General features: G+C 38.3%; 2 non-coding genes across 2 annotated transcripts; both read right to left on the bottom strand.

Annotated features, from left to right (window-relative positions):
• Positions 1–13,081: 13,081 nt before the first annotated feature.
• Positions 13,082–13,189, bottom strand: LOC112713642 (small nucleolar RNA R71). The gene has a single exon (XR_003158613.1). It is a non-coding gene; the product is annotated as a small nucleolar RNA R71 (small nucleolar RNA).
• A 26,660-nt stretch (positions 13,190–39,849) lies between these two features.
• LOC112713454 (small nucleolar RNA R71) lies at positions 39,850–39,957 on the bottom strand. Its single transcript, XR_003158427.1, has one exon. It is a non-coding gene; the product is annotated as a small nucleolar RNA R71 (small nucleolar RNA).
• Positions 39,958–72,089: the final 32,132 nt, after the last annotated feature.

The following is a 72,089-nucleotide window of genomic DNA, read 5'->3' as shown; positions in this document are numbered from 1 at the left end:
TGACGCGGACGCGTCGGCGACGCTGGCGCGTCGCGTGCGATTTCTTCTTCTTTTTTTAATGCAGTATGTAGAATGCAATGAATGTTATGCAAAATTTCAGGTTTAATCAAAACTCAAAAACAAACTAAAATTTAAACTGAAAAAGAAACAATCATACCATGGTGGGTTGTCTCCCACCCAGCACTTTTAGTTATAGTCCTTAAGTTGGATATTTGGCGAGCTCCTTGTCATGGTGGCTTGTGCTTGAACTCATCTTGAAACTTCCACCAATGCTTGGACTTCCAATAAGCTCTATCAATACCAAGTAAATGTACCAAGCGTTGATGAAGTTCTCCACAAGCTTTGAGCTCCCAAAGTTGATCCTCATATATTCTTGGATCCCAAATATTGTTTCTACACCCATCTTCAAGTTGAGCAATATTGTTCCATCCGGATGGCAAGCAGTCTGAATTCTCACTGAAGTAGCCAAACAACTTCCTAGATCCATTCAGTTGAGCTCTACACCAACCTTTGCATTTAAACTTTGAGCTTCCAACAATAATGAACCTTACAGGACAATTCTTACCACTGACAATCTTCCTCTTACTCTTAATGCCACAAAGAGCTCTAAGTTGACTATCCCTCTCCAGTAGCCCATATTCCAGTGGAATTAGAAAGCTAAGGGATATGAATTTTACCCACTTGAATGTTGTGAAGGATGATGGCAATTTAGGGGGAGGGGTTTCTAATGAACTTGCAAGCTCTACTCCTTTGTGCTCTTCTTTGAGATCTTCCATCTCTTTGCAAGCTTCTTCAATTTCAACCTCTTCCTCTTGGTAGCTTTCTTCTGATTCAATTTCTTCTTTATTGTTCACCAAGGGCATGGGAGGTTGTGCTTCTTCTTCTTTAATCTCCATGTCAAGTCCAATGGGAGAGGATTCAAATGTAGATAAGAATTCATTAATGATTGAATCCATCTCTTGATCGTCCCCTTCAAAGTCTTCAACCATGATATGCCTTAGAGGTTGTACACCTTCCTCAACATCAGTTTCAAATGTCTTTGAAGGAGGTTCTATAACTTGACTTTCCCATGGAGGTTCAGCATCTCCTAAGTCTTGAACCACTTCTTCTTCTTCAATAATTCTGGCTTCCTCCACTTGTTCCAATACCAAATCGTGCTGCTCACTATCCACCGGAGTGCCTAACTTCTCCTTCCTGCTATGTTCTTCAGTAGATTCTCCATATGAAGCCATGGGGGTTCCTTGAATGTCCGAACGTCGGAAAGGTAATCAATTTATTGCTTGATCCAGGTGTTTAAGTATGAAATCGTATTCATCCTTGATGATTTCCTGTTCAACTATTTCTTCACCTTCAAGTACAAAATCCTCCTTGTATTTTTTCACTAGTTCTTCAATCGCGCTGTCAACTTCAAGGGTCTCTACTACCTTCACTTTTAGTGCCTCCTCTAGCTCCTTATGAAGTATGGATTCGCGAAGATGATCCCCTCTCTCTTGTTTCATGTCAATTGTATCAGTGGGATCATGTTGCTCTTGGATTGATGGATGTTGGTGCTCTTCCACGGATGATGGTGATGGGACGGGTGGATCATTATGTGGTTGAGATGGAAGTACATTAGAGCTTGAGGGTTGAATATTGGGGGTAGAGGGTTGGTCCATGCAGGATATAAGTGCTTGAAGAGTAGAGGTGAGACTAGTGATAGAGGCAAGTGTGCTCTCCATGGAGGTTTGGGGTGGGTAGGAGGGTTCATTTGTTGGGAGAAAAGGTTCATAACACGGAGGTGGTTCCTCTTGATGAGGATATAGAGATGGTGTATATGTAGGTGGTGGTTCTGGGTATGGTTCATATGGTGGTTGGTGTGGTGAATAAGGATTGGGATCATATGGAGGTGAATGGTGGAAAGGGGCTTGTGAGTGTGGTGGTTCAAAGCTATGTTGAGGAGGTGGTTCATTAGCATATGATGGGGCTTGTTGGTAACTACAAGGGGGTCCACCATACCTATCATCTTGGTATGCATTATAGAATGGTCTTCGTCCATGATATCTTGGAAGGTGTTGTCGCCTAAAGGGTTGATCAGATCCTCTTGGCTTTGTCCATCTTTGATTGCTTTGACCTTGATGCATATTCCTGTTATAGCTTTCTCTTCCTGCAACATAGTTGTAACCAGACTCATAGCCAAAGGGGTGAGAGTTCATAGTAGTAGGAGAAAATTAGAAACAAAAACTAACAAAAAGAAAATATTTTGAAAAAGATATGATTTTTGAAAAAAAGATAAGATAAGATTTTGAAAAATATGTGATTTTTGAAAAAGATTTGAATTTAAAAAAAATTTTAAAATCTGAATTTTTTTGAAAAATACTTACAATAACCAATAATAAGGCACACATTTGCAATTCCCCAGCAACGGCGCCATTTTGACGTTAGGATTTTTGCTAGTAAATAATTTTGTAAAAATATAGTCGCGTTGTGAGTATAGATTCTAAACCAACAGAAAATCCCTTTGTATAAACGTTTTGGTTGTCACAAGTAACAAAACCCAATAAATTTATAAACCGAAGTATTCAAACCTCGCGTCGTCTTCTCAAGGAATTGCAGGGAAGTATGACTTATTATTGGTTATGGAAAAACAGTGTTTGGGTTTGAAAAAGGTTTTAAGCAAGAGAAATTGATTGCAAGAATTAATAAATTAATAACTAATAAAACTCTTGGCAAGGTATGAAAACTGGAAGTCTTATCCCAGTTATCCTTATCAATTGTGATGAGAATTGGATTTTTCTCCCACTAAGTTAACCTCTAACTATGAAGGTAAGTCAAGTGGATGGAATAAGTTTGGTTCCTCAGGTCCTTGTCTTTCCTTAGAAAAGGCTAGAGTTATTGGAACTCGAGTTAATTCTTGAAGAATTCTAATTTTCAGTCGACAATGAGTTTGACAACTCAAGAGTTACCAATTAATCAATTAAAGCCAATAATATAAAAAGCTAAATTGAAATCATAAATATCTGGAATACCTCAAATTATATTGAATGAAGATGTCAATTCTAACATGGACAATATTCATAAGCCAATTGGGCAACATAAATCAAACACAAATAAAAGCTTCAGAGTAAACAAAAATAGAAGAAAAACATAAATTATTGATCCTGGAATGAAGAAACAATCCTAATCCTAATAGAAATCCTAATCCTAAATCCTAAGAGAGAGGAGAGAACCTCTCTTTCTAAAAACTACATATAAAACCTAAAATTGTGAGTAATGATTGAATGATCTGATTCTGCTCCACACCCAGCCTCTAATATGTATTTTCTGGGCCGAGAACTGGGTCAAAAACAGCCCAGAAGTCACTTCCAGCACTTTCTGGTCTGTACATGTCGTGGCAAAATGACGTGGAGGCGTCATCCACGCGTTTGTGTGGATTGAAGTTCGCAGATGCGACATGGGCGGGTCATCCACGCGTTCACGCCTAACTTCGGGGAAGCTATGACAAATTATATATCGTTGTGAAGCCCTGGATGTTAGCTTTCCAACGCAACTAGAACAACATCATTTGGATCTCTTTAGCTCAAGTTATGGTCATTTTAGTGCGAGAGGGTCAGGGTGACAGCTTTGCAATTTCTTCAACTTCTTGTATTCCTTCCACTTTTGCATGCTTCCTTTCCATCCTCTTAGCCATTCATGCCCTATAATCCCTGAAATCACTTAACACACATATCACGGCATCTAATGGTAATAATAGAGGATTAATATTAACAAATATAAGGCTAAAGAAGCATGTTTTCAATCATAGCACAAAATCAGGAAGGAGAAGTAAATCCATGCATTTAGTATGAATAAGTGTATGAAAGATTGATAAAATCCACTCAATTAAGCACAAGACAAACCATAATATAGTGGTTTATCACTCCTGCCACACCAAACTTAAAAATTTTCTCGTCCTCGAGCAAAAAGTAAGAAAGAAAGAAGTAGAAAAGAGAATAGAAGAGGGAAAGAGAGGAAAGAACTCGAATGAGAGGGATGAAGGAGGGGCACGGTCATGCATATATATAGGGAAGGGGGGAGGGTTTTTTCGAAAATAATCATAAATAAAAGATAAAGATTTTTGAAAAAGATAAAAAAATATGTTGTTAAATTTAAAAGATTAGAAAAGATTTAAAGAGGATAGAAAAGGCATTAAAGGCAAGATATGAAAAGGATTTGAAAAAGATATGAACAAGATAAAAAGATTTTGAAGGATTTTGAAAACAAGTTGTAAAAGATATGCAATTTTGAAAAGGATTTGAAAAATTTTGAAAAAAATGTTTTAATGTTGAAATTAAATTGAAATTGAAGTTTTTGAATAATATTTGATATAAAAAATTGAAGAATTTTTGAAATTAAATTGAATGAAGATGAGTTGAATCAAGATAAGATTGAAAAATTGAGGTTACCTCTATGCTGTCAGGCTGGCATTTAAATGCCCAGAATACTAGCATTCTGGCGTTTAACGCTAGAATAGTCCTCCCTGTGGAGCGTTAAACTCCCAGTCAGGGCCTCCTGGCTGGCATTTAAACGCCAGGCTTGTGCTCCCTTCAGGGCATTAAATGTGCAGCCAAGGCCTCCTGGCTGGCGTTTAATGCCAGGCTTACTACCTCCACGGGTGTTTAAATGCCCAACACCCTACCTTTTCTGGCGTTTAAACGCCAGAAAGCTCCTTACTCCAGGGTATTCTGTTTGTTATTCTGCATCATTCTGTCTTTGTTTAAGCACTGTACAAGATCAGTAACACAAAAAATAACTTAAAACATAATAAAAAAACTAATAAAAAGAGAATTAATTAAAATGAAAATAACTAGAAAAATTAATAAAGTATGAGTGATTATTGGGTGCCTCCTAACAAGCTCTTCTTTAATGTCTTTAGCTGGACTTCACTATACTTAACTTAGTAGTAGTGTTGAGCCTCCTGGCTCTATATCCCCTTCAAGGTAATGCTTAACCCTCTGTCCATTGACAGTGAACTTGGTTTCTTTACCTTGAAGTTCTTTGTGTCCATATGGTGATACCTTAGTAATCACAAATGGTCCTATCCAACGAGATTTAAGTTTCTCTGGAAACAGTTTGAGTCTTGAGTTGAAGAGTAGGACTTTCTGTCCTGGTTGAAAGACTCTAGAAGCTAGCTTCCTGTCATGCCACCTTTTTGCCTTTTCCTTATAGGCTTTTGCATTTTCAAATGCTTCTAAACGGAATTCATCCAACTTATTTAGTTGGAGCAGCCATTTCTCCCCTGCTGCTTTAGCATCAAGGTTGAGGAACCTAGTAGCCCAATAGACTTTGTGTTCTAGTTCTACTGGCAAATGACAAGACTTCCCATATGCTAACTGATATGGTGAAGTTTCAATGGGGGTTTTGAAAGCTGTTCTGTATGCCCACAGAGCATCATTAAGTTTTCTAGCCCAATCCTTTCTTGAGGCACTTACTATCCTCTCTAGGATTCACTTTAGTTCTCTATTTGGGACTTTAGCTTGCCCATTAGTTTGGGAATGATACGGTGTTGCTACTTTATGGTGAACTTCGTATCGGCTTAAGACAGAATCCAGCTGTCTGTTGCAGAAATAAGTTCCTCCATCACTAATTAGTGTCCTAGGAACACCAAATCTGCTAAAGATGTTCTTCTGGAGGAACTTCATTACTAATTTTGTGTCATTAGTGGGTGTGGCTATTGCTTCAAGCCATTTAGACACATAATCTACTGTCACAAGAATGTAGATGTTTGAGTATGAAGGTGGGAAGGGTCCCATGAAATCTATGCCCCATACGGCAAACAGCTCAATCTCTAAGATTCCTTGCTGAGGCATTCTGTGACCATGAGGAAGATTGCGAATCCTCTGGCAACTGTCACAGTTACGGATGAACTCTCTAGAATCTTTAAAGAGAGTAGGCCAGTAAAAGCCACTTTGGAGTACCTTAGTGGCTGTCCTCTCACCTCCAAAGTGTCCTCCATAGTCAAAGCTATGGCAATACCATAGAATTCTCTGTGCCTCTTCTTCAGACACACAGTGTTAGATTATTCCATCCGAGCATCTCTTAAGGAGATGTGGCTCATCCCATAGGTAATATTTGGAATCATGCATGAGTTTTCGGGCTTGTTGCCTGGAAAACTCTTTGGGAATGAACCGTATAGCCTTGTAGTTTGCAATGTCTGCAAACCAAGGTACTGTCCGGATGGCATAGAGTTACTCATCTGGAAAGGATACGGATATGTCAGTGGAGGGAGAAGATGTCCCTGCTATTGGCTCAATCCGGGACAAGTGATCAGCCACCTGATTTTCTCTAATTTCTATATCAAACTCTTGCAGGAGTAATACCCATCTTATAAGTCTGGGTTTAAAATCCTACTTAGTGAGTGGATACTTTCGAGCAGCATGGTCAGTATAAATAATGACCTTAGATCCTACTAGGTAGGATCTAAACTTGTCAATGGCATAAACCATTGCAAGTAGCTCCTTTTCTGTAGTAGTGTAATTTTTCTGTGCATCATTTAATACGCGACCAGCATAATAAATGACATGCAGAAGCTTGTCTTGTCTCTGACCTAGGACTATGCTAATTGCATGATCATTTTCATCACACATTAGCTCAAATGGTAAGTCTCAGTTGGGTGCAGAGATGATAGGAGCAGTGACAAGCTTGGCTTTCAGAGTTTCAAAAGCATGCAGGCATTCTTGATCAAAGGCGAATGGAACGTCAGTGGCCAAGAGATTACACATGGGTTTGACGATTTTAGAAAATTTTTTATGAACCGGCTGTAGAATCCTGCATGTCCTAGGAAGCTTCTAATAGCCTTAACACTAGTAAGTGGAGGCAAGCGTTCTATAACTTCCACCTTAGCTTGATCCACTTCTATCCCCTCATTTGAGATCTGATACCCAAGAACAATGCCTTCAGTTACCATGAAGTGGCATTTCTCCCTGTTTAGAACTAGGTTTGTTTGTTGACATCTTTTCAGGACCAGGGTCAGATGATCAAGATAGGAGTCAAATGAGTCTCCATAGACAGAGAAGTCATCCATGAATACTTCAAGGAACTTATCTACCATGTTAGAGAAGATGGATAACATGCATATCTAAAAAGTGGTAGGTGCATTGCACATGCCAAATGGCATTCGTCTATAGGCGAATACGCCCTGAGGACATGTGAATGTCGTATTCTCTTAATCTTATGGATCTACTGCTATTTGATTGTATCTGGAATATCCATCCAGTAAACAATAAAAAGCATGACCTGCTAGTCTTTCTAGCATTTGGTCAATGAAGGGTAAAGGAAAGTGATATTTCCTGGTTGCGTCATTGAGTTTTCTGTAATCAATGCACATACGCCACCCTGTAACTGTCCTTTTTGGGATCAGCTCATTAGTTTCATTGTGAATCACTGTCATTCCTCCCTTTTTAGGAACAACCTGGACAGTGCTCACCCATGGGCTGTCAGAAATGGGATAAATAATCCCAGCCTCATAGAGCTTAGTGACTTCCTTCTGCACTACTTCCTTCATAGCTGGATTCAATCGCCTCTGTGGTTGTACCACTAGTTTGGCATTATCCTCCAGTAGGATCTTATGCATGCATCGGGTTGGGCTAATGCCTTTAAGGTCACTTATAGTCCACCCAAGGGCGTTCCTATGCATTTTAAGCACTTGAATTAGTGCTTCTTCTTCCTGTGGCTCTAATGCAGAGCTTATGATCACATGATAGGCATCTCTCTTTCCCATAAATGCATATTTCAGGGAGGGGGGGTAATGCATTAAACTCAAGATTAGAAGGCTTTTCCTTTTCCTCAGAGGTTTCCAGAGGTTCCTCTAAATCAAGTTGAGTATCATCAGGATATCATCTAGCCCTTCTTTGAGGCTTTCGGCCAGGTTGACTTCTTCCACCAAGGAATCAATAAAGTCAATGCTGCACAGCCTTCACAGCATTCAGTACGAACTTTTTCTCATTGACTCTTAGGGTTACTTCCCCCTTTTCAACATTTATGAGGGTTCGTATTGTGACTAGGAAAGGTCTTCCTAGGATGAGGGATGCACTCTTGTGCCCTTCCATGTCCAGTACCACAAAGTTAGTGGAAAAGGCAAATGGTCCAACCTTGACAATTATGTCGTCTATTACTCCTGATGGTATCTTAATAGACCCATCAGTAAGTTGAAGGCACATGCGGGTTGGTTTGACTTCTTCAGTCAAACAGAGCTCCTTTATTAAAGAAGCAGGTATTAGGTTGATGCTTGCTCCAAGGTCACATAGAGCTGTCCTTGTACAAGCATCACCTAGTGTGCATGGAATCATAAAGCTTCCAGGATCCTTAAGCTTCTCTGGTAAGCTGTTCTAAATGATTGCATTACATTCCTCAGTGAGAAGGACTATTTGTGTCTCTCTCCAATCTTTCTTATGACTTAGAATGTCTTTCATGAACTTTGCATAAGAAGGTGTCTGTTCAAGAGCTTCTGCAAAAGGGATCTTTATCTCTAATGTTCTGAGATACTCCGCAAAGCGGACAAACTATTTATCCCTTTCCTCTTGACAGAGTTTAAGAGGTAATGGCATTTTGGCCTTATAATCATCAACCTTGGTTGATGGAGGCCGAATGCTATGTGTAAGAGAAGGGGAGTTACTACCTTGTTTAGCAGGGTTGTTGTCATTAGGTGACTGACTTCTCTTGCTTGGGCGTTCAACGCCCAAGTTGCTACCCCCTTGCGCGTTTGGACGCCCAATTTCTCCCCTTTCATGACGTTCAACGCCAATAGGGTCACCTTCCTTGGCGTTTGAATGCCCATTCTCTATCCTTTTCTGGCGTTCAATGCCAATAGGGTCACCTTCTTGGCATTTGAACTCCTAGTCTCTGCCCGTTCTTGGCATTCAACGCCAAGAGGGATACCTCTCTGGGTGTTTAAACGCCCAGAGTCATTTTTGTGCAGAGACCTGGTTATCCTCTATGGGCTTTTTGTTTTTATTATACTGACGTTGGGTGCTTAGGATTTTTCCACTCCTCAGTTGGATAGCCTGGCATTCATATGTTATCTGCTTAAATAACTGTTGCCTTGTTTGACATAACTAGGCTTCTACATTTCTGTTAGAGGCCTGAGTTTCTTGCAGAGCCTCTTGCAGTTCCAGCATTTGCTGGGCAAGAGTATGCAGTTGCTGAGTCAATGGGCCATCCTGCTCTGAAGGGTTAGTTTCAGCAACTACTGCCTTAACCTCTCCTTTTATAGAGGCCTCAGGAGATGAGTACAGATGCTGATTAATGGAAATTGTCTCCATGAGCTCTTGGGCTTCTTGAATGGTCTTTCTCATGTGTATGGAACCACCAATAGAGTGGTCCACAGACATTCTATCCATGTTTGAAAGTCCATAGTAGAAGATGTCTAACTGTACCCATTCTGAAAATATTTGAGTGGGACATTGATGAGCGGATAATTTATACGCTTTTTGGCATTGTTTTTAGTATGTTTTTAGTATGATCTAGTTAGTTTTTAGTGTATTTTTATTAGTTTTAAGTTAAAATTCACTTTTCTGGGCTTTACTATGAGTTTGTGTGTTTTTCTGTGATTTCAGGTATTTTCTGGCTGAAATTGAGGGACCTGAGCAAAAATCTGATTCAAAGACTAAAAAGGACTGCAGATGCTGTTGGATTCTGACCTTCCTGCACTCGAAGTGGATTTTCTGGAGCTACAGAAGCCCAATTGGCGCGCTCTTAACGGCGTTGGAAAGTAGATATCCTGGGCTTTCCAGCAATATATGATAGTCTATACTTTGCCCAAGATTTGATGGCCCAAACCGGCGTTCAAAGTCACCCTCAGAATTCCCAGCGTTAAATGCCGGAACTGGCACCAAAGTGGGAGTTAAACGCCCAAACTGGCATAAAAGCTGGCGTTTAACTCCAAGAAGAGTCTCTACACGAAAATGCTTCAATGCTCAGCCCAAGCACACACCAAGTGGGCCCGGAAGTGGATTTTTATGTCATTTACTCATCTCTGTAAACCCTAGGCTACTAGTTCTCTATAAGTAGGACCTTTTACTATTGTATTTTCATCTTTGGACATCTAGTTCTTAGATCATTGGGAGGCTGGCCTCACGGCCATGCCTAGACCTTGTTCTTATGTATTTTCAGCGGTGGAGTTTCTACACACCATAGATTAAGGTGTGGAGCACTGCTGTACCTCGAGTATTAATGCAATTACTATTGTTCTTCTATTCAATTCCGCTTGTTCTTGTTCCAAGATATCACTTGTTCTTCAACTTGATGAATGTGATGATCCGTGACACTCATCATCATTCTCACCTACGAACGTGTGCCTGACAACCACCTCCGTTCTACCTTAGATTGGGTGAATATCTCTTGGATTCCTGATACACGTTGCATGGTTGATCGCCTGACAACCGAGCCAGCCATTCCGTGAGATCAGAGTCTTCGTGGTATAGGCTAGAACTGATGGTGGCATTCAAGAGAATCCGGAAGGTCTAACCTTGTCTGTGGTATTCTGAGTAGGATTCAATGATTGAATGACTGTGACGTGCTTCAAACTCCTGAAGGCGGGGCGTTAGTGACAGACGCAAAAGAATCACTGGATTCTATTCCGGCCTGATTGAGAACTGACAGATGGATAGCCGTGCCATGACAGGGTGCGTTGAACATTTACACTGAGAGGATGGGAGGTAGCCACTGACAACGGTGAAACCCTTGGATAAGCTTGCCATGGAAAGGAGTAAGAAGGATTGGATGAAGACAGTAGGAAAGCAGAGAGACGGGAGGGACACAACATCTTCATGCGCTTATCTGAAATTCCCACCAATGAATTACATAAGTATCTCTATCTTTATCTTTATGTTTTATTCGTATATCACCCATATCCATTTGAGTTTGCCTGACTAAGATTTACAAGGTGACCATAGCTTGCTTCATACCAACAATCTCTGTGGGATCGACCCTTACTCGCATAAGGTTTATTACTTGGACGACCCAGTACACTTGCTGGTTAGTTGTGCGAAGTTGTAGTGATCACAATTTCGTCCACCAAGTTTTTGGCACCGTTGCCGGGGATTGTTCGAGTATGGACAACTGACGGTTCATCTTGTTGCTTAGATTAGGTATTTTTCTTCAGAGTTCTTAAAAATGAATTCTAGTGTTTCAAGGTGATGTTCTTATCATCACCAAAGCTGATTGATTTTCATCAATTTAGCTCTTGAATGCAATGTCCTGCTGAAGCTTGTTCAGCCATGTCTAATTTCTTTAGACTGAAGCTTTAGACTAACATTGCATGATTCCTGGAATTCTCATTAAGAATTTTGATATTTTTATTTTTCCTCTTCACTTAATTTTCGAAAAAAAAAAATTTACAAAATCAAAAAATCCAAATATTTCTTGTTGGAGTCTAGTGTCTCATTTTAAGTTTGGTGTCAATTGCATACATTCATTCATATATCTTAAGGATCTTCAAGTAATTCTTGATGATTTCTTACTCTGATCTTTGAATTCTTTTGACTTGAGTGTTTATGTGTCTCATATGCATTCTAATTAGTGTCAGTAGTATACAAACAGCTAAGTTTGGTGTCTTGCATGCATTGTTATTTGAGTTCAGTTGCATTTTGATTATTCTTAATTATTAAAATTCCAAAAATATTTTCAATTTGTGTCTTTTCAAGTCAATAATACAGAGAATTGAAGATTCAGAACATACTGCAGAGGAATTATACAGAAAAAGCTGGGCGTTTAAAATGCCCAGTGAAGAAGACAGAGTGGCGTTTAAACGCCAGCCAGGGTGCCTGGCTGGGCGTTTAACGCCCAAAAGGGTAGAATTTTGGGCGTTAAACGCCAGAATGTGCACCATTCTGGGCGTTTAACGCCAGGATGGCACAAGAGGGAAGATTCTGTTTTTAATTCAAATTTTTTTCAGGTTTTCAAAACTTTTCAAAATCAAATCTTTTTCAAATCAAATCTTTTCAATCAAACCTTTTTCAAAATCAATTTCTTTCTATTTTTAAGGATACTTGCTATCAATTAATGATTTGATTCAACATTTCAAGTATGTTGCCTTTTCTGTTGAGAAAGGTTTAATGTTTGAATCATATCTTTTCTTGATAGCCAAGTCATTAATTTTCAAAATCAAATCTTTTTAAAGTGTTTTTCAAATCATATCTTCTCAATCACATCTTCTTAAAACCAATCATATCTTCTTAGCCACATCTTTTTCAAAATAGTTTTCAATCAAATCTTTTTGATTTCTAATCTCAAAATCTTTTTCAAAAATCACTTTACTTCTTTCTCAATCTTGGTTTTCGAAAATCAATTAAAGTTTTTCAAAATGTTTTTAAAACCTTTTTAATATTTTCGAAAATTTCTTCTCCTCTTCTCACATCCTTCTATTTATGGACTAACACTATTCCTTAATACACAATTCGAACTCCATCTTTCTTGTTCGAATTTTCTACCTCTTCCTTCCATTTTTCTTTTCCTCTGACACCTCAAGGAATCTCTATACTGTGACATAGAGGATTCCATATTTTCTTGTTTTCTTCTCTTTCATATGAGCAGGAGCAAAGACAAAAGCATTCTTGTTGAGGCTGATCTTGAACCTGAAAGGACCTTGAAGCGAAAGCTAAGAGAAGCTAAGGCATAATTCTCTGTAGAGGACCTAACCGAATTCTTCAAAGAAGAAGAACACATGGCAGCCAAAAACAACAACAATGCCAACAATGCAAGGAAGGTGCTGGGTGACTTTACTGCACCTACTCCCAATTTCTATGGGAGAAGCATCTCTATCCCTGCCATTGGAGCAAACAACTTTGAGCTTAAGCCTCAATTAGTTTCTCTAATGCAACAGAATTGCAAGTTCCATGGACTTCCATTGGAAGATCCTCATCAGTTCTTAGCTGAATTCTTGCAAATCTGTGACACTGTCAAGACTAATGGGGTTGACCTTGAGGTCTACAGACTTATGCTATTCCCTTTTGCTGTAAGAGACAGAGCTAGGACATGGTTGGACTCACAACCTAAAGAAAGCCTGAACTCTTGGGAAAAGCTAGTCAATGCCTTCTTGGCAAAGTTCTTTCCACCTCAAAAATTGAGTAAGCTTAGAGTGGAAGTCCAAACCTTCAGACAGAAGGAAGGAGAATCCCTCTATGAAGCTTGGGAAAGATACAAACAATTAATCAGAAAATGTCCCTCTGACATGCTTTCTGAATGGAGCATTATAGGTATTTTCTATGATGGTCTCTCTGAACTATCCAAGATGTCTTTGGATAGCTCTGCTGGAGGATCTCTTCATCTGAAGAAGACGCCTACAGAAGCTCAAGAGCTAATTGAAATGGTTGCAAATAACCAATTCATGTACACTTCTGAAAGGAATCCTGTGAACACTGGGACTAATCAGAAGAAAGGAGTTCTTGAGATTGACACTCTGAATGCCATATTGGCTCAGAACAAAATATTGACTCAACAAGTCAATATGATTTCTCAAAGTCTGTCTGGAATGCAAAATGCACCAAGCAGTACTAAGGAGGCTTCATCTGAAGAAGAAGCTTATGATCCTGAGAACCCTTCAATAGAAGAGGTGAATTACATGGGAGAACCCTATGGAAACACCTACAATCCTTCATGGAGAAATCATCCAAATCTCTCATGGAAGGATCAACAGAGACCTCAACAAGGTTTCAACAATAATAATGGTGGAAGAAACAGGTTTACCAATAGCAAGCCTTTTCCATCATCTTCTCAGCAACAGACAGAGAGTTCTAAGCAGAACACCTCTGACTTAGCAACCATGGTCTCTGATCTAATCAAAACCACTCAAAGTTTCATGACTGAAACAAGGTCCTCCATTAGAAACTTGGAGGCACAAGTGGGACAGCTGAGCAAGAAAATTACTGAACTCCCTCCTAGTACTCTTTCAAGCAATACAGAAGAAAATCCAAAAGGAGAGTGCAAGGCCATCAACATGGCCGAATTTGGAGAGGAAGGAGAGGCAGTGAACGCCACTGAGGAAGACCTCAATGGACGTCCACTGGCCTCCAATGAGTTCCCCAATGAGGAACCATGGGAATCTGAGGCTCAAAATGAGACCATAGAGATTCCATTGGACTTACTTCTGCCATTCATGAGCTCTGATGAGTATTCTTCCTCTGAAGAAGATGAATATGTCACTGAAGAGCAAGTTGCTAAATACCTTGGAGCAATCATGAAGCTAAATGACAAGTTATTTGGAAATGAGACTTGGGAGGTTGAACCCCCTTTGCTCACCAAAGAACTGGATGACTTGTCTAGGCAGAAATTACCTCAAAAGAGACAGGATCCTGGGAAGTTTTCAATACCTTGTACCATAGGCACCATGACCTTCAAGAAGGCCTTGTCTGACTTAGGGTCAAGTGTAAACCTCATGCCTCTCTCTGTAATGGAGAAGCTAGGGATCTTTGAGGTGCAAGCTGCAAAAATCTCACTAGAGATGGCAGACAACTCAAGAAAACAAGCTTATGGACTTGTAGAGGATGTTCTGGTAAAAGTTGAAGACCATTACATCCCTGCTGATTTCATAGTCCTAGAGACTGGGAAGTGCATGGATGAATCCATCATCCTTGGCAGACCCTTCCTAGCCACAGCAAAGGCTGTGATTGATGTTGATAGAGGAGAATTGATCATTCAAGTGAATGAAGAATCCTTTGTGTTTAAGGCTCAAGGATATCCCTCTGTCACCATGGTGAGGAAGCATGAAGAGCTTCTCTCAAAACAGAGTCAAACAGAGCCCCCACATTCAAACTCTAAGTTTGGTGTTGGGAGGCCACAACCAAACTCTAAGTTTGGTGTTGAACCCCCACATTCAAACTCTAAGTTTGGTGTTGGGAGGTTCCAACATTGCTCTGAGCATCTGTGAGGCTCCATGAGAGCCCTCTGTCAAGCTACTGACATTAAAGAAGCGCTTGTTGGGAGGCAACCCAATGTTATATTTCATCTATTTTCCTTTGTTATTTTATGTTTTTTGTAGGTTGATGATCATGAGAAGTCACAAAATCAATTGAAAAAGCAAAAACAGAATGAAAAACAGAAAGAAAAACAGCACACCCTGGAGGAAGAACCTACTGGCGTTTAAACGCCAGTAAGGCCAGCAGATGGGCGTTTAACGCCCAGTCTGGCACCATTCTGGGCGTTTAACGCCAGAAAGGGGCACTAGACTGGCGTTAAACGCTAGAAAAGGGCAAGCACTTGGCGTTAAACGCCAGAAACGGGCACCAGCCCGGCGTTTAACGCCAGAATTGGCCAGAAACGCATTTTTGCATGCCATTTGGTGCAGGGATGACTTTTCCTTGACACCTCAGGATCTGTGGACCCCACAGGATCCCCACCTACCCCACCACTCTCTCTCTTCTTCACCCATTCACCAATCACCTCAACACCTCTTCCCCAAAAACCCTTCACCTATCAAATCCCATCTTTCTCTTCACCACTCATATCCATCCTTCATAAAACCCCACCTTCACTCCTTCATTTTCACACACCCTAAACACTACTTCCCCCCCTTTGGCCGAACCACAAAGCCATTTCCATCTCCTTTATTTCTTCTTCTTCTACTCTCTTCTTTCTTCTTTTGCTCGAGGACGAGCAAACCTTTTAAGTTTGGTGTGGTAAAAGTATTGCTTTTTGTTTTTCCATAACTATTTATGGCATCCAAGGCCGGAGAAACCTCTAGAAAGAGGAAAGGGAAGGAAAAAGCCTCCTCCTCTGAGTCATGGGAGATGGAGAGATTCACCTCAAGGGATGCACTTTCCTCCACAAAACTATTGGGAGCAACTAAACACCTCCCTAGGAGAATTGAGTTCCAGCATGGGACAACTAAGGGTGGAGCATCAAGAACATTCCATCCTCCTCCATGATATTAAAGAAGATCAAAGAATCATGAGAGAGGAGCAACAAAGGCAAGGAAGAGACATTGAGGAGCTCAAGCACTCCATAAGATCTTCAAGAGGAAGAACAAGCCGCCATCACTAAGGTGGACCCGTTCTTTAATTTCCTTGTTCTTTATTTTCCTGTTTTTCGAATTTTAGTGTTTATGTTTATTTATGTGTGTGTCTTGTGATCATTAGTGTCTTAGTGTCTATGCCTTAAAGTTATGAATGTCCTATGAATCCATCACCTTTCTTAAATGAAAAATGTTTTAATTACAAAAGAACAAGAAGTACATGATTTCGAATTCATCCTTAAAACTAGCTTAATTATTTTGATGTGGTGACAATACTTTTTGTTTTCTGAATGTATGCTTGAACAGTGCATATATCTTTTGAATTTGTTGTTCATGAATGTTAAAATTGTTGGCTCTTGAAAGAATGATGAAAAAGGAGACATGTTATTGAGGATCTGAAAAATCATAAAAATGATTCTTGAAGCAAGAAAAAGCAGTGAATACAAAAAAAAAAGAAGGAGAAAAACGAAAAAAAAGAGGGAGAAAAAGAAAACGAAAAAAAAAAGAGAAAAAGAAAGAAATAAAGTTGTGATCCAAGGCAAAAAGAGTGTGCTTAAGAACCCTGGACACCTCTAATTGGGGACTCTAGCAAAGCTGAGTCACAATCTGAAAAGGTTCACCCAGTTATGTGTCTGTGGCATGTATGTATCCGGTGGTAATACTGGAAGACAGAGTGCTTTGGGCCACGGCCAAGACTCATAAAGTAGCTGTGTTCAAGAATCATCATACTTAACTAGGAGAATCAATAACACTATCTGGATTCTGAGTTCCTAAAGAAGCCAATCATTCTGAATTGCAAAGGATAAAGTGAGATGCCAAAACTGTTCGGAGGCAAAAAGCTACTAGTCCCGCTCATCTAATTGGAGCTAAGTTTCATTGATAATTTGGAGTCTATAGTATATTCTCTTCTTTTTATCTTATTTGATTTTCAGTTGCTTGAGGACAAGCAACAATTTAAGTTTGGCGTTGTGATGAGCGGATAATTTATACGCTTTTTGGCATTGTTTTTAGTATGTTTTTAGTATGATCTAGTTAGTTTTTAGTATATTTTTATTAGTTTTAAGTTAAAATTCACTTTTCTGGGCTTTACTATGAGTTTGTGTGTTTTTCTGTGATTTCAGGTATTTTCTGGCTGAAATTGAGGGACCTGAGCAAAAATCTGATTCAGAGACTAAAAAGGACTGCAGATGCTGTTGGATTCTGACCTCCCTGCACTCGAAGTGGATTTTCTGGAGATACCGAAGCCCAATTGGCAAGCTCTCAACGGCGTTGGAAAGTAGACATCCTGGGCTTTCCAGCAATATATGATAGTCCATACTTTGCCCAATATTTGATGGCCCAAACCGGCGTTCAAAGTCACCCTCAGAATTCCCAGCGTTAAACGCCGGAACTGGCACCAAAGTGGGAGTTAAACGCCCAAACTGGCATAAAAGCTGGCGTTTAACTCCAAGAAGAGTCTCTACACGAAAATGCTTCAATGCTCAGCCCAAGCACACACCAAGTGGGCCCGGAAGTGGATTTTTATGTCATTTACTCATCTCTGTAAACCCTAGGCTACTAGTTCTCTTTAAGTAGGACCTTTTACTATTGTATTTTCATCTTTGGACATCTAGTTCTTAGATCATTGGGAGGCTGGCCTCACGGCCATGCCTAGACCTTGTTCTTATGTATTTTCAACGGTGGAGTTTCTACACACCATAGATTAAGGTGTGGAGCTCTGCTGTACCTCAAGTATTAATGCAATTACTATTGTTCTTCTATTCAATTCCGCTTGTTCTTGTTCCAAGATATCACTTGTTCTTCAACTTGATGAATGTGATGATCCGTGACACTCATCATCATTCTCACCTATGAACGTGTGCCTGACAACCACCTCCGTTCTACCTTAGATTGGGTGAATATCTCTTGGATTCCTGATACACGATGCATGGTTGATCGCCTGACAACCAAGCGCTCGCCTGACAACCGAGCCAGCCATTCCGTGAGATCAGAGTCTTCGTGGTATAGGCTAGAACTGATGGCGGCATTCAAGAGAATCCGGAAGGTCTAACCTTGTCTGTGGTATTCTGAGTAGGATTCAATGATTGAATGACTGTGACGTGCTTCAAACTCCTAAAGGCGGGGCGTTAGTGACAGACGCAAAAGAATCACTGGATTCTATTCCGGCCTGATTGAGAACCGACAGATGGATAGCCGTGCCGTGACAGGGTGCATTGAACATTTCCACTGAGAGGATGGGAGGTAGCCACTGACAACGGTGAAACCCTTGCATAAGCTTGCCATGGAAAGGAGTAAGAAGGATTGGATGAAGACAGTAGGAAAGCAGAGAAACGGAAGGGACACATCATCTTCATGCGCTTATCTGAAATTCCCACCAATGAATTACATAAGTATCTCTATCTTTATCTTTTTGTTTTATTCGTATATCACCCATATCCATTTGAGTTTGCCTGACTAAGATTTACAAGGTGACCATAGCTTGCTTCATACCAACAATCTCTGTGGGATCGACCCTTACTCGCGTAAGGTTTATTACTTGGACGACCCAGTACACTTGCTGGTTAGTTGTGCGAAGTTGTAGTGATCACAATTTCGTCCACCAGACATTTTCTTAGCATCCTTCTATACCTTTCCCAGGCATCATAAAGAGATTCACAATCTCCTTGTTTGAAGCCATGGATGTCCAGTCTCAACTGGGTCATCTTTCTTGGGGGAAAGTATACGTTTAAAAACTTTTCTACTAATTATTTCCAAGTTTTTAAACTAGCTTTAGGTTGGTTATCTAACCAAAAGAGCAATAATCTGTAGACCTCTTGGTCTACTCCCTCATGGTGTACAATGTCAGCAATTTTTAAGAAATCTACTAAGAATTCTGTAGGTTCTTCCTGTGGAAGTCTAGAAAACTGGCAGTTTTGCTGCACTATGGTAATGAGTTGAGGGTTTAATTCAAAGCTACTTGCTCTGATGTGAGGTATGCTAATACTTCTTTCATAGAATTCAGCTGTGGGATTTGTATAAGATCTCAGAGTTCTCTTAAACTCTTCATTCCCGCTTGGGTTCATGATTAAGAGAGGTAGAAGATAAAGAAGGAAGAAGATAGAAGGAGTAGAAGAAGAGATAGAAGTAAAGAAGATAAGCAATAATTAAAATATTTTTATTTTTATTTTATTATTTAAACTAAAATTAAAATTAATTAATTGAAAAGAATTTAATTCGAAAAAGAAGAGAGAGGATTAGAAGAAAAGAATTCAAAAATTAGAGAAGAGGAGAGTTAGTTAGGAAGTTTTGAAAGAGAAGAGAGAGAAGATAAACAATTAATTAAAAAGAGATTTGAATTTAAGATTTGAAATTTGAAAAATAAAAATTTAAATTTTAAAATCTGAAATTGGAAATTAAATTTTGAAATTTGAAGTTTGAAATTTGAATTTTAGAATGAGATAATATAGGAATTTTGAAAAAGATATGATTTTTGCAAAAGATATGATTTTTTTAAATTTGAAAAAGATTTGATTTTTGAGAACTTGATAACTAAGATATGATAAGATAAAATTTTGAAATTAAAATCTGAATTTTTATTTATGATTTTCGAAAATTAGTTAAAAGTTTGTTAGAAAAGATATTTTGTTGATTTCTTTTAATTTAATGAAGAGAGAAAAACAGGTAAAAGACACAAAACTTAAAAATTTTAGATCTAGTGTACCCAATTTTCGAAAATTTGGAGGGAAACACAAAGAGACACCAAACTTAAAAATTTTAAGATCAAAACATATACAAGGCTCAAGAGCACTTTGAATGTTAACAAGAATACAAAGAAGAAAACTCAAAGAACAGAAGAACATAAAAGGAACACCAAACATAAAATTGAAACAAGATTTAAACAAAGAAAATTATTTTTGAAAAGCTTTTAGAAAGAAGGACTCAAAGGGACACAATTTACCAAGAACATAAGCCATCACTCTAAACATTTGAACTACAAAACAAAACTATTTTTGAGAAACCTTTTTGAAATTTTCAAAAAATAGAGAAAAAGAAAATAAAGATAAAAGACTCAAAGACTCAAGCCAAGAACAAAAATTGAAGCAAGCTATGGTTGTCTTGCAGGTCTTAGTCCGGTGGAGTCAGAAGGTTGCTGGATTATATTATGAAAAGCTTGAATGATTATATGCCATATATGGAATTTGTAGTAGAGTTGAAAGCAATAATGGGAATAGAGTTGAGAGTCGGAGTTGCTTAGCATTTTTGAATTGATTCTGGTATCACTATCTTCTTCGCTTGTGAATGATATCCTTTTATGGCAGGCTGCATGTGATCAAAGCCGTTGCCCATGGTCATTGATCTCTTCTGCTACAGAATGAACCCCAGGGCCCTTGGTCATTCAATCCAACGGAGGGTGAATCTCTAGCAAGTCATTCTCCTAGCGATCCTACTCAAAATGCCACAGACAAGGTCGAATCTTCCAAATCAGAGAATGCTGCTTCTTTGGAATCTAGCCTATACCACGGAGACCTTAATCTCTCCGAAATTTGGCTGAACTAGTGTCTCGAGAAGTCCCCAATGAAGTCGTAGATTAACTGTCTGAGAGATGTATAACATAGCTGTTGGCTCGTGCTTTCCTTCCAAGTATTCACAAGAACCTAAGTAGATGCGGGTGTTTGTTTGGAACATTCGTCTTAATGTGCTGAATAGAGCTAATTTTTTAGATCATCCTATTTAATATGATGAAGATCAGATATACATCTTAGAAGTAAATCAGACACTGATTGAAGAAGAAATATTGATACTTTTATTAATTCATAGGGCTCAGCAGGGCTCCTCCCCTCAACCTAGGGTGTTTAGAAACTCATACTGAGGTGAAAAACAATGGCAAACATGTATGATGGTAAAAAGTGATGTAAGTTGTTCAAATGACATGAATAAAAATCCCTTAAATACTAAGCTAATGACTAGTAAGGGTACTACAGTCTTTTTAGTGCTGAAATCCACTTCTGGGACCCACTTGGTAAGTGTTTCAGCTAAGCTTTAATGAGAGCCATGTGCTATGAGGTCTTTCGGATGTGGAACACCAGCTAGGGAGTCATCTCTAGGCGTTTGGACATTGTGCTCTGCTTCCTTGGGCGTTGGACGCCAGAAAAGGGCAGAAAGCTGGCGTTGGATGCCAGTTTTGGGCATTCTACTCTGAAACAACGTATCAACTGTTACACATTGCTGGAAAGCTCTGGAAGTCATATTTTTATAGCCATTGAGAACGCTCTATTTGGACTTCTGTAACTCTAGAAAATCTCTTCCGAGTGCAGGGAGGGCAGATCTGAACAGCATATGCAGTGCTTTCTCTGTCTCTGGATTAGACTTCTGCTTCAGCTCCTCAAATTCAGTAAAAAATACCTAAAATGGTACAAAAAACACACAAAATCAAAATAGAATCCAAAAATGTGAATTTAACACTAAAACCTGTAAAAACTTAATAAAAATTAGATGAAACCTACTAAAAACTACATGAAAACTATGCCAAAAAGCATATAAAATATCCGCTCATCAGAGGGTAAATCCCTGGGATGTCTTTCGGGGTCCATGTAAATAGGTCAGCGTTGTCTTACAGTACGGTTATTAATCAAACTTTCTCCTCACTTGAAAGTGCACCACCGATGTATGCAAACTTGTTAGGATTTTCATGGAATATTACCTTTTTGAATTCATCTATTGGTTGGGGTATTTCTCAAAAATCCTTATACGGGTCGAGTTCATTATGCAGGGGTAGGTTTTCTGAGTTATATACAACCTGCATGCGTTAGAGTTATTTTGTTTATCGACTTATGCCATAGGCTAGCAACGACGTGCTTCTTTATGATCGGCGTGTATCGCGGCGACTAAGTTATCCTGCGCATGAAACTTAACAGGCAAGTGTAAAGTGGACACAATTGCACCAAAAGAATTTAAAGTCGATCTACCCAAAATAATATTATACGGACTTATGCAATTTACTATGAGGTATTGAATGTCAATAGTTTTTGGTTGAGGGTACTCCCCCATAACAGTTTTTAACCAAATGTGCCTGATCACTAGTACGCTTTCTCCTGAGAACCCAACCAAGTCTCTGGAGGAGGGCTCTATGGCTTTATCAGATAAGTTTTTTTTGAAAAGTCGAGTAAAATAAAATATCAGCTCTATTATCTGGGTCTAATAAGACCTTTCTTACCAACAGGTCACCAACTTGAACAGAGATGACCACAGGGAAATTGAGGTTTAAACTTGATGACTTGAAATCCAAATGCGTGAAAGTAATTGCTTTGGTGGTTGTGTTCTCTTTGGTCGAGTGGGTTGTTCCTTCTATTGCTAGCATTGCTCTGTAACTTCACTTCTGAGCCAAACTTGTGGTTCTTCCACTGGCATAGCCCCCTGAGAAATTAAGAAGCACATGAAATTAAGTATGTAATTTTGATGCATAGTGTTTGTCAATTTTTGAATGCTCTTGGGGATGATGTTTTCAACTCTTACCTCTTCCCCAATCATGATTGAATTGATAAGTACGGCTCTTTCTACAGTGATCTCCAAATTGTTAAATGAGGGGATGATCGATCTTCGGATGAACTTAAACCATACCCTTGCTATTGGAATAAGGTCACTTCTCCTCAATTGTATTGGTTTCCCATCAATATCAAGTCTCCATGCAGCACCCTCTTGAGAAATATCCTTAAGAACATCATTGTACCTTCGGTAGGTACTCATTCTTAACTCAAATGACATTGTAGAAAATGAGGATCAGGATCTTAGAAGGTGTGGGACTCTCTGGATGTTGTCCGAACTAAATCAATAATTTGGCCTCTTACATAGCTCATGTAAGGAGGCTCTTCTCTTCCTTCCCAAGCTGCATTTTCATAGAATTCATACACCATTGCAAGTTTTACTTGTTGGGGGTGGATTGCAGAGAACAAACCACTTCTTTCTCTTTATCTCTTGCATGATTTCTCGATGTTGGTTTGGCTACATTTAAAATTTCACCTTAGGAAGTACTTTCTTAGAGCTCATCCAACCATGTTGATTCTCAAAAAACTTGGATTGGAATCTGCTTGAATCAAGGTTAGGGGTGACAATCTCTTTTCTTTTCCTCTTTCTAGATAATGAAACTAAAGCTTTGGGTGCCATAATTTGAAAAAGGATGGTACCTACAACACCAAACATAAAAGGATTGCTTGTACTCAAGAAAAAAGATTAGCCCAAGGGTAGAAGAAAAATAATGGGAGTGATGAATGAGGAGTGTGGGAAATGAGGAACTTGGCTATATGTGTAAGAGAGGAAGAGTAGTAGTGAAGGGATATGGTGCTATAGTAATGAGGTTATGGTATTTATAGTCGGTGGGTTGGTAGGTTGTATAGTGAAGATTGAATGACTAGATCTAAGGGTGTCCATGTGGTAAGGCTATAGGACAAGGTGTTTAAGAATGTGTTGGGCTATGGATTGGATGCATGGGAGGTGGACAAGGATTTTTGAGGTGGTGTGTGACCAATGCATGTGCATATGACTTGGGCATGTGAAAGTTAAGAAGAAAGGCCTATGCATGTCACGCTTAAAGGAGATGCTCATATGAAAATATATAAAAACAATGCAAACAAAGCAAGCATGTTGCACTCCTACATGGAAAACTTGATGCTTATGAACCATGAGTGATATGCATTTGAAAAGAGTGCATGTAAGTGAAAGCATAGTTCCCAAGCTATGTATATAAACTAATGCATTGCTTGATAATTGGCACGGTGTATATCTATATGAAAAAGTAATGATCATGGAATAGAAATAGTATATTGGTGGACGAAATTGTGATCCTCAAAGTTGGTCTCTTTGTATTCGTGTGAAATCAAAAATACCCCAAAGAGATCATGGTGTAATAAATTAGGATCTTAATAATCCCTGGTGTGATCATAACTCCGTTCAACTTAACCAGCAAGTGTACTGGGTCATCCAAGTAATACCTTACGTGAGTAAGGGTCGATCCCACAGAGATTGTTGGTATGAAGCAAGCTAGGGTCACCTTGCAAATCTCAGTTAGGCGGATTGAAGGATAATTAGATTATTAGTTTAAATTTGATTAATGGAATAAATAGAAAATAAAAAGGGATAGAAATGCTTATGCAAATTAATAGTGGGGATTTCAGATAAGTGTATGAAGATGCTGTGCTCCTCTTGAATCTCTACTTTCCTATTATATTCATCCAATCTTTCTTACTCCTTTCCATGGCAAGCTGTATGTAGGGCATCACCGTTGTCAATGGCTACATCCCATCCTCTCAGTGAAAATGTTCCTATGCTCTGTCACAGCACGGCTAATCATCTGTTGGTTCTCAATCAGGTTGGAATAGAATCCCTTGATTCTTTTGCGCTTGTCATCACGCCCAGCCTTCAGGAGTTTGAAGCTCGTCACAGTCATTCAATCCCAGAATCCTACTCGGAATACCATAGACAAGGTTTAGACTTTCCGAATCCTCATGAATGCCGCCATCTATCTAGCTTATACCACGAAGATTCTGTTGGGGAATCTAAGAGATATGCGCCCGGCCTAAGGTAGAACGGAAGTGGTTGTCAATCACGCGCGTTCATAGGTGAGAATGATGATGAGTGTCACAGATCATCACATTCATCAAAGTTAAGTATAACGTATATCTTGGAATAAGAATAAAAGAGAATTGAATAGAAAGTAATAGTAATTGTATTGAAACTTGAGGTACAGCAGAGCTCCACACCCTTAATCTATGGTGTGTAGAAACTCCACTGTTGAAAACACATAAGTAAAAGGTTCAGGCATGGCCGAATGGCCAGCCCTCTCCATGATCAAGAGACCGAATAGTCAAGAGATTAAACTGTCAAAAGATGTCTAATACAATAGTAACTTATCCTATTTATACTAGACTAGCTACTAGGGTTTACATGAGTAAGTAATTGATGTATAAATCCACTTCCGGGGCCCACTTGGTGTATGTTTGGGCTGAGATTGATCTATCCACGAGTTGAGGCTTCTCTTGGAGTTGAACTCCAAGTTATAATGTGTTTTGGGCGTTCAACTACGGATCATGACGTTTTTCTGGCGTTTAACTCCAGACAGCAGCATGTACTTGGCGTTCAACGCCAAGTTACGTCGTCAATTTCCAAATAAAGTATGGACTATTATATATTGCTGGAAAGCTCTAGATGTCTAATTTCCAACGCCGTTGAAAGCGTGCCAATTGGAGTTCTGTAGCTCCAGAAAATCCATTTCGAGTGCAGGAAGGTCAGATTCCAACAGCATCAGCAGTCCTCTTGTCAGCCTTTTTCAGAGTTTTGCTCAAATCCCTCAATTTCAGCCAGAAATTACCTGAAATCCCAGAAAAACACACAAACTCATAGTAAAGTCCAGAAATGTGAATTTAACATAAAAACTAATGAAAACATCCCTAAAAGTAGCTCAAATTTACTAAAAACTATCTAAAAACAATGCCAAAAAGTGTATAAATTATCCGCTCATCACAACACCAAACTTAAATTGTTACTTGTCCCCAAGCAACTGAAAATCAAATAGGATAAAAAGAAGAGAATATACTATACATTTCAAAATATCAATGAATATTAATTCTAATTAGATGAGCGGGACTTGTAGCTTTTTGCTTCTGAACAGTTTTGGCATCTCACTTTTTCCTTCGAAGTTTAGAATGATTGGCTTCTCTAGGAACTTAGAATTTCGGATAGTGTTATTAATTCTCCTAGTTAAGCATGTTGATTCTTGAACACAGCTACTTATGAGTCTTGACCGTGGCCCTAAGCATTTTGTTTTCCAGTATTACCACCGGATACATAAATGCCACAGACACATGACTGGGTGAACCTTTTCAGATTGTGACTCAGCTTTGCTAGAGTCCCCAGTTAGAGGTGTCCAGAGCTCTTAAGCACACTCTTTTTTTGCTTTGGATCACGACTTTAACCACTCAGTCTCAAGCTTTTCACTTGGACCTTCATGACACAAGCATATGGTTAGGGACAGCTTGATTTAGCCGTTTAGGCCTGGATTTTATTTCCTTGGGCCCTCCTATCCATTGATGCTCAAAGCCTTGGATCCTTTTTACCCTTGCCTTTTGGTTTTAAGGGCTATTGGCTTTTTCTGCTTGCTTTTTCTTTTGCTTTCTATTTTTTTCGCCATTTTTTTTCACTGCTTTTTCTTGCTTTAAGAATCAATTTCATGATTTTTCGGATCATCAATAACATTTCTCTTTGTTCATCATTCTTTCAAGAGCCAACAGTTTTAACATTCATAAACAACAAGATCAAAAGACATATGCACTGTTTAATTATTCATTTAGAAAACAAAAAGTATTGTCACCACATCAATATAATTAAATTAAATTCAATGATGAATTCGAAATTCATGTACTTCTTGTTCTTTTGAATTAAAACATTTTTCATTTAAGAGAGGTGAAGGATTAATGGATTTTATTCATAGCTTTAAGACATGGTTACTACATACAAATGATCATGAAGTAGAGACACAAAACATAGATAAACACAACATTAAAAACTGAAAAACAGAAAGAAATAAAGAACAAGGAATGAATCCACCTTTAGTGGCGTCTTCTTCTTGGAGGACCAATAATGTCCTTAAGCTCTTCTATGTCCCTTCCTTGCCTTTGTTGCTCCTCCCTCATTGCTCTTTGATCTTCTCTTATTTCTTGGAGAATGATGGAGTGCTCATGATGTTCCACCCTTAATTGTTCCACATTGTGGCTCAAATCTTCTAAGGAAGTGTTGATTTGCTCCCAATAGTTGTTGGGAGGGAAGTGCATCCCTTGAGGCATCTCAGGGATTTCTTGATGATGAGCTTCCTCATGCATCTCTTGAGAACCGTGAGGGGTCTCTCTTGCTTGCTCCATCCTCTTCTTGGTGATGGGCTTATCCTCTTGAATGGAGGTATCTCCTTCTATGATAACTCCAGCTGAGTAACATAGATGGCAAATATGGTGAGGAAAAGCTAGCCGTGCCATTGTGGAGGACTTGTCGGCTATTTTGTAGATTTCATTGGAGATGACCTCATGAACTTCTACTTCCTCTCCAATCATGATGCTATGAATCATGATGGCCCGATCCACAGTAACTTCAGATCGGTTGCTAGTAGGAATGATGGAGCGTTGAATGAACTCCAACCATCCTTTAGCCACAGGCTTGAGGTCCAGTCTTCTTAGTTGAACTGGCTTGCCTTTGGAGTCTATTCTCTATTGAGCTCCTTCCACACATATGTCCATTAGGACTTGGTCCAACCTTTGATTAAAGTTGACCCTTCTAGTGTAGGGGCGTTCATCTCCTTGCATCATGGGCAAGTGAAACGCCAACCTCACATTTTCCGGAATAAAATCTAAGTATTTCCCCTGAACCATTGTGAGATAATTCTTTGGGTTCGGGTTCATACTTTGATCATGGTTCCTAGTGATCCATGCATTGGCATAGAACTCTTGAACCATTAAGATTCTGACTTGTTGCATGGGATTGGTTAAGACTTCCCAACCTCTTCTTTGGATTTCATGTCGGATCTCCGGATACTCATTTTTCTTGAGTTTGAAAGGGACCTCAGGGATCACCTTCTTCTTTGCCACAACATCATAGAAGTGGTCTTGATGGCTCTTGGAGATGAATTTTTCCATCTCCCATGACTCGGAGGTGGAAGCTTTTGTCTTCCCTTTACCTTTTCCGGCCTTAGGTGCCATTGATGGTAGTGGAAAACAAAAAAAATTGTGCTTTGACCACACACCAAACTTAAAATATTGCTCGTTCTCGAGCAATAGAAGAAAGAAGAGAAGAAGAAGAAGAAGAGAATATGGAAGAGAGGGAGAGATGTAGGTTCGGCCTAGGTGAAGAAGAAGGGGTTTTGTTGTGTGAAAATGAAGTAGAATGGAAGGGTATATATAGGGAGAGGGGGTAGTGTTTGTTCGGCCATTTAGGGTGGGAATGGGTGGGAAAATGGTTTTGAATTTTGGAAGGTAGCTGGGGTTTATGGGGAAGAGTGGATGGATTTGAGTGGTGAAGGGGGTGATTGGGAAGAGGAATTGAGGTGATTGGTGAAGAGTGTTGGGAAGTGTGACATGGGGAATACAAATCACAAAAATAGGATTTAGGAGGTAAGGTGGGAATATAGTAGGTGGGGATCCTGTGGGGTCCACAGATCCTGAGGTGATCCTGTGGCGTCCACAGATCCTGAGGTGATCCTGTGGGTTCCACAGATCCTGAGGTGTTCCTGTGGGGTCCACAGATCCTGAGGTGATCCTGTGGGGTCCACAGATCCTGAGGTGTCAAGGAATTCCATCCCTGCACCAAATAGGCATATAAAATGCCTTTGCACACCATTCTGGCATTTAAACGCCCATTGGTGCACGTTCTGGGCGTTCAACGCCCATGTAAAGCATGTTTCTGGCGTTGAACGCCAGTTTCATGCTTGTTACTGGCGTTTAGCGCCAGCTTTTCTTCTCTAAGCACATTCTTGGCGTTCAGCGCCAGAATGTTGCTTGTTTCTGGTGTTCAGCGCCAGAATGATGCTCTGTTCTGGCGTTGAACGCCGGCCAGATGCATCTTACTGGCGTTGAACGCCAGCCTGTGCTTCCTCCAAGGTGCGAATTTTTTTTCTGCTGTTTTTGCTTCTGTTTTTAATTTTTATGATTTTTTTCGTGACTCCTCATGATCATGCACCTAATAAAACACAAAATAACAATAAAATAAAATAAAAATTAGATAAATAAAATTGGGTTGCCTCCCAACAAGCGCTTCTTTAATGTCAATAGCTTGACAGTGGCTCTCATGGAGCCACAAAGGTGATCAGGTCAATGTTGTATAGTCCCAACACCAAACTTAGAGTTTGGATATGGGATCTTAACACCAAACTTAGAGTTTGGTTGTGGCCTCACCACACCAAACTTAGAGTTTGACTGTGGGGGCACGCCCTTGTCTCTGAACTGAGAGAAGCTCTTCATGCTTACTCTCTTTTGTCACAGAGGGATAGCCTTGTGCCTTAAACACAAGGTAGTCCCCATTCAATTGAAGGACTAATTCACCTCTGTTGACATCTATCACAGCTTCTGCTGTGGCTAGGAAAGGTCTTCCAAGGATGATGCATTCATCCTCTTCCTTCCTAGTGTCTAAGATTATGAAATCAGCAGGGATGTAAACGCCTTCAACCTTTACTAAAACGTCCTCCACTACTCCATAAGCTTGTCTCAATGATTTTTCTGCCAATTGTAATGAGAACAAGGCAGGCTGTACCTCAATGATCCCCAGCTTCTCCATTACAGAGAGTGGCATAAGATTTATCCCTGACCCCAGATCACATAGAGCATTTTCAAAGGTCATGGTGCCTATGGTACAAGGTATTAAGAACCTGCCAGGATCTTGTTTCTTTTGAGGTAGAGTTTTCTGAATCCAGGTATCTAGTTCATTAATGAGCAAGGAAGGTTCACCTTCCCAAGTCTCATTACCAAACAACTTGGCATTCAGCTTCATGATAGCTCCTAAGTATTGAGCAACTTGCTCTCCAGTCACATCTTCATCCTCTTCAGAGGAAGAATAGTCTTCAGAGCTCATGAATGGCAGAAGGAGATTTAATGGAATCTCTATGGTCTCTATATGAGCCTCGAATTCCTGTGGATCCTCAATAGGAATCTCCTTCTTACTTGAAGGACGTCCCAGGAGGTCTTCCTCACTAGGATTTTCGTCCTCCTCCTCCCTTGTGCATTCGGTCATATTGATTACATCAATGGCCTTGCACTCTCCTTTTGGATTCTCTTCTGTATTGCTTGGGAGAATACTGGGAGGAGTTTCACTGACTTTCTTACTCAGCTAGCCCACTTGTGCCTCCAGATTTCTGATGGAGGATCTTGTTTCATTCATGAAACTGAAAGTGGCCTTTGACAGATCAGAGACTAGATTGGCTAAATTAGAAGTGTTTTGTTCAGAATTCTCTGTCTGTTGTTGAGAAGATGATGGATATGGCTTGCCATTGCTCAGCCTATTGCGTCCATCATTGTTAAAGCCTTGTTGAGGCTTTTGTTGATCCTTCCATGAGAAATTTGGATGATTTCTCCATGATGAGTTATGGGTGTTTCCATAAGGTTCACCCATGTAATTAACCTCTGCCATGGCAGGGTTCTCAGGATCATAAGCTTCTTCAGAAGCTGCCTCTTTAGTACTGTTGGATGCATGTTGCCATCCGTTCAGATTTTGAGATAGCATGTTGACCTGTTGAGTCAACACTTTGTTCTGAGCCAATATGGCATTCAGAGCATCAATTTCAAGAACTCCTTTCTTCTGAGGTATCCCATTATTCACGGAATTCCTCTCAGAAGTGTACATGAATTGGTTGTTTGCAACCATATCAATGAGTTCTTGATCCTCTTCAGGCATTTTCTTTAGGTGAATAGATCCACCTGCAGAATGGTCCAATGACATTGTCGAAAATTCAGATAGACCATAATAGAATATATCTAATATGGTCCATTCTGAAAACATGTCAGATGGACATCTTTTGGTCAGCTGCTTGTATCTTTCCCAAGCTTCATAGAGAGATTCACCATCTTTTTGTTTGAAGGTTTGAACATCCACTCTCAGCTTGCTCAGCTTTTGAGGAGGAAAGAATTTATCCAAGAAGGCAGTGACCAGCTTATCCCAGGAGTCCAGGCTATCCTTGGGTTGTGAATCCAACCATATTCTAGCTCTGTCTCTTACAGCAAAAGGGAAAAGCATGAGTCTGTAGACTTCAGGATCAACTCCATTCGTCTTTACAGTCTCACAGATCTGCAAGAACTCAGTTAAAAACTGGTAAGGATCTTTAGATGGAAGTCCATAAAACTTGCAGTTTTGTTGCATTAAGGCAACTAGCTGAGGTTTCAGCTCAAAATTATTGGCTCCAATGGCAGGAATGGAGATGCTTCTTCCATCAAATTTGGACATTGGCTTTGTGAAGTCACCAAGCATTCTCCTTGCATTATTATTATTTTCGGCTGCCATCTCCTTCTCTTGTTCTAATGTTTCTGAAAGGTTACCTTTAGATTGTTGTAACTTAGCTTCTCTTAATTTTCTCTTCAGAGTCTTTTCAGGTTCTGGATCAATTTCAACAAGAGTGCCTTTTTCCTTGTTCCTGCTCATATGAAAGAGAAGAAAACAAGAAAAGAAGAGGAATCCTCTATGTCACAGTATAGAGATTCCTTTATGTTAGTAGAAAAAGAAAGGGGAGAAGAATGAAGAAGAGTGGGTTCGGATATTTAGGTGAAGAGAGGTGAAGAGAAGTGTTAGTAATTAAATAATTAAATAGAATAAGAGAGAAGAGATAGAAAATTCGAAAATAATTTAAAAAAAAAGGGTTAGTAATTTTCGAAAATTAGAAATAAGATAGAATTAAAATTAAAATTTAAAACAAAAAAAATTTTTGAAAAAGAGAGAAGTATTTTCGAAAATTAGAGAGGGAAGAGTAGTTAGTTGGTTTTGAAAAAGATAGGAAACAAACAAAAAGTTAGTTAGTTGATTGAAGAAGATATTAAAATCAAATTTGAAAAAGATAAGAAGATAAGAAGTTAGATAAGATATTTTGAAATCAAATTTTGAAAAAGATAAAAATTTTTTTTGAAAAAGATAAGATAAAAGATAAAAAGATTTAATTTTTAAAAAGACTTAACTAACAAGAAACTACAAGATAAGATTCTAGAACTTAAAGATTGAACCTTTCTTAACAAGAAGGTAACAAACTTCAAATTTTTGAACCAATCACATTAATTGTTAGCTAATTTTCGAAAATATGATATAAAGATAAGAAAAAGATTTTTGAAATTTTCGAAAAATGGAAAAAAATGAAAAAGATATAATTTTGAAAAAGATTTTGAAAAGATAAGATTTTTAAAATTGGAATTTTGACTTGACTTGTAAGAAACCACTAATTTTAAAAATTTTTGACCAAGTCAACCCAAAATTTCAAAAATTTGGAGGGAAATAGGGAAAAGATATTTTTTTTTGATTTTTGAATTTTTAAAGATGAGAAAGAAAAACACAAACATGACCCAAAACATGAAAATTTTGGATCAAAACACAAGATGCATGCAAGAACACTATGAATGTCAAGATGAACACCAAGAACACTTTGAAGATCATGATGAACATCAAGAACATATTTTTGAAAAAATTTTGATGCAAAGAAAACATGCAAGACACCAAACTTAGAAATCTTTAATGCATGGACTCTAACAAACAAAAAATGCACATGAAAAACAACAAACAACACAAAACAAGAAATCATCAAGATCAAACAAGAAGACTTGTCAAGAACAACTTGAAGATCATGAAGAACACTATGAATGCATGGAATTTTCGAAAAAAAATGCAAGAAAAATTTTTAAAGCATGCAATTGACACCAAACTTAAAAATTGACTTAAGACTCAAACAAGAAACACAAAATATTTTTAGTTTTTATGATTTTATGAACTTTTTTGTATTTTCTTTAATTTTTTCGAAAAACATTATTAGAAAAATGAAAAAGAAAAGAAAAATTTTGAAAAAGATTTTTTGAAAAGAAAATTACCTAATCTGAGCAACAAGATGAACCGTCAGTTGTCCATACTCGAACAATCCCCGGCAACGGCGCCAAAAACTTGGTGGACGAAATTGTGATCCTCAAAGTTGGTCTCTTTGTATTCGTGTGAAATCAAAAATACCCCAAAGAGATCATGGTGTAATAAATTGGGATCTTAATAATCCCTGGTGTGATCATAACTCCGTTCAACTTAACCAGTAAGTGTACTGGGTCATCCAAGTAATACCTTACGTGAGTAAGGGTCGATCCCACAGAGATTGTTGGTATGAAGCAAGCTAGGGTCACCTTGCAAATCTCAGTCAGGCGGATTCAAGGATAATTGGATTATTAGTTTAAATTTGATTAATGGAATAAATAGAAAATAAAAAGGGATAGAAATACTTATGCAAATTAATAGTGGGGATTTCAGATAAGTGTATGAAGATGCTGTGCTCCTCTTGAATCTCTACTTTCCTATTATATTCATCCAATCCTTCTTACTCCTTTCCATGGCAAGCTGTATGTAGGGCATCACCGTTGTCAATGGCTACATCCCATCCTCTCAGTGAAAACGTTCCTATGCTCTGTCACAGCACGGCTAATCATCTGTCGGTTCTCAATCAGGTTGGAATAGAATCCCTTGATTCTTTTGCGCTTGTCATCACGCCCAGCCTTCAGGAGTTTGAAGCTCGTCATAGTCATTCAATCCCAGAATCCTACTCGGAATACCATAGACAAGGTTTAGACTTTCCGGATCCTCATGAATGCCGCCATCTATCTAGCTTATACCACGAAGATTCTGTTGGGGAATCTAAGAGATATGCGCCCGGCCTAAGGTAGAACGGAAGTGGTTGTCAATCACGCGCGTTCATAGGTGAGAATGATGATGAGTGTCACGAATCATCACATTCATCAAAGTTAAGTATAACGTATATCTTGGAATAAGAATAAAAGAGAATTGAATAGAAAGTAATAGTAATTTTATTGAAACTTGAGGTACAGCAGAGCTCTACACCCTTAATCTATGGTGTGTAGAAACTCCACTGTTGAAAACACATAAGTAAAAGGTTCAGGCATGGCCGAATGGCCAGCCCTCTCCATGATCAAGAGATCGAATAGTCAAGAGATTAAACTGTCAAAAGATGTCTAATACAATAGTAACTTATCCTATTTATACTAGACTAGCTACTAGGGTTTACATGAGTAAGTAATTGATGTATAAATCCACTTCCGGGGCCCACTTGGTGTATGTTTGGGCTGAGCTTGATCTATCCACGAGCTGAGGCTTCTCTTGGAGTTGAACTCCAAGTTATAACGTGTTTTGGGCGTTCAACTCCGGATCATGACGTTTTTCTGGCGTTTAACTCTAGACAGCAGCATGTACTTGGCGTTCAACGCCAAGTTACGTCGTCAATTTCCGAATAAAGTATGGACTATTATATATTGCTGGAAAGCTCTGGATGTCTACTTTCCAAAGCCGTTGAGAGCGCGCCAATTGGAGTTCTGTAGCTCCAGAAAATCCATTTTGAGTGCAGGGAGGTCAGATTCCAACAGCATCAGCAGTCCTTTTGTCAGCCTTTTTCAGAGTTTTGCTCAAATCCCTCAATTTCATCCAGAAATTACCTGAAATCACAGAAAAACACACAAACTCATAGTAAAGTCCAGAAATGTGAATTTAACATAAAAACTAATGAAAACATCCCTAAAAGTAGCTCAAATTTACTAAAAACTATCTAAAAACAATGCCAAAAAGCGTATAAATTATCCGCTCATCATATATACCATGCAAGCATGTATGTGGTAAAAAGCATGTAAATGTGCTAATGAATGCATGCAAAATGAAACATAGCATATTCAAGAAAGAAAGGTCTTGCATATATGTGCTATATGAACTTAAAAGCACCTAAAGTAAAGAGACAATAGTAAAGGTAGTTTGCATGTGAAATAAAGGAAACTTAAAAGAAAAGAAAATAAAAAAGTATATTACTAATATGTTTTCATGGTGTGTGTATGTGGGGGGGGGGAGGGGGAACGTACCTTGCATGGGTGAGGTGTGATAACACCAAACTTAGTATGACAAAATCACTATGAGATTAGGCCAAGTACTTAGTGAGATGTGGTGCACGAAATTGTGATCACACTTTTCACAACTCCGCACAACTAACCAGCAAGTGCACTGGGTCGTCCAAGTAATACCTTACGTGAGTAAGGATTGATCCCACGGAGATTGATGGCTTGAAGCAAGCTATGGTTATCTTGTAAATCTCAGTCAGACGGATTCAAATGGTTATGAGGTATTGATAATTAAAAGATAGATAAGACGGAAAATAACATAGAGATACTTATGTAATTCTTTGGTGGGAATTTCAAATAAGCATTTGGAGATGTTTTGTTTCTTCTGAACCTCTACTTTCCTATTGTCTTCATCCAAGATGTCTACTTTCCAATGCAATTGAGAGCGCGCCAATTAGGCTTCTGTAGCTCCAGAAAATACACTTCGAGTGCAGGAGGGTCAGAATCCAACAGCATCTGCAGTCCTTTCTCAGCCTCTGAATCAAATTTTTGCTCAGGTCCCTCAATTTCAGCCAAAATTTATGTGAAATCATAGAAAAACACACAAACTCATAGTAAAGTCCAGAAATGTGATTTTTGCATAAAAACTGATGAGCGGATAATTTATACGCCTTTTGGCATTGTTTTTAGGTAGTTTTTAGTAGGATATAGTTACTTTTAGGGATGTTTTCATTGGTTTTTATGCTAAATTCACATTTCTGGACTTTATTATGAGTTTGTATATTTTTCTGTGGTTTCAGGTATTTTCTAGCTGAAATTGAGGGACCTGAGCAAAACTTTGATAAGAAGGCTGACAAAGGACTGCTGATGCTGTTGGATTCTGACCTCCCTGCACTCGAAATGGATTTTCTGGAGCTACAGAACTCCAAATGGTGCGATCTCAATGGTGTTGGAAAGTAGACATTCAGAGATTTTCAGCAATATATAATAGATCATACTTTCTTTGGGATTAGATGACGTAAACTGGCGCTCAACGCCAGTTTCATGCTGCATTCTGGAGACAAACGCCAGAAATACGTCATATTTATCCTTGAAATTTGTTTAATTATATTGATGTAGTGACAATACTTTTTGTTTTCTGAATGAATGCTTGAACAATGCATATTTTTGATCTGTTTGTTTATTAATGTTAAAATTGTTGGCTCTTGAAAGAATGATGAACAAAGAAAAATGTTACTGATAATCTGAAAAATCATAAATCTGATTCTTGAAGCAAGAAAAAGCAGTGAATAGCAAAAGCTTGCGAAAAAAAAATTTGGCGAAAAAAATAGAAAGAAAAAGAAAAAGCAAGCAGAAAAAGCCAATAGCCCTTAAAACCAAAAGGCAAGGGTAAAAAGGATCCAAGGCTTTGAGCATCAATGGATAGGAGGGCCCAAGGAAATAAAATCCAGGCCTAAGTGGCTAAATCAAGCTGTCCCTAACCATGTGCTTATGGAATGTAGGTCCAAGTGAAAAGCTTGAGACTGAGTGGTTAAAGTCATGATCCAAAGTAAAAAGAGTGTGCTTAAGAGCTCTGGACACCTCTAACTGGGGACTTTAGCAAAGCTGAGTCACAATCTTAAAAGGTTCACCCAGTCATATGTCTGTGGCATTTATGTATCCGGTGGTAATACTAAAAAACAAAATGCTTAGGGCCACGGCCAAGACTCATAGAAGTAACTGTGTTCAAGAATCAACACACTTAACTAGGAGAATCGATAACACTATCTGAATTTCTAAGTTCCTATAGATGCCAATCATTCTAAACTTCAAGGATAAAGTAAGATGCCAAAACTGTTCAGAAGCAAAAAGCTACAAGTCCCGCTCATCTAGTTAGAACTAATATTCATTGATATTTTAAGCTTTATAGTATATTCTCTTCTTTTTATCCTATTTGATTTTCAGTTGCTTGGGGACAAGCAACAATTTAAGTTTGGTGTTGTGATGAGTGGATAATTTATACGCTTTTTGGCATTGTTTTTAGGTAGTTTTTAGTAGGATAAAGTAACTTTTAGGGATGTTTTCATTGGTTTTTATACTAAATTCACATTTCTGGACTTTACTATGAGTTTGTGTGTTTTTCTATGATTTTAGGTATTTTTTGGCTGAAATTGAGGGACCTGAGCAAAACTCTGATAAGAAGGCTGACAAAGAACTGTTGATGCTGTTGGATTCTGACCTCCCTGCACTCGAAATGGATTTTTTGGAGCTATCGAACTCCAAATGGTGCGCTCTAAACGGAGTTGGAAAGTAGACATCCAGAGCTTTCCATCAATAAATAATAGTTCATACTTTATTCGTGATTAGACGACGTAAACTGGCACTCTACGCCAGTTTCATGCTGTATTCTGGAGTCGAACGCCAGAAACACGTCACGAACCAGAGTTGAATGCCAAAAATACGTTACAACTTGGCGTTCAACTCCAAAAGAAGCCTCTGCACGTGTAAAGCTCAAGCTCAGCCCAAGCACACACCAAGTGGGCCCCGGAAATGGATTTCTGCATCAATTACTTACTTCTGGAAACCCTAGTAGCTAGTCTAGTATAAATAGAACTTTTTACTATTGTACTAGTGGTCCTTTTTCCCTATTTTCGAATTCATACGCCATTTGTGGAGGCTGGCCATTCGGCCATGCCTAGACCATCACTTATGTATTTTCAACGGTGGAGTTTCTACACACCATAGATTAAGGGTGTGGAGCTCTGCTGTACCTCGAGTTTTAATGCAATTACTACTATTTTCTATTCAATTCAGTTTATTCCTGTTCTAAGATATTCGTTGCACTTCACCATGATGAATGTGATGATCTGTGACACTCATCATCATTCTCACCTATGAACGCGTGACTGACAACCTAAGAAGGATTGGATGAAGGTAGTAGGAAAGCAGAGATTCAGAAGGAGCACATCATCTTCATACGCCTATCTGAAATTCCCACTAATGATCTACATAAGTATCTTTATCTTTATTTTATGTTTTATTTATTATTATTATTCGAAAACTCCATAACCATGTGAATAAGCCTAACTGAGATTTACAAGATGACCATAGCTTGCTTCATACCAACAATCTCCGTGGGATCGACCCTTACTCACGTAAGGTATTTACTTGGACGACCCAGTGCACTTGCTGGTTAGTTGTGCGAAGTTGTGAAGAAAGTGTTGTTAGTAGATGCGCATACCAAGTTGAATGCCATTATTAGAGATCACAATTTTGTGCACCAAGTTTTTGGCGCTGTTGCCGGGGATTGTTCGAGTTTGGACAACTGACAGTTCATCTTGTTGCTCAGATTAGGTAATTTTCTTTTCAAAAAGTTTTCAAAAAAAAATTTCTTTCTTTTTCGTTTTCATTTAAAAATTATTTTCGAAGAATAAAAAAAATAAAAATAAAAAATAAAAAATCATAAAATCAAAAAAATATTTTATGTTTCTTGTTTGAGTCTTGAGTCAAATTTTAAGTTAGGTGTCAATTGCATGTTTTAAAAATTTATGCATTTTTCGAAAATTCATGCATGGTGTTCTTCATGATCTTCAAGTTATTCTTGGTAAGTCTTCTTGTTTGATCTTGATGTTTTCTTGTTTTGTGTCTTTTGTTGTTTTCATGTGCATTTTTGCATTCATAGTGTCTAAGCATTAAAGATTTCTAAGTTTGGTGTCTTGCATGTTTTCTTTGCATCAAAATTTTTTCAAAAATATGTTCTTGATGTTCATCATGATATTCAAAGTGTTCTTGGTGTTCATCTTGACATTCATAGTGTTCTTGCATGCATCATTGGTTTTGATCTAAAAAATTTCATGTTTTGGGTCATTTTTATGTTTTTCCCTCTCATCATTAAAAATTCAAAAATAAAAAATATCTATTCCTTATTTCTCTCAAAAATTCGAAAATTTGAGTTGACTTGGTCAAAAGTTTTAAAACTTAGCTATTTCTTACAAGTCAAGTCAAATTTTCAAATTTAAAAATCTTATCTTTTCAAAATCTTTTTCAAAAATCAAATTTTTTTCATTTTTTTTATTATTTTTGAAATTTTTAAAATTTATTTTCAAAATCTTTTTCTTATCTTTATTTCAAAGTTTTGAAAACTTTACTAACAATTAATGTGATTGATTCAAAAATTTGAAGTTTGTTATTTTCTTGTTAAGAAAGGTTCAATCTTTAAATTCTAGAATCATATCTTATAGTTTCTTGTTAGTCAAGTAATCAAATTTTAATATTAAAAATCAATTCTTTTTCAAAATATCTTTTTTATCATATCTTTTTCAAAATTTTATCTTTTTCAAAATTTTTTTTTTCAAAATATCTTCTTATCTTCTTATCTTTGCAAATTTGATTTTTAATTTTTTTTCAAACTAACCAATTAACTTTTGTTTATTTTTTATCTTTTTCAAAACCACCTAACTAATTTTAACTCTCTAATTTTCGAAAATTACCTCCCTCTTTTTTCAAAATTCTTTTAATTAACTAATTGTTTTAAATTTTAAATTTTAATTTTATTTCTTCCTTTAATTTTCGAAAATCACTAACTTATTTTTCAAAATTAATTTTCGAATTCTCTCCCTCTCATCTCTTCTATTTATTTATTTATTTACTAACACTTCTCCTCATCTCAAGAATCTGAACCTATCTTCACCCTTGTGTTTGGATTCTTACCTTTTCATTCTTCTATTTCTTTCTTCTTCTACTAACATAAAGGAATCTCTCTACTGTGGTAAAGAGGATCCCTATTATTATTTTCTGTTCCCTTTTTTTCATATGAGTAGGAGCAAGGACAAGAACATTCTTGTTGAAGCAGATCCTGAACCTGAAAGGACTCTGAAGAGGAAATTAAGAGAAGTTAAATTATAACAATCCAGAGACAACCTTACAGAAATTTTTGAAAAAGAAGAGGAGATGGCAGCCGAAAATAATAATGCAAGGAGGATGCTTGGTGATTATACTACACCTACTTCCATGTTTGATGGAAGAAGCATCTCAATCCCTGCTATTGGAGCAAATAACTTTGAGCTGAAACCTCAACTAGTTGCTATACTGCAACAGAAATGCAAATTCCATGGACTTCCATCAGAAGATCCCTACCAGTTTTTAACTGAGTTCTTACAGATCTGTGAGAGTGTTAAGACTAATGGAGTAGATCCTGAAGTTTACAGGCTCATGCTTTTCCCCTTTGCTGTAAGAGACAGAGCTAGAATATGGTTGGATTCACAACCTAAAGATAGCCTGGACTCATGGGATAAGCTGGTTGCGGCCTTCTTGGCTAAGTTCTTTCCTCCTCAAAAGCTGAGCAAGCTTAGAGTGGATGTTCAGACCTTCAAACAAAAAGATGGTGAATCCCTCTATGAAGCTTAGGAAAGATACAAGCAGATGACCAAAAGGTGTCCTTTTGACATGCTTTCTAAATGGACCATTTTGGATATATTCTATTATGGTCTATCTGAATTCTCCAAGATATTACTGGACCATTCTGCAGGTGGATCCATTCACCTAAAGAAAACGCCTGCAGAAGCTCAAGAACTCATTGACATGGTTGCAAATAACCAATTCATGTACACTTCTGAGAGGAATTCCGTGAATAATGGGATGCCTCAGAAGAAGGGAGTTCTTGAAATTGATGCTCTGAATGCCATACTAGCTCAGAACAAAATGTTGACTCAGCAAGTCAACATGATTTCTCAAAGTCTGAATGGATGGCAAAATACATCCAACAGTACTAAAGAGGCATCTTCTGAAGAAGAAGCTTATGATCTTGAGAACCCTGCAATAGCAGAGGTAAATTATATGGGTGAACCTTATGGAAACACCTATAATTCATCATGGAGAAATCATCCAAATTTCTCATGGAAGGATCAACAAAAGCCTTAACAAGGCTTTAATAATGGTGCAAGAAATAGGCTCAGCAACAGCAAGCCTTATCCATCATCTTCTCAGCAACAGACAGAGAATTCTGAGCAGAGCACTTCTAATTTAGCAAACTTAGTCTCTGATCTGTCTAAGGACACTTTAAGTTTCATGAGTGAAACAAGGTCCTCCATTAGAAATTTGGAGGCACAAGTGGGCCAATTGAGTAAGAAAGTCACTGAAACTCCTCCTAGTACTCTCCCAAGCAATACTGAAGAGAATCCAAAAAGAGAGTGCAAGGCCATTGATATAATCAAAATGGCCAAACCTAGAGAGGAAGGGGAGGACGTGAATCTCAATGAGGAAGACCTCATGGGACGTTTCCCAGGCAAGAAGGAGTTCCTTATTGAGGACCTGAAAGAATCTGAGGCTCATATAGAGACCATAGAGATCCCATTAAATCTCCTTCTGCCATTCATGAGCTCTGAAGACTATTCTTCCTCTGAAGATGATGAAAATGTAACTGGAGAGCAAGTTGCTCAATATCTAGGAGCCATCATGAAGCTGAATGCCAAATTGTTTGGTAATGAGACTTGGGAAGATGAACCACCCTTGCTCATTAATGAACTAGATACATGGATTCAGCAAACATTACCTCAAAAGAGACAGGTTCCTGGCAAATTCTTAATACCTTGTACCATAGGCACCATGACCTTTGAAAAGGCTCTGTGTGACCTGGGGTCAGGCATAAATCTTATGCCACTCTCTGTAATGGTGAAGCTGGGGATCATTGAGGTACAACCTGCCATAGTCTCATCACAAATGGCAGACAAGTCAGTAAGACAAGCTTATGGCTTGGCAGAGGACGTATTAGTGAAGGTTGAAGGCCTTTACATCCCTGCTGATTTCATAATCTTAGACACTAGGAAGGAGGAGGATGAATGCATCATCCTTGGAAGACCTTTCCTAGCCACAACAGGAGCTGTGATTGATGTTGATAGAGGAGAAGTAGTCCTTCAATTGAATGGGGACTACCTTGTGTTTAAAACCCAAGGGTGTTCCTCTACAACCAGGGAGAGGAAGCATGAAAAGCTTCTCTCAGTATAGAGTCAAACAGAGTCCTCACATCCAAACTCTAAGTTTGGTGTTGGGAGTATACAACATTGACCTGATCACCTGTGAGGCTCCATGAGAGCCCACTGTCAAGCTAGTGACATTAAAGGAGCCGTTATTGGGAGGCAACCCAATTTTTATTTATCTAATTCTAGTTTTAATTTTATTTTTTTATGTTTTATTAGGTTCATGATCATGTGGAGTCACAAAATAAATACTAAAACTAAAAAAAGAATAAAAAACAGCAGAAGAAAAAGCACACCCTGGAGGAAGGGCTTACTGGCGTTTAAACGCTAGTAAGGAGCATCTGGCTAGCGTTCAATGCCAGAACAGAGCATGGATCTGGTGTTGAATGCCAGAAATAAGCAACATCCTGGCGTTTAAATGTCAGGAATACACCCTAAGGAGAGCTGGCGCTGAACTTCAGAAACAAGCATGGAATTGGCGTTTAACACTAGAAACATGCTGCAAATGGGCGTTGAACGCCCAGAACAAGCATGAAGCTGGCGTTCAATGCCAGAAACAAGCATCAATCTAGCGTTAAATACCAGGATTGCATGAAGAGAGCATTTTACACGCCTCATTGGTGCAGGGATGTAAATCCTTGACACCTCAGGATCTGTGGATCCCACAGGATCATCTCAGGATCTGTGGACCCCATAGGATCCCTACCTACCTCAACTCACCTTCTCTCTCTTTTCACACAATCCAATGAACACTCTTCCCCAAAACCCTTCACCAATCACCTCAATCTCTCTTCCCCATCACCTCTTCACCACTCACATCCGTCCACTCTTCCCCATACACCCCACCAACCTTCAAAATTCAAAAATCACTTTCCCACCCAAACCCACGCAATATGGCCGAACCTTAACCCCTCTCCCTCCACTATATAAACCCCTCCATTCTTCTTCCTTTTCACACAACACAACCCTCTCTTCTCCTCCTTGGCCGAAACACTACCCTCCCTCTCTCTCCTTCATATCTTCTTCTTCTTCATCTATTCTTTCTTCTCTTGCTCGAGGACGAGCAATATTCTAAGTTTGGTGTGGTAAAAGCATAGCTTTTTTTGTTTTTCCATAACCATTGATGGCACCTAAGGCCGGAGAAACCTCTAGAAAAGGGAAAGGGAAGATGAAAGCTTCCACCTCTGAGTCATGGGAGATGGAGAGATTCATCTCCAAAGCCCACAAGACCACTTCTATGATGTTGTGGCAAAGAAAAAGGTGATCCCTGAGGTCCCTTTCAAGCTCAAGAAGAATGAGTATCCAGAGATCCGACATGAGATCCAAAGAAGAGGTTGGGAAGTTTTGACCAACCCCATTCAACAAGTCGAAATCTTAATGGTTCAAGAGTTCTATGCCAATGCATGGATCACTAGGAACCATGATCAAAGTGTGAACCCGAATCCAAAGAATTATCTTACAATGGTTTGGGGGAAATACTTAGATTTAAGTCCGGAAAATGTGAGGTTGGCATTCAAACTTGCCCATGATGCAAGGAGATGCATGCCCCTACACTAGAAGGGTCAACTTTGATCAAAGATTGGACAAAGTCCTTATGGACATATGTGTGGAAGGAGCTCAATTGAAAAGAGACTCTAAAGGCAAGCCGGTTCAATTAAGAAGACTGGACCTCAAGCCTATGGCTAGAGGATGGTTGGAGTTCATCCAATGCTCCATCATCCCCACTAGCAACCGATCCGAAGTTACTGTGGATCGGGCCATCATGAATGGAGAGGAAGTAGAAGTTCATGAAGTCATCTCCCTTGAATTCTACAAAATAGCCGAAAAGTCCTCCACCATGGCAAGGCTAGCTTTTCCTCATCTTATTTGCCATCTATGTTACTCAGCTGGAGTTATCATAGAAGGAGACATCCCCATTGAGGAGGATAAGCCCATCACTAAGAAGAGGATGGAGCAAACAAGAGAGCCCACTCATGGATCCCAAGAGACGCATGAGGAAGCTCATCACCAAGAAATCCCGGAGATGCCTCAAGGGATGCACTTTCCTCCCAACAACTATTGGGAACAACTCAACACTTCTCTAGAAGATTTGAGTTACAATATGGATCAATTAAGGGTGGAACATCAAGAGCACTCCATCATTCTTCATGAAATTAGAGAAGATCAAAGAGCAATGAGGGAGGAGCAACAAAGGCAAGGAAGAGACCTAGAAGAGCTCAAAGACATCATTCGTTCTTCAAGAAGAAAGCGCCACCATCATTGAGGTGGACTCATTCCTTGTTCTTATTTCTCTGTTTTTCAGTTTTTATGCTTAATGTTTATCTATATTTGTGTCTTTCCTACATGATCATTAGTATTTAGTAACTATGTCTTAAATCTATGAATAATTCCATGAATCCTTCACCTCTCTTAAATGAAAAATGTTTCTAATTCAAAAGAACAAGAAGTACATGAGTTTCAAATTTATCCTTGAAATTAGTTTAATTATATTGATGTGGTGACAATACTTTTTGTTTTCTGAATGAATGCTTGAACAATGCATAGTTTTGATCTTGTTGTTTATGAATGTTAAAATTGTTGGCTCTTGAAAGAATGATGAACAAAGAAAAATGTTACTGATAATCTGAAAAATCATAAATCTGATTCTTGAAGCAAGAAAAAGCAGTGAATAGCAAAAGCTTGCGAAAAAAAATTTGGCGAAAAAAATAGAAAGAAAAAGAAAAAGCAAGCAGAAAAAGCCAATAGCCCTTAAAACCAAAAGGCAAGGGTAAAAAGGATCCAAGGCTTTGAGCATCAATGGATAGGAAGGCCCAAGGAAATAAAATCCAGGCCTAAGCGGCTAAATCAAGCTGTCCCTAACCATGTGCTTATGGCATGCAGGTCCAAGTGAAAAGCTTGAGACTAAGTGGTTAAAGTCATGATCCAAAGCAAAAAGAGTATGCTTAAGAGCTCTGGACACCTAAAAAGGTTCACCCAGTCATATGTCTGTGGCATTTATGTATCCTGTGGTAATACTGGAAAACAAAATGCTTAGGGCTACGGCCAAGACTCATAGAAGTAGCTGTGTTCAAGAATCAACACACTTAACTAGGAGAATCAATAACACTATCTGAAATTCTAAGTTTCTATAGATGCCAATCATTCTAAACTTCAAAGGATAAAATGAGATGCCAAAACTGTTCAGAAACAAAAAGCTACAGGTCCCGCTCATCTAGTTAGAACTAATATTCATTGATATTTTGAGCTTTATAGTATATTCTATTCTTTTTATCCTATTTGATTTTCAGTTGCTTGGGGACAAGCAACAATTTAAGTTTGGTGTTGTGATGAGCGGATAATTTATACGCTTTTTGGCATTGTTTTTAGGTAGTTTTTAGTAGGATATAGTTACTTTTAGGGGTGTTTTCGTTGGTTTTTATGCTAAATTCACATTTCTGGACTTTACTATGAGTTTGTGTGTTTTTCTATGATTTCAGGTATTTTTGGCTGAAATTGAGGGACCTGAGCAAAACTCTGATAAGAAGGCTGACAAAGGACTGCTGATGTTGTTGGATTCTGACTTCCCTGCACTCGAAATGGATTTTTCGGAGCTACCGAACTCCAAATGGTGCGTTCTAAACGGAGTTGGAAAGTAGACATCTAGAGCTTTCCATCAATATATAATAGTTCATACTTTATTCATGATTAGACAACGTAAACTGGCGCTCTACACCAGTTTCATGTTGCATTCTGGAGTCGAACGCCAGAAACACGTCACGAACCAGACTTGAACGCCAAAAATATGTTACAACTTGGCGTTCAACTCCAAAAGAAGCCTCTGCACGTGTAAAGCTCAAGCTCAGCCCAAGCACACACCAAGTGGGCCCCGGAAGTGGATTTCTGCATCAATTACTTACTTCTATAAACCCTAGTAGCTAGTCTAGTATAAATAGAACTTTTTACTATTGTACTAGGGGTCATTTTTCCCTATTTTCGAATTCATATGCCATTTGTGGAGGCTGGCCATTCGGCCATGCCTAGACCATCACTTATATATTTTCAATGGTGGAGTTTCTACACACCATAGATTAAGGGTGTGGAGCTCTGCTGTACCTCGAGTTTTAATGCAATTACTACTATTTTCTATTCAATTCAGTTTATTCCTGTTCTAAGATATTCGTTGCACTTCACCATGATGAATGTGATGATCTATGACACTCATCATCATTCTCACCTATGAACGCGTGACTGACAACCACTTCCGTTCTACCTTAGACCGGGTGCATATCTCTTGGATTCTTTAATCAGAATCATCGTTGTATAAGCTAGAATTGATGGTGGCATTCATGAGAATCCGGAAAGTCTAAACCTTGTCTGTGGTATTCTGAGTAGGATTCAGGGGTTGAATGACTGTGACGAGTTTCAAACTCGCGATTGTTGGGCGTGATGACAAACGCAAAAGAATCAATGGATTCTATTCCGACATAATCGAGAACTGACAGATGATTAGCCGTGCCGTGACAGAGCATTTGGACGTTTTTCACTGAGAGGATGGGATGTAGCCATTGACAACGGTGATGCCCTACATACAGCTTGCCATGGAAAGGAGTAAGAAGGATTGGATGAAGGCAATAGGTAAGCAGAGATTCAGAAGGAGCACAGCATCTTCATACGCCTATCTGAAATTCCCACCAATGATCTACATAAGTATCTTTATCTTTATTTTATGTTTTATTTATTATTATTATTCGAAAACTCCATAACCATTTGAATCCGCCTAACGGAGATTTACAAGATGACCATAGCTTGCTTCATACCAACAATCTCCGTGGGATCGACCCTTACTCACGTAAGGTATTACTTGGACGACCCAGTGCACTTGCTGGTTAGTTGTGCGAAGTTGTGAAGAAAGTGCTGAGTTAGTAGATGCGCATACCAAGTTGAATGCCATTATTAGAGATCACAATTTCGTGCACCAAAATCTAATAAAAATATATTAAAAAGTAACTAAAACGTACTAAAAACTACCTAAAACCAATGCCGAAAAGCGTATAAATTATCCGCTCATCACAACACCAAACTTAAATTGTTGCTTGTTCCCAAGCAACTAAAAAAAAATTAGGACAAAAAGAAGAGAATATACAATAAATTCTAAAACATCAATGAAGCTTAGTTTCAATTAGATGAGCGGGACTAGTAGCTTTTTGTTTCTGAACAGTTTTGGCATCTCACTTTATCCTTTGAAGTTCAGAATGATTGGCATCCATAGGAACTCATAATTCAGATAGTGTTATCGATTCTCCTAGTTTAGTATGTTGATTCTTGAGCACAGCTACTTAAGAGTCTTAGCCGTGACCCTAAGCATTTTGTTTTCCAATATTACCACTGGATACATAAATTCCACAGACACATAACTGGGTGAACCTTTTTAGATTGTGACACAACTTTGCTAGAGTCCCTAGTTAGAGGTGTCCAGAGTTCTTAAGCACACTCTTTTGCTTTGGATCACGACTTTAACCACTCAGTCCCAAGCTTTTCATTTGGACCTTCATGACACAAGCACATGGTTAGAGACAGCTTGATTTAGCCGCTTAGGCCAGGATTTTATCTCTTTGGACCCTCCTATCCATTAATGCTTAAAGCCTTGGATCATTTTTACCCTTGCCTTTTGGTTTAAAGGGCTATTGGCTTTTTCTGCTTGCTTTTTCTTTTTCTTTCTTTTTCTCTATTTTTCTTTTTTTTCGCCTAATTTTGTATTTTTCACTACTTTTTCTTGCTTCAAGAATCAATTTTATGATTTTTCAGATTATCAATAACGTTTCTCTTTTTTCATTATTCTTTCAAGAGCCAACAATTTTAACATTCATAAACTTCATTATAAAAAATATACACTGTTCAAGCATTCATTCAGAAAACAAAAAGTATTGCCACCACATCAAAATAATTAAACTAATTTCAAGATAGAATTCGAAATTCATGTACTTCTTGTTCTTTTGCAAATAGAAACATTTTTCATTTAAGAAAGGTGAAGGATTTATGGAACACTCATAGCTTTAAGACATAGACACTAGACACTAATGATCATGTAATAAAGACACAAACATAGACAAAACATCAAGCATAGAAAACCAAAAAATAGAAAAACAAGAACAAGGAAATTAAAGAACGGGTCCACCTTAGTGATAGCGGCTAGTTCTTCCTCTTGAAGATACTATGGAGTACTTGAGCTCCTCAATATCTCTTTCTTTCCTTTGTTGCTCCTCCCTCATAGCTCTTTGGTCTTCTCTAATTTCATGGAGGATAATAGAGTGCTCTTGGTGCTCCATCCTTAGTTGCTCCATATTGGAACTCAAATCTCCTAAAGAGGTGTTGAGTTGCTCCCAATAGTTGTGTGGAAGAAAATGCATCCCTTGAGGCATCTCAGGGATTTCTTGATGAGGGACTTCCTCATGCTCTTGTTGATGTCCATGAGTGGGCTCTCTTGTTTGCTCCATCCTCTTTTTAGTGATGGGCTTGTCCTCTTCAATGAGGATGTCTTCCTCTTTGACAATTCCGGCTAAATTGTATAGGTGACAGATGAGATGAGTAAAGGCTAACCTTGTCAAAGTGGAGGGCTTGTCAGCCACCTTGTATAGTTCTAGAGGTATGATCTCATGAACTTCCACTTCCTCTCCAATCATTATGCTATGGATCATGATAGCCCGATCCACAGTTACTTCAGATTGGTTGCTAGTAGGAATGATAGAGCGTTGGAGGAACTCTAACCATCCTCTAGCCATCGGTTTGAGGTCAAGCCTTCTCACTTGAACCGGCTCCACAGACTTTATTATCTTGGAGATGGAAGAAAATCACATCCATCCCATTATCCTAGGGAGACCATTCTTAGCCACAGCCAGGGAGCTTATAGATGTGGAGCGAGGAGAGCTAATATTGAGGATACATGATGAACAACTCACCTTCAATATCTTCAAACCCTCACAAGAAGCAGATCAAGAAAACAAAGAATCAAGGGAAGAGCACAATAAGGCACTGATGGAAGAAACAAGCACGGAAGCACAGAAAATACACCTGAGAATCCCTCTGGTTGACAAGCAATGTGGTCAGAAGGAACAATAGCTAAGTGTAATCCAAGAAGAGCTAGACCCACCAGAGTCATATGAGACTAGCAACATAATCTTCCTGGAAAAAGAAACCACAAGGAGCAAGGCAACATCAAGGAAAATAAGGAAAAAGGCCCCAAGGGGATGGAGGAACAAGAAGATACCTACAGAGGATTTCTCTCTAGGAGATGAAGTGATCTCTACCTATTTCCCACCTATCCCACCTCATCTCCGCACCATCCCATCTCAACTGCCTTCAGTGTACACCATCAACAAAATTCTTTCCTTAGAACATGTGGAGCTTCTTAATAAAGCCAATGGAGACAGATTCACTGCAAGAGGGGAAGATTTGAGGCACTACCAACCACCTTGACAAAGGCCAATCGTCAAGCTAATGCTGCTAAAGAAGCACTTCATGGGAGGCAACCCATGTTTTATATCCTTTCCTTTAAATCTTTAATAGTAGTTAATAAAGCAAGTTCATGAATTCAAAATCAATTTAGACAAACACTTAGATGAAATTCTTGTATATAACATATAGTGAACAACAAGTTTGGTGTTCAGGGCACACTAAGATGGCACATACATAATTCATATCATGTCAGTCTTAGAGCCTTAATCAAATCCTTTTACACCACATGCTCACAAACTAAGTTTGGTGTCACTAATGTTGCATGCATGAACACTTAGCTGGTCGGTTGGTTTGCATTTATGAAGGGCACTTAGTTAAGCAAAAGCAAAAATTTTAAATAAAGTAGTTAGCCTCCCATTCCTATTTTTCTGCCACAATTTAAACTAATCTCTCTTTTCTTTTGTCTTGCAAGGGAATTGACGGGAATGTTGGAGAGAACTGATGGGACAACCAACAGAATGGGGTTCGGCCACTTCACAAAAAGGGCTACACACATGTCTTCAAGGGGAGTGCCTTGGAAAGTGTTGCCATGCAATATTGGAAGAAGGATCGCCTTGGAGACCGAACCAATCACTTCATAAAAATGGTGATCCTTGTGCTCATTCCGTACCAAACCCCAACCGTCCACTATTAAGCCGTACTATCAATCCACACCCTTCAATCACCCACCATTCTCCTATATATATATATATATATATATATATATATATATATATATATATATATATATATATATATATATATACCACTTCACTTTACACCCTTCCATTCTAATTCCTCAATTTCGGAATACACACTCAACACTTCTTCTCCCATCAAAAGCTTTCTCACACACTCTCATAGCTACATCTTTTAAGTTACAATCATCCATACTTCTACAAATTCGAAATCAAAGGTTACTCATGGCATCGTCGAGCTCTAAAAGAAGAAAAGGGAAGGAGCCTATGGAGCAACCCCCTTTTAATGAGAAGAAATTTAAAACCTTTCACCATGCATTACAATTTGGGTGGATGGCTGATAAAGAGATCATATATGAGCTAGGCTTTCAAGTCACAAAAACTGAGTGCCCCAAAATCATAGAGAAGGTGGAAAAGAGAAGATGGGAGCTACTCACTAATCCGGTCACAAGAGTAAATGCAACTCTTGTAAGAGAGTTTTATGCAAACGTGGTCAGGTATGATAGGGCAGATGAATCCTATATAAGCTTTGTAAGAGGGATAACGGTGGATTTTAGTCCCATGAACATCATGAGGGTGTTAAAGCTACGAACCATACCATTCGCAGAAGAAAGCTATCAATCCAGAATAGATAGCAGTCCCAATTATGATCAGATTGTGGAAGATATCTGCATACCAGGAACGGATTGGGTAAGAGATTTCCATAGGAAGCCAAATTCATTAAGAGAGGGGATCTCACCTCTGAAGTAAAGGGGTGGTTCGAAATTGTAAGGAGATCCATCCTTCCCACCAAAACAACTCAGAGGTAAACTGTAAGAGAGCAACAATGGTACAATGGATACTCAAAGGGGGAGAAATCAAGGTTCATGAACTCAAAGCTCAGGGCATTCAAAAGTTCACTGAGAAAAGTGATTCTGGAGGAAGGTTAGGCTACCCCAGCACCATTTTCCGTCTGTGCGCAAAGGCTGGGGTGGTGTTCGAAGATGGAAACCCCGAGTGGATAAAAGTTGGCATCCCAATTACTTTTCGACAGATGCATGCCGTTGCACCTCCCCTACCTCAACGAAGACTAAGAAAGAGGCCAGCCCATCAAGTTGAAGAAGGACAAAACCCAGAGGAGCAAGCCCCATCCACTTTAGACATGCACCAATTACAAGAAGCTATTGATGGCTTGTCTTGGCAATACATGGAGAATCAAGGGGCACAGAAGGAGCTTCAACTGCAAATGATGGATCACCAAGAAGAATCATTCTCTAGATGGATGAATCAACAAGGGGAGTGGCAAAAGCAATTGATGGAGCAGCAACTGGAACACGAGAGACAGTGGGGTGAATCTTTCCACAGGTTGAACCAAAAGCAAGATCAACAACAAGACGCCATCCTAAAGCTAATCAACATCCAAGCACATCAAGGTGCACACATTCGTGAGATGCATCAGAAACAAAGAGAACATGCAGATCTTTTCGATGAATACAAAGCGTTTTCAGAAGGAGTCTATATGAGTAAGACTGGATATCATGTAAACACTCAAGCTAGGCTCGGATACTTAGTCGGACAACTGCCTGTATTGCACCCTAGGATCACAAGATATGAGGACGTAAAGGATGAATTAGCATGAGAGGAACGAGAAAGAGCTGAAAAGAGTCATGAATCAGTAAGGAAGGCACTGGAAGATTGGAAAAGAGCTAGAATGACACGGATACAGGGAAGTGCAAGTGGACACAAAGAGGACAAACAAGAGAGAGAGCATGAGCATCCCCCAGAAGTAAAAGGTGGTGGAGTTCCCTCTTTGTTCTGTCTTTTTTAAACTTTAAATATGGAAAATCATATATGAAATAGAACATACTTCTATAGTAACTTAGGAATTTTCAATTCTATCTTTAAGCATCCATTACTTAAGTCTATGTTGCTAGTCTAAGTCCCTGGCTTTCATTTTCATCTTGCTTATATGTATGCTTGTCCTTTGAGTCAAATAAAAGAAAATGTTATTGATAAACCCCGATTTCGTGGTTTATCTTGTGCTTATTCTGGGGGATTTTATCACATTTCCCCACATTTATTCAATGAAATAGCATGGTTTTGCAATTCTCCCTTGATTTGTGCTTAAATGTGAAAACATGCTTTTTAGGCCCTAAAATTGGTGATTTTAATCCACCTTAATTCCATTCGATGCCTTGATGTGTTTGTTAAGTAATTTCAGGTTCATAAGGCAAGTATTGGATAGAAGAAATGAGGAGAAAATCATGCAAAGAGGAGAATGCATGAAGAAACAAAGATTTGGAATGCACCAATGGACGCGCACGCGTACAAGGCGCGCACGCGCAAAAGTGGTTTCTCACAAGGACGTGCACGCGTACACGCCGCTTACGCGCGGATTGGGAATTTGCCATCGACGCGCATGCGCACATGCTGCGCGCGCGCCGATTCTGTCTATGGGTCCACTTTAATGAAATCGCACCCAACGATTTTGCAGCTCATTTTGGGCCCAATCCAACCCATTTCTAATGCTATTGAACCCAAGGATTGAAGGGGGAATGAAGACCCTGAGTCATAGTTTAGTTTTCATCATGTTTTAGGGTATAATTCTAGAGAGAGAAGCTCTCTCTTCTCTCTAGAATTTAGGGTAGTTTAGGTTTAATTTTCTTAAATCCAACTTTTAATTCTTGTTTTGATTTAGTTTCTCCTTTTAATTTCTTGTTGTTACATCTCTACTCTTCTAGTTTTTACTTGTTCATTTCTTTTATTTTGTTGCTTTTATGTTCATGAACCTTGTTGGATCTTAATTTTCCTTTAATGCAATTTTATGTTTGATGTTATTTTTATTGTTGATGAGTTATTGATTTTACTTTTCTTGCTATTGGTAGTTGGTAGATTTTATTATTCTTGCACATTTACTCTGCTTTCTTTTTGTGCCCACCAAATGTTTGACAAAATGCTTGGTTGGATGTTAGAGTAGATTTTGAGCATTCTTGGCTTGGAAAGAGCGATTGGGCAATCTTGAGTCATGAAAACCCAACTCATGTTGGTAATATAGAGTTGTTAGCTAGTATTGTTTCCATTGACGCCAATCTTTTGCTAATTTAATTAGTAAGTCGATTAGGACTTACGGAAGATTATTTCCATTGACGCTAATCTTTTGCTAGTTTAATTAGTAAGTCGATTAGGACTTTTGGATTGAGATTAGCTAGTCTCATTAGACTTTCTTCCTATTCGTTGGAGTTGACGTAATGAGATAAATTCTTGTTTATTATTGTGATATGATTGGTTAATCTTGTTTGACATTCTCCCTAATTATTGGAGTTAACTAAATAAGATGAATTAATCATGCATGACTAGGATAGAAAGCCTATGATCTGAATCCATTGCCATGAATGTCTCTCTTTATTCTTAGCATGAGGACATGCTTGGTTTAAGTGTGGGGAGATTTGATAAACTCCGATTTCGTGGTTTATCTTGTGCTTATTCTGGGGGATTTTATCATATTTTCCCACATTTATTCAATGAAATAGCATGGTTTTGCAATTCTCCCTTGATTTGTGCTTAAATGTGAAAACATGCTTTTTAGGCCCTAAAATTGGTGATTTTAATCCACCTTAATTCCATTCGATGCCTTGATGTGTTTGTTAAGTAATTTCAGTTTCATAAGGCAAGTATTGGATGGAAGAAATGAGGAGAAAAGCATGCAAAGAGGAGAATGCATGAAGAAACAAAAATTTGGAATGTACCAATGGACGCGCACGCGCAAAAGTGGTTTCTCACAAGGACGCGCACGCGTACACGCCACTTACGCGCGGATTGGGAATTTGCCATCGACGCGCACGCGCACATACCGCGCGCGCGCCGATTCTGTTCGTGGGTCCACTTTAATGAAATCGCACCCAGCGATTTTGCAACTCATTTTGGGCCCAATCCAACTCATTTCTGATGCTATTGAACCCAAGGATTGAAGGGGGAATGAAGACACTGAGTCATATTTTAGTTTTCATCATGTTTTAGGGTAGAATTCTAGAGAGAGAAACTCTCTCTTCTCTCTAGAATTTAGGGTAGTTTAGGTTTAATTTTCTTAAATCCAACTTTTAATTCTTGTTTTGATTTAGTTTCTCCTTTTAATTTCTTGTTGTTACATCTCTACTCTTCTAGTTTTTACTTGTTCATTTCTTTTATTTTGTTGCTTTTATGTTCATGAACCTTGTTGGATCTTAATTTTCCTTTAATGCAATTTTATGTTTGATGTTATTTTTATTGTTGATTTGAGTGATTGATTTTACTTTTCTTGCTATTGGTAGTTGGTAGATTTTATTATTCTTGCACATTTACTATGCTTTCCTTTTGTGCCCACCAAGTGTTTGACAAAATGCTTGGTTGGATGTTAGAGTAGATTTTGAGCATTCTTGGCTTGGAAAGAGTGATTGGGCAATCTTGAGTCATGAAAACCCAACTCATGTTGGTAATATAGAGTTGTTAGCTAGTATTGTTTCCATTGACGCTAATCTTTTGCTAATTTAATTAGTGAGTTGATTAGGACTTATGGAATATTGTTTCCATTGACGCTAATCTTTTGCTAGTTTAATTAGTAAGTCGGTTAGGACTTTTGGATTGAGATTATCTAGTCTCGTTAGACTTTCTCCCTATTTTTTGGAGTTGACGTAATGAGATAAATTCTTGTTTATCATTGTGATATGATTGATTATCTTGTTTGACTTTCTCCCTATTTGTTAGAGTTGACTAAATAAGATGAATTAATTATGCATGACTAGGATAGAAAGCCTATGATCTCAATTCATTGCCATGAATGTCTCTCTTTCTTTAATTGCTTCCTTTAATTGCTTGTTTGATTTACTTTTCGTATCATTTACTTTCTTGCTTTTACATTTCCTTGCCCAATATCAAATCAAACCCCCCTTGATCCCCATAGCCAATAATTAAGCACTTCATTGCGATTCCTTGTGAGACGACCCGGAGTCTTAATACTTCGGTTAATTTTCATTGGGATTTGTACATGTGACAACCAATATTTTTGATTGGGAGGATTGTTTGTTGGTGTAGAACTATACTTGCAAGGAGAATTCATTCAATTGAGGAAATTCTATACCACGACAATTTTCTTAAATCAGTTATGAAAAACAAGAGTTGGGTTTATCTTGTGAAGTAAGTTCTCAATGTTTGTGGTATAGTAATTGATTAGCTAAGTTGGTTCACCAACAAGGTATATAGGCAACTATATGCTCTAAATCACATGCTTGAAGCACATCCTATTGAGATTAGCCAAACAACAAGATCCTAATAAGAAGAAGAAAAAGAACAATGAGAGTTTGAAAGAGAAAAAAAAAATAAGAAATAAGGCTAGGCACCAAGGGTTTGAATCTTGAGGCATGTGTCTGTGGTGCTCCTGTGCAAGGGATATGCTTGGATGAATAAGCTCTCAGGGGTGCCCTATCACTTGGTAACTTGGGTTAACTAACCCGGGATTATTAGTTGAAAGTCCACTATCAAGAGCAACCTTTGCTATAGAGCACTTAGTAACCCAAAGAGGTGCTGGACACCAAGGTCTCAAGAAAGAAAGTAACAAACCATATGCCTGTGGTGTGCATGTATGGGGGAGAGAGACTTGAGGGAGTAGGTCCTTAGGGGTGTCTCAACACCTAGCACCTTGAACCAACTGGTTCGGGAGTGTTGGCTGAAAGCTTATCTTAAATAGTCGCCCCCTCACAGAGCATTTAGCCTAGGAGGACAATAAACCCTGGAAAGGAAGGGGGGATCAATGAATAAGGATCTCATAGGATGCAATTAAGCAAGTATTCAAGAGCATGATAAGGACCTGAAAACCAGTAAAGGAATGAACCTAAGTTGCTATGCATGAAACCCCATAAACCAAGAACTTGACTTCTATAATAAGAACTTGTTTCTCTAGTTCCTTCATTCATCATTCTTATGCTTTAGTACTTGCTTAGGGACAAGCAAGCTTTAAGTTTGGTGTTGTGATGCCAGGGCATCTTGGCCAGTTTCACTGACCTTTTCTTTACTGTTTTAGGGTAGTTTCATGCATTTTCTTAGTAAATAAGCAAGTTTTGGATAAATATACACTTACATCTTGATTCAAGCAAACATTGTGAACTTTACATGATTTCATGAGAATTATGCAGGAATAGAATGATAAAATGGATAATGCATGATCTCATGACTTGGAATAGAGCTTTGATGCACTTTATTTGCTTGATTTCAGGACAAAGGAAGCAAGGAAGAGCCACGTTAGCAGCCACGTTAGTCTAATTAACGTGACCACTAACATGGAATGGGTGTAAGTTTGCAGCGTTAATAGAAAAAGTGATTGCCAATAACGCCTTCGAAAGCCATCATAGCCCACGTTAGTTACATGAACGTGGGAGCTAACGAGGAAGGAAAGGGGAGCTCCAACGTTAGTGGTAAAGGTGAACACCACTAACGTTCCAAAATGGCACACTTAGCCACGTTAAGAGTCATGTTAATCCAATAAACGTGAATTCTAACATGGAAGGAAAAAGAAATCGCCAACGTTAGTGACACTCACCTTTATCACTAACATTGGACTAAGCCAATATTGCCTACATTAGTGGTCACGTTAAGACCACTAACGTGAAGGGTAACGTGGAGCAAGGAATGATAGGCCAACTTTAGTGACACTCACCTTTATCACTAACGTTGGAGATGGCAATTACCACCACATTAGTAGTCACGTTAATTCCATTAACGTGAGGCACTAACGTGGGAGGAAGGGGTGTTTGAAGCGTCAGTGACAAAGGTAAGGGCCATTAATGCTCTCGAAGCTTGGGCATGCCCACGTTAAGGGCCACGTTAGTTACACTAACATGGATCACTAACGTGGGGAAGAAAAGCAAGGAGCAACGTTATTGGTAAAGGTGAACATCAATAACGTTTGTGAAGGACTAAGAGGTAACGTTATTGGTAAAGGTGAATGCCAATAACGTTTGTGAAGGACTAACAGGCAACATTAGTGGTCACATTAGTGCCACTAACGTTGAAGTTAATGTGGATCAATTTGGTTTGGAGCATTAGTGAAAAAGGTTATCGTCACCAACATTCTCGAACCCACATTTTCACTTAACGTTAACACCACTAACATCCTAACTAACGTCCACCCATACCTGACTTACACTTTTTTTGCAAACAAAGCTGAGCCCACTGAAGATTGTAACTGCTTCAACTCAAGATCAAAGGCCCATATCCAAGACTTGAAGAGCTGACTAGAAGATCAAGGAGAATAGTATATATAGGAGTAGTTTTGAACTAGAAAGAAGCTTGGCATTTTGGAGAACTACACTCTGTATATTTACTTTTCCTGCAATTTCTAGTTTACTTGAGAATGTACTCTTCTCTATCATCTTCCATTTTCAGAGCTATGAACAACTAAACCCCTTTTCATTGGGTTAGGGAGCTCTGTTGTAATTTGATTGATCAATTATAGTTTTCATTCTTCTTCTTCTTTCGTTTCTCTTGATTTACTAGAAAGCTTTCGATCTTAAATCAATTGGTTAGTTGTCTTGGAAATGAAACTCTCCATAATTGGATCTCCTCTGAGCCTTGGAAAAGGGATGAGGAGATCATTCTAGAAATGCTTTCTCATGTTAGACAAATTGGGGTTTGGACGGATATAGTGACGTATAATCCTCCCAACACTTTGATTTGGAAATACATGTGGTATAATCAGTGACCATACTTCATCTCTTCTCATGAGAAATTAAATCAAGAAATTGGACAATTGTTCAAGCTTAGAAAGATTGGGTTGCCAAGGAATTGGGATCTAATCACCTAAGATTGCCAAGGAGATCAATGAATGCATTGATTGAGGAAGAGATGAGAATGAACTTAATCCAGAAAAATGCAACATCTCCTAAGCCCAATGAATCTCCCATTTCTGAGCTTACCCATTCTCTTTACATTCTGCCATTTATGTATGCATGAATTTGAATAATTATTGATTGTTAGATGAAAAAAAAATCTTGGAAAGCATGATTAGGGGAGAATTGAGTGAATAAACCCTATACACTTGAGCAACAAGAGCGGATACACTTCCGGTGAGGGTTCGATGCTCAATTACATGTTCTCATATAGAATTATTACTTTTCATGCAAGTTTGTAAAATTCTTAATAACACAACTCAATTCTGGAAGTTTAAGCTTTTCAAAGATTCAAATTTCAAGCTCACTTAACCATATATGCATCATACCTTGACCCTAGCCCCATTACAACTAAAGAAAAGACCTCATGATACTTGTATGCATGCATGAAATATATGTTGATTGTTAGAAGAAGAACAAATCTTGGAAAACATGATTAGGGGAGAATTGAGAGAATCAACCCTAAACACTTGAGCGAATAGAGTGCAAATACATCCGGTGAGGGTTTGATGCTCAATTACATGTTTTCACCTATGATCATCCCTTCTCATGCAAGTTTGTAAAAATATTTAATAACTCAATTCAATTTTGGATTAGACTTGCTAGTCCTTAGCCCTTGTGCATATATGCTTCTTGGGAATTGATTTATTTTGACCAAGCAATTGCATTCATTTAGATAGTTGCATATAGGTAGATTGCATCGCGCATTTAGTTAGTTCCCATTGAATAAATGCCATACCCTTACTTCATTCTTGGTTTAAGCATGAGGACATGCTTGGTTTAAGTGTGGGGAGGTTGATAAACCCAATTTGTAGGGTTTATCTTGTATTGATTTTAGGGGATTTTATCACCTTTTACCCACATTTATTCAATGAAATAGCATGGTTTTGTATATTCTCCTTTAATTGTGCTTAAGAGTGAAAACATGTTTTTTGGTCTTAAAATAAATAAATTTAATTCACCTTGATTCCATTAGATGCCTTGATATGTTTGTTAAGTGATTTATGGTTTAGGAGGCAAAGATTGGATCAAGGGAATGAAGAAAGAAAGCATGAAAAGTTGGAGAACTCATGAAGAAATGAAAGAACCGGAAAGCTGTCAAGCAGACCTCTTCGCACTTAAATGACCATAACTTGAGTTACAGAGTTCCAAATGATGCGGTTCTAGTTGGGTTCGAAAGCTAACATCCGGGGCTTCGAAACGATATAAGATTTGCTATGGTTGAACTACACATGCTGACGCGTACGTGCATAGTACGCGCACGCGCCGTTGCTGCCACCTGGTTCACTTAAAGCAAAACGTGGCCAGCAAATTCTAAAGCCTTGTGGGCCCAATCCAACTCATTTTTATGCTACTTAACCCAAGGAGTGAAGAGGGAAACACAAGTTAGTTACCATTAGTCATAGTTTAGTTTTAGAAGTAGTTTCTAGAGAGAGAAGCTCTCACTTCTCTCTAGGATTAGGATTAGGATTAAGTTTAGTTCTTAGATCTAGATTTTAATTCATCTTCTTCTACTTCTATCTTCTCAATTCCTTGTTGTTACATTCATTCTCCTTCCATTATTTTGTTGTAATTTCCTTTATGTTGTTCTTGTGTTTTGTTGTAGATCTACTTTTGTTTCTTCTACTCTCTTTCAATTCAATCAAGGTAATTCATAATAAATGTGTTTCTTTCGATTGTTGTTGTTAATTTCTTTCAATAATTGTTGTTAGATTTCATTCTTGTTGTCAATTTACTATGCTTTTCTTTTGTGCCTTCCAAGTGTTTGAGAAAATGCTTGGTTGGATTTTAGAGTAGAGTTTTATGTTCTTGTCTTGGAAAGGTAACTTAGGAACTCTTGAGTTACTAATGTCCAAGTAATTGATGATTGTGATCCATTGACTCTAGTTCTCACTAATTGAATTAGTGGAGAGTTAGGACTTATGGACTAGGATTGATATAGCTCATTTAACTTTCCTTTACTACTAGTTAGAGGATGATTTAATGAGATTAATCCTTGCCAATTCTCATATTGTGGTTAGTGATTAGGATAGAGATCCTTGACCACCAACCATTGCCAAGACCTTTCTAGGCCTTAGTTTACTTTCTTGCCATTTATCTTTCATGTTTCTTATTAAAACCCCAAAAATAACTCACAACCAATAACAAAACACTTCATTATAATTCCTAGGGAGAACGACCCGAGGTTCAATACTTCGGTTTATAAATTTAAGGTTTTGTTTTAGTGACAAACAACTTTTTGTATGAAAGGATGAGTGATTGGTTTAGAAACTATACTTGCAACGAGAATTCATTTGTGAAATTCTATACCGTCAAAAATCTAATCATCAAAATGGCGCTGTTGCCGGGAAATTGCAATGGCGTTATGTTATTGGTTGTTGTATATATGTGAATATTGTGAATAGCTTGCTTTTTAGATTGCTTGTTAGTTTTTGCTAGTCTTAGTATTTTGTTTCATTATTTCTTATTAGTTTTTGTTTCTTATTTTCTCTTGCTATCATGAATTCTCATTTTGGCTATGAGTGTGATTACAACTATGTTGTAGGTGATGAGGACTATAATGGAGATGTGTATCAAGGATGGGACAACCAAAGGTGGGAGGAGCCATATGCATATAATCAATCCTCATGGCAACAACCCCCACCAATGCACTATGAAGAAGAGCCATTCTATGATGCATATCAATCCAATGGCTATGGTGAATCACCTTGTGACTTTCAAGAACCACCACCATATGCCTATGAACCATATCCTCAACATAACTCTCAACCATACTCACAAGCCCCTTCTTACCAACCACCTTCATATGACCCTAATCCATATCCATCCTACCAACAACCATATGAGCCATATGAACCACATATAGAGCCACCACAATTCCAACATCAACATTTTCAAGAGCCACCCCCTCCACATTATTACCAAGATGAACTACCTCCAATATATGAAAATTTTCAACCACAAGATGAATTCTACCTTCCACCACAACCTCACATGGAAGAATATTCATGTCCATTGATCCAAGAGCCATATGACCCCTATCATATTATCCAAGAGGAACAAGAGTCAAGGGATCACCTTAAGGAAGCATTGGATCAATTTCAAGCAACCATGGAGTGTGTTGTGCAACAAGTGGAAAGAATGGAAAACATTGAACCACCACAACTCTACCAAGAAGAACCACCTTCCTATTAGAACCCTTTCCCCAAAATGATGAACCCTTCCACCCACCCCAATCTCTAATGGATGAAACCCTTGGTGTTCTTGTTCAAGGGCAAGAAGAGATGAAAAGGGATGTGCAAAATTTCATGGCCGCCTTGGATGCGGTAACAAATCAATTAGCCTCCCAATGCTTGAACACTCAAGGAACTCCCATGGCTACAAGTGGAGAATCGAATGAAGAACATAGCATGAAGGAGAGATTGGAAACACCGGTGGAAAATGAGGGAAGTTGCTTTGTATTGGAACAATTGGAGGAAGCTTTAATTGTTGAAGACAAGGAAGAAGTGGTAGAAGACTTAGGAGATGCAGAGCCTCCATGGGAACATAGAGTTAAAGAAAACCCCTCCAAGATGATTGAAATTGATGCTAGGGAGGAAAGTACACACCTTCCAAGGCATATTCCATATGAAGACTTGGATGGGATAGAGAAAGAATTGAGTCCCCTTGGTGATGAAGATCAAGCATCAAGCCTTAGTGGTGAAGAATCCTTTGAGCATGAAGAGCCTTCTCCGGTTGGATTTGAAAGCGTTGAGGAGGTAAATTTTTCCCACCCTCCCTATTATGATTTGAGTAAAGGAAAAGGTTTAGATAAAATTTTTGAACAAAGTATTGAATTAGAGAAATCTTGTGAAGAGGTGGAAGTCCTTAGAAATAGAAAGATGGGAGTGGAATACGCTTTGTCAAGATCTTTGGAAGCATCTTTGCGTAGGTTGCCATCTACACCTTCATTTGAGTGGGTGAAATTCATTTCTTTTAGTTTTATTATCCCACTTGAATATGGTTTGCTTGAAACGGATGGCCAACTTAGGGAAGTTTATGGGATGAAGCATAAGTGGAAAAGGTTTTGTGGTTGGCATTGCAAATCAAGGCTCATTATGGTTGATGCATCAAACATGAGATATAAAGGTTGGAGTAGTGCTCGAATAAATGGGTCTAGGAGGATTGTTGGGCATTTCATAGAGAATTCTCATTGTTCACCACCTGGATGGACTAATAATGATGATCAACCTCAAGACGGGTGTGAAAATAAAGTGTGGGATCCCGGATTACAAGAAGAGGATCAACTTTTGGAGCCCCAAGCTTGTGAAGAACTCCATCAAGACTTGGCTCAATCCATAAAGAATCTTGGGGCACAATGGAGAACCAAGCATTGGTGGGAGTTCCAAGATGAATACAAGCACAAGCCACCTTGATGAGGAGCTCCCCATAAGTCCAACTTAAGGACAATAAACAAAAGTGCTAGGTGGGAGACAACCCACCATGGTAACTTCTTTTCATTTTCCTTTTTGTACACATTGGTAAAAGTAGTTTAAATTCATGTTTTGATTAGTTTGTTGAGTTAAATTAGAATTTTATCATGTTAAATAAGGTTTTATGGTGTTTTGGTAGTTGTTTGGAGGTTTGGAATGCTTGGATTTGTGCAAAAACATAGAAAAATTTTTTGAAAAAACAGAGCACCATCCACGCGTACGCGCACTGCGTGCGTACGCGTACATCAAGCGTTTTGGACCATCCACGCGCGCGTGCCATGCGTGCGTACGCGTGGATTGAGAAGTTCCACCCTCCCCACACTTCCATACCTTGACCCGAGAGTTAGGCCTGCACTGTGCGGAAATTGGACCTGAGGCACAAACCAATTCACGCGTACGCACACCCACCGCGTACGCGCCGCTCTCGGATTAAGCCATCGACGCGGACGCACCTTGTGCGCGTACGCATCGCATCCATTGCACCACCATCCGCGCGCGCGCGCCATGCGTGCGTACGCGCGGATGTCCTTCTTTCACTACATTTTCTCTTCTTCTCTTCTCTCCATTTCTTTCCCTCTCCTTTCTTCTTTCCTTCTTCCACACCTCATCCAACACATCCAAACACCATTGATAACCATTTATTTTAGTTAGTTATTAGTTAGTTAGTTAGTTAATCAGTTAGTTAGTTCCTTTTAGTTATTTTTCATTCTATTTTCTCTTTTTCATTGTAAGTGTTGGATTGATATTCTTGTTTACCATTAATTGCTGCTGAGTATCAAAAAGGGGATGTTATCTTAACATCGTTATGTCTATAATCTTTGTTGGACTCTATTATTGAGGTTATATTTTGCTACTTGGTTTTGAGTTTTTCATACTTATCTTTTGAAGAATACAAAGTGATGAGAATTGCCTTCGAGCTTATAACTCTTTTGAATTGCATGTTGTAGCTAGCCACCATGTGATTTGACCCTTATTCTGTGATTAGGCAATTTCTTGATGGATGATGATGTGCATTTACCTTAATGCATTGTATTTCAGGATCATATGCATCTATATGTTTTAGCTTGAATGCTTCCATGCTTCTCTAATGCTTGTTTTACCTTACAAGCTTACTTAAAGCATCTCAAGCACACTAGGATAAGTGAAGTGCATGCTTCTTTTGTGACATAACTTTTAGGCTAATGTGTGTTCTAAACCGCGCAATTTTGAATTCACACACTTATTTGTCATTCATGTCACACTAATCCACTCACTCATTTCTAGTGATTAGTACCTCATTCCAACAATGTATGCTTCCTTGTTTTTATATCTTCTCATCTTATGGTGTTATATTTTTGTTTTTCATGAACAATGCACCACAAGCAAACATTGAAGCAAGACTAAGAACACACAGTAACTCGGAGAGTCGCCGTACCCCCTTACTCATCTTTGAGTGCACCGAAGACGGTGCAAACTTTTAAGTGTGGGGAGGTAGTCCGACCGGTCGGCGATTTTGAGTGACAAAATTCTAATCCCAACACTTTTTCATTTCATTCTAGGATTTTAGGATTTTTACTTGCATTTTCTTAGTTTTGCATATGTATACACAATAAGCTTAGTCAAAATAATGAAAATTTTCAAGGACTTCTATCTATAGGGCACCAATTGGTTTGAGTGAAAACTTTTCATTAAACTTGCTTGAATTATATATCTTGTGGATCATGTTTTTTTGAGCTAAGAACACAAGCTTGTGAGTTTTGAGCCTAATGGTGTGGTTACATCTTATAACCACTTATTTTTCCTTCTTGTGTGCATTATTCTCTTTCTATAATTGTAATCTTTGATTTGTTTGATTCTTTATCTCCATTATTTTGTGTATTCATGCATTTATATGATTGAGGCCATCATTTCATTAGCTCACTTACCCAAATGGCCTTACCTTTTATCTTCCTTTGTTAGCCAATTTTGAGCCTACGATTAACCCACTTGGTTCTTTAATTTAGTACATTACAAGCCTTAAAGCGGAAAACAATAAATGTCCTTATTTGGATCTTTGATTAGCTTAGGCTAGTGTGTGTGAGTATCATTCAAGTGTGGGAACCTTGGGACATTGGGTGAATAAAAGGGTAGTTTTGTATTATTATTGGAAATATTGGGAATTGGGTACATACTCATGTATTGATCAAATGTAAAACCTATGCATTGAGGTTCTTGTATATAGAAAGAAAAAAATGAGAAAAACAAAAGAAAAAAAAGAAAAGAAAAATAATATGGAAAAGGAAAAGAAAAAAATAGAAAAAGAAAGAAAAAGAAGAAAAAGAAAGAAATAAAAAGGGGACAAAATGCCCCAAAGCAAGGTCCAATAAAATCAATGCATATGTGTTGTGAAATGAAAAGGGATACATGAGTATGTGAAAAAGTGAAAAATGGGTAGTTAGGTTAGAACTTAATTGTATAGGATGTCATAGGTTAGGTGGGAAGTTTAAGCTTATCAAAGATTCAAATTTCAAGCTCACTTAACCATATATGCATCATACCTTGACCCTAGCCCCATTACAACCAAAGAAAAGACCTCATGATACTTGTATGCATGCATGAAATATATGTTGATTGTTAGAAGAAGAACAAATCTTGGAAAACATGATTAGGGGAGAATTGAGAGAATCAACCCTAAACACTTGAGCGAATAGAGTGCAAATACATCCGGTGAGGGTTTGATGCTCAATTACATGTTTCCACCTATGATCATCTCTTCTCATGCAAGTTTGTAAAAATATTTAATAACTCAATTCAATTTTGGATTAGACTTGCTAGTCCTTAGCCGTTGTGCATATATGCTTCTTGGGAATTGATTTATTTTGACCAAGCAATTGCATTCATTTAGATAGTTGCATATAGGTAGATTGCATCGCGCATTTAGTTAGTTCCCATTGAATAAATGCCATACCCTTACTTCATTCTTGGTTTAAGCATGAGGACATGCTTGGTTTAAGTGTGGGGAGGTTGATAAACCCAATTTGTAGGGTTTATCTTGTATTGATTTTAGGGGATTTTATCACCTTTTACCCACATTTATTCAATGAAATAGCATGGTTTTGTATATTCTCCTTTAATTGTGCTTAAGAGTGAAAACATGCTTTTTAGGTCTTAAAATAAATAAATTTAATTCACCTTGATTCCATTAGATGCCTTGATATGTTTGTTAAGTGATTTAAGGTTTAGGAGGCAAAGATTGGATCAAGGGAATGAAGAAAGAAAGCATGAAAAGTTGGAGAACTCATGAAGAAATGAAAGAACCGGAAAGCTGTCAAGCAGACCTCTTCGCACTTAAATGACCATAACTTGAGCTACAGAGGTCCAAATGATGCGGTTCCAGTTGGGTTGGAAAGCTAACATCCGGAGCTTCCAAACGATATAAGATTTGCTATGGTTGAACTGCGCATGGTGACGCGTATGCGCATAGTACAGGCACGCGCTGTTGCTGCCACCTGGTTCACTTAAAGCAAAACGTGGCCAGCGAATTCTAAAGCCTTGTGGGCCCAATCCAACTCATTTCTGATGCTACTTAACCCAAGGAGTGAAGAGGGAAACACAAGTTAGTTACCATTAGTCATAGTTTAGTTTTAGAAGTAGTTTCTAGAGAGAGAAGCTCTTACTTCTCTCTAGGATTAGGATTAGGATTAGGTTTAGTTCTTAGGTCTAGATTTTAATTCATCTTCTTCTACTTCTATCTTCTCAATTCCTTGTTGTTACATTCATTCTCCTTCCATTCTTTTGTTGTAATTTCCTTTATGTTGTTCTTGTGTTTTGTTGTAGATCTACTTTTGTTTCTTCTACTCTCTTTCAATTCAATCAAGGTAATTCATAATAAATATGTTTCTTTTGATTGTTGTTGTTAATTCCTTTCAATAATTGTTGTTAGATTTCATTCTTGTTGTCAATTTACTATGCTTTTCTTTTGTGCCTGATGAGCGGATAATTTATACGCTTTTTGGCATTGTTTTTATATAGTTTTTAGTAAGTTTGAGCTACTTTTAGGGATGTTTTCATTAGTTTTTATGTTAAATTCACATTTCTGGACTTTACTATGAGTTTGTGTGTTTTTCTGTGATTTCAGGTAATTTCTGGCTGAAATTGAGGGACTTGAGCAAAACTCTGAAAAAGGCTGACAAAAGGACTGCTGATGCTGTTGGAATCTGACCTCCCTGCACTCGAAATGGATTTTCTGGAGCTACAGAACTCCAATTGGCGCGCTCTCAACGGCGTTGGAAAGTAGACATCCAGGGCTTTCCAGCAATATATAATAGTCCATACTTTATTCGAAGAATGACGACGTAACTTGGCGTTGAACGCCAAGTTCATGCTGCTGTCTGGAGTTAAACGCCAGAAAAACGTCATGATCCGGAGTTGAACGCCCAAAACACGTCATAACCTGGAGTTTGACGCCAAGAAATGCCTTAGCTCGTGGATTGATCAAGCTCAGCCCAAACATACACCAAGTGGGCCCCGGAAGTGGATTTATGCATCAATTACTTACTCATGTAAACCCTAGTAGCTAGTCTAGTATATATAGGACATTTATCTATTGTATTAGACATCCTGGATCCTGGATTGTATTTTGAATCCTGTGATCACGTTTTGGGGGCTGGCCATTCGGCCATGCCTGAACCCTTTGTTTATGTATTTTCAACGGTGGAGTTTCTGCACACCATAGATTAAGGGTGTGGAGCTCTGCTGTACCTCAAGTATTAATGCAATTCTATTGTCTTTTATTCAAATCTCTCTTATTCTTATTCCAAGATATTCATTCGTACCCAAGAACATGATGAATGTGATGAGTCAGATTACCCTCATTATCATTCTCACTTATGAACGCGCGTGATTGACAACCACTTCCGTTCTACATGCAACAAAGAGCTTGAATGTGTATCTCTTAGATTCCCCAACAGAATCTTCGTGGTATAAGCTAGATGGATGGCGGCATTTATGAGGATCCGGAAAGTCTCACCTTGTCTGTGGTATTCCGAGTAGGATCCTGGGAATCCGGAAAGTCTAACCTTGTCTGTGGTATTCCGAGTAGGATTCCGGTAATGAATGACTGTGACGTGCTTCAAACTTGTAACCTGCTGGGCGTTAGTGACAGACGCAAAAGAGGGATTCTATTCCAGTAGGGGAGGGAACCAACCGGTGATTAGCCGTACTGTGACAGAGTGCGTGAGCATTAGTTTTCACTGCGAGGATGGGATGTAGCCATCAGCCATGGGTGATGCCTCCAGACTGGTTAGCTGTGCGAGTGACAGCCGCATAGGATATTTCCCCGAGAGGAAGAAAGTAGCCACAGTTGATGGTGAACCCCTATACAAAGCTTGCCATGGAAAGGAGTAAGAAGGATTGAGTAGAAGCAGTAGGAGAGCAGGCATCCCTGGGCTCTACAGCATCTCCATCCGCTTATCCGAAATTCCAACCAATGAATCTGCATAAGTATTCTATCCCTTTTTATTATTCCTTTTTATTTATTCATTCCAATAATCACAATTACCCTTTAATCTCCCTAACTGAGATTTGCAAGGTGACCATAGCTTGCTTCATACCAACAATCTCTGTGGATTCGACCCTTACTCACGTAAGGTTTATTACTTGGACGACCCAGTACACTTGCTGGTTAGTTGAACGGAGTTGTGAAAATAAACAGTGCCCTAAGAGTAAATATATGCTAAAGCTCAAAAGATAGTAATCACAATTTCGTCCACCAAGTTTTTGGCGCCGTTGCCGGGGATTGTACGAGTGTGGACAACTGACGGTTCATCTTGTTGCTCAGATTAGGTAATTTTCTTTTCAAAAATCTTTTTTTAAAATTTTTCTTTTATTTTTCGTTTTTCTAAACTTTATTTTCGAAAAAAATTAATAAAAATACAAAAAAATTAGAAAATCATAAAAATCAAAAATATTTTGTGTTTCTTGTTTGAGTCTTGTGTTAATTTTTAAGTTTGGTGTCAATTGTATGCTTTTAAAATTTTTCTTGCATTTTTTCGAAAATCTCATGCATTCATAGTGTTCTTCATGATCTTCAAGTTGTTCTTGATAAGTCTTCTTGTTTGATCTTGATGTTTTCTTGTTTTGTGTCTTTTCTTGTTTTTCATGTGCATTTTTGCATTCATATTTTTCAAGCATTAAAAATTTTTTAAGTTTGGTGTCTTGCATGTCTTCTTTGCATTAAAAATTTTTCAAAAATATGTTCTTGATGTTCATCATGATCTTCAAAGTGTTCTTGGTGTTCATCTTGACATTCACAGCATTCTTGCATGCATTCATTGTTTTGATCTAAAAATTTCATGCATTGAGTGTTTTTGTTGTTTTTCTCTCTCATCTTTAAAAATTCAAAAATCAAAAAAAATATCTTTTCCTTATTTCCCTCCAAATTTTCGAAATTTTGGGTTGACTTGGTCAAAAATTTTCAAAATTAGTTGTTTCATACAAGTCAAGTCAAAATTTCAATTTTAAAAATCTTATCTTTTCAAAATCTTTTTCAAAAATCATATCTTTTTCATTTTTTTTATTATTTTCGAAAATTTCAAAATTATTTTTCAAAATATTTTCAAAAATCTTTTTCTTATCTTTATATCAAATTTTCGAAAATTAGCTAACAATTAATGTGATTGGTTCAAAAATTTGAAGTTTGTTACTTTCTTGTTAAGAAAGGTTCAATCTTTAAGTTCTAGAATCTTATCTTGTAGTTTCTTGTTAGTTAAGTCAATTTTAAAGTTAAATCTTTTTCAAAATATCTTTTTCAAATATATCTTTTTATCTTTTATCTTATCTTTTTCAAAAATTTTATCTTTTTCAAAATTTGATTTCAAAATATCTTATCTAACTTCTTATCTTCTTATCTTTTTCAATTTTGATTTCAAAATCTTTTTCAATCAACTAACTAACTTTTTGTTTGTTTCTTATCTTTTTCAAAACCACCTAACTACTTTTCCCTCCCTAATTTTCGAAAATTCTCCCTCTCTTTTTCAAAAATTCTTTTTGTTTTAAATTTTAATTTTAATTATATTTTGTCTTTGATTTTCGAAAATTACTAACCTCTTTTTCGAAAATTATTTTCGAAAATTTCTCTTATCTTTTCTTCTTCTATTTAATTATTTAATTACTAACACTTCTCTTCACTTCTCTTCATCTCAAATCACCACCTCTATCCTTACCCATTCTTCTTCACTCTTCTTCCCTTTCTTCTTCTACTAACATAAAGGAATCTCTATACTGTGACATAGATGATTCCTCTTTCTTTTCTTGTTCTCTTCTTCCCTATATGAGCAGGAACAAGGAAAAAGACAAAAGCTTTCACCTCTGAGTCATGGGAGATGGAAAGACTAATATAAGCCGTCATAGCTCAGTGGTAGAACATGTGGCTGCAAATCAAGAGATCCCTGAGATACCTCAGGGGATAAATTGTCCTCCACACAACTATTGGGAGCAAATAATGATAAAAACACCAAAATCACTAGGGATCATGCAACAGAAGCAAGGAAGAGACATAAAGGAGCTCAAAAAGCACCATTGGATCTTCAAGAAGGCGCCACCCTCACTCAGGTGGACTCATTCCTTGTTCTAAATTTTTTCTTTCTTTTTCCTACTTTTCGTTTTTTTATATATGTTTATCTACTTCATGATCATTAGTATGTAACCATGCCTTAAAGATTATGAATAATTCCATGAATCCTTCACCTTTCTTAAATGAAAAATGTTTTAATTCAAAAGAACAAGAAGTACATAATTTTCGAAATTATTATTGAATTTAATTTAATTATATTGATGTGGTGACAATACTTTTTGTTTTCTGAATGAATGCTTGAACAGTGCATATTTTTGATCTTGTTGTTTATGAGTGTTAAAATTGTTGGCTCTTGAAAGAATGATGAACAAAGAGAAATGTTATTGATGATCTGAAAAATCATGAAATTGATTCTTGAAGCAAGAAAAAGCAGTGAAAAAGGAAGCTTGCGGAAAAAAAAAAAGTGGCGAAAAAAATAGAAAGAAAAAGAAGGAGCAGTAGAAAAAGCCAATAGCCCTTAAAACCAAAAGGCAAGGGTAGCAAGGATCCAAGGCTTTGAGCATCAATGGATAGGAGGGCCCAAGGAAATAAAATCCAGGCCTAAGCGGCTAAATCAAGCTGTCCCTAACCATGTGCTTGTGTCATGAAGGTCCAAGTGAAAAGCTTGAGACTGAGTGGTTAAAGTCGTGATCCAAAGCAAAAAAGAGTGTGCTTAAGAGCTCTGGACACCACTAACTGGGGACTCTAGCAAAGCTGAGTCACAATCTGAAAAGGTTCACCCAGTTATGTGTCTGTGGCATTTATGTATCCGGTGGTAATACTGGAAAACAAAGTGCTTAGGGCCACGGCCAAGACTCATAAGTAGCTGTGTTCAAGAATCAACATGCTTAACTAGGAAAGTCAATAACACTATCCAAAATTCTAAGTTCCCAGAGACGCCAATCACTCTGAACTTCAAAGGAAAAAAGTGAGATGCCAAAACTATTCAGGAGCAAAAAGCTACAAGTCCCGCTCATCTAATTAAATTAATATTCATTGATATTCTGAAATTTATAGTATATTCTCTTCTTTTATCCTATTTGATTTTCAGTTGCTTGGGGACAAACAACAATTTAAGTTTGGTGTTGTGATGAGCGGATAATTTATACGCTTTTTGGCATTGTTTTTATATAGTTTTTAGTAAGTTTGAGCTACTTTTAGGGATGTTTTCATTAGTTTTTATGTTAAATTCACATTTCTGGACTTTACTATGAGTTTGTGTGTTTTTCTGTGATTTCAGGTAATTTCTGGCTGAAATTGAGGGACTTGAGCAAAACTCTGAAAAAGGCTGACAAAAGGACTGCTGATGCTGTTGGAATCTGACCTCCCTGCACTCGAAATGGATTTTCTGGAGCTACAGAACTTCAATTGGCGCGCTCTCAACGGCGTTGGAAAGTAGACATCATGGCTTTCCAGCAATATATAATAGTCCATACTTTATTCGAAGAATGACGACGTAACTTGGCGTTGAACGCCAAGTTCATGCTGCTGTCTGGAGTTAAACGCCAGAAAAACGTCATGATCCGGAGTTGAACGCCCAAAACACGTCATAACCTGGAGTTTGACGCCAAGAAATGCCTTAGCTCGTGGATTGATCAAGCTCAGCCCAAACATACACCAAGTGGGCCCCGGAAGTGGATTTATGCATCAATTACTTACTCATGTAAACCCTAGTAGCTAGTCTAGTATATATAGGACATTTATCTATTGTATTAGACATCCTGGATCCTGGATTGTATTTTGAATCCTGTGATCACGTTTTGGGGGCTGGCCATTCGGCCATGCCTGAACCCTTTGTTTATGTATTTTCAACGGTGGAGTTTCTGCACACCATAGATTAAGGGTGTGGAGCTCTGCTGTACCTCAAGTATTAATGCAATTCTATTGTCTTTTATTCAAATCTCTCTTATTCTTATTCCAAGATATTCATTCGTACCCAAGAACATGATGAATGTGATGAGTCAGATTACCCTCATTATCATTCTCACTTATGAACGCGCGTGATTGACAACCACTTCCGTTCTACATGCAACAAAGAGCTTGAATGTGTATCTCTTAGATTCCCCAACAGAATCTTCGTGGTATAAGCTAGATGGATGGCGGCATTTATGAGGATCCGGAAAGTCTCACCTTGTCTGTGGTATTCCGAGTAGGATCCTGGGAATCCGGAAAGTCTAACCTTGTCTGTGGTATTCCGAGTAGGATTCCGGTAATGAATGACTGTGACGTGCTTCAAACTTGTAACTTGCTGGGCGTTAGTGACAGACGCAAAAGAGGGATTCTATTCCAGTAGGGGAGGGAACCAACCGGTGATTAGCCGTACTGTGACAGAGTGCGTGAGCATTAGTTTTCACTGCGAGGATGGGATGTAGCCATCAGCCATGGGTGATGCCTCCAGACTGGTTAGCTGTGCGAGTGACAGCCGCATAGGATATTTCCCCGAGAGGAAGAAAGTAGCCACAGTTGATGGTGAACCCCTATACAAAGCTTGCCATGGAAAGGAG

Source organism: Arachis hypogaea, chromosome 9, assembly GCF_003086295.3.
Source record: "Arachis hypogaea cultivar Tifrunner chromosome 9, arahy.Tifrunner.gnm2.J5K5, whole genome shotgun sequence".
Classification (NCBI taxonomy): domain Eukaryota; kingdom Viridiplantae; phylum Streptophyta; class Magnoliopsida; order Fabales; family Fabaceae; genus Arachis; species Arachis hypogaea.
This window is presented reverse-complemented; position numbering and strand designations above follow the sequence as displayed.